Source organism: Columba livia, chromosome 3 (assembly GCF_036013475.1).
Source record: "Columba livia isolate bColLiv1 breed racing homer chromosome 3, bColLiv1.pat.W.v2, whole genome shotgun sequence".
Classification (NCBI taxonomy): Eukaryota; Metazoa; Chordata; class Aves; order Columbiformes; family Columbidae; genus Columba; species Columba livia.
In genome coordinates, this window is record NC_088604.1 from 94,586,937 (window position 1) to 94,652,591 (window position 65,655).

At 39.1% G+C, this 65,655-nt stretch overlaps 1 protein-coding gene, 1 long non-coding RNA gene and 1 other non-coding gene across 5 annotated transcripts; 1 reads left to right on the top strand and 2 right to left on the bottom strand.

Annotated features, from left to right (window-relative positions):
• Positions 1 to 16,642: 16,642 nt before the first annotated feature.
• TRNAI-UAU (transfer RNA isoleucine (anticodon UAU)) lies at positions 16,643 to 16,736 on the bottom strand. The gene is made up of 2 exons: positions 16,699 to 16,736; positions 16,643 to 16,678 (listed from the first exon to the last, which is right to left on the bottom strand). It is a non-coding gene; the product is annotated as a tRNA-Ile (tRNA).
• A 2,390-nt stretch (positions 16,737 to 19,126) lies between these two features.
• Positions 19,127 to 58,299, top strand: HAAO (3-hydroxyanthranilate 3,4-dioxygenase). 3 transcript variants are annotated; one of them, XM_005511723.3, is made up of 11 exons: positions 19,141 to 19,308; positions 22,225 to 22,439; positions 26,089 to 26,167; positions 34,687 to 34,770; positions 36,688 to 36,794; positions 40,455 to 40,544; positions 41,253 to 41,296; positions 52,975 to 53,120; positions 54,288 to 54,356; positions 55,551 to 55,633; positions 57,026 to 58,299. In XM_005511723.3, exons 2-11 carry the CDS (start codon positions 22,360 to 22,362, stop codon positions 57,102 to 57,104), a joined length of 861 nt encoding a protein of 286 aa, XP_005511780.1. In that variant the 5' UTR covers positions 19,141 to 19,308; positions 22,225 to 22,359; the 3' UTR covers positions 57,105 to 58,299. The 3 variants fall into 3 exon arrangements, with proteins under 3 accessions (XP_021155858.1, XP_064914380.1, XP_005511780.1); XM_021300183.2 differs by lacking the exon at positions 22,225 to 22,439 and having other exon boundaries at positions 19,127 to 19,308; XM_065058308.1 differs by lacking the exon at positions 40,455 to 40,544 and having other exon boundaries at positions 19,137 to 19,308.
• On the bottom strand, positions 53,811 to 60,389 carry LOC135579117 (uncharacterized). The gene is made up of 3 exons (XR_010471594.1): positions 60,209 to 60,389; positions 56,217 to 56,273; positions 53,811 to 54,855 (listed from the first exon to the last, which is right to left on the bottom strand). It is a non-coding gene; the product is annotated as an uncharacterized LOC135579117 (long non-coding RNA).
• Positions 60,390 to 65,655: the final 5,266 nt, after the last annotated feature.

Below are 65,655 nucleotides of genomic sequence, written 5' to 3' on the forward strand. Positions count from 1 at the left end.
AAATACTGGAACATGGTGACAAGGTTGCCCCTAAGTCTTCTTTTCTCAAGGCTGAACAAATCTGGTTCTCTAAGCCCTTCCTCACGTGGCTGCTTCACAGTCCTTTGATCATCTTTGTGGCCCTTCTCTGGACCCTCTACTAGCCTGTCCACATCTTTTTTGCATAGCGGGGACCAAAACTGAACACAGTATTCCAGGTGTGGCCTGATGGACACTGAGTAGAGTGGGATAATGACTCTGTCTCTGCTGGTGATGCTGGTGATGTCGCTGTTGATGCAGCCCAGCACACCGCTGGCTTTCTTTGCCGCAGCAGCCCACTGTTTGCTCACATTGAGCTTGTTGTCCACCAGGACGCCCAGATCCCTTTCCACAGAGCTGCTCCCCAGCCAGATAGGTCTGTGTTGCACTCTGGATTATGCTTTCCTAGGTGCAAGACCATGGACTTATCCTTCTTGAACTTCATAACTTCTTGTTAGCCCACTCTTCCAAGCTACCCAGGTCTTCCTGCAGGGTGGCTCTCCCTTCTGAAGTGTCCACTTCCCCACCCAGTTTGGTGTCATCAGCAAACTTCATCAGGGTACACTTGATCCCATCATCCAGATCACTTATGAAGATACGAAACAGCATTGGGCCCAATATCAATCCCTGGGGGATTCCACCTGTGACTGGTTGCCAGTTTGAAAAAGATCCATTTACCACCACCCCTGGGTGAGGCCTGTAAGCCTGTTCCCCACCCACCACAGAGACCACTTGTTTAGACCACAACTTGTCTAGACCATCCACAGTGCTGGAAGGACAAGCCTCTCTGAGACCTGACTTCGATTGGGGTGGGTTTTTTGGTTTTCTTTGGTTGGCTGGTTGGTTGGTTGGTTGCTGTTTGGTTTGGGATTTTTGTTGTTGTTGTTGTTGTTGTTGTTTGTTGTTTTATTGTTTAGTTTTTGAAAAGTATGTCTCATTTAAAAAAAAAAAAAATAATAACGTGTGCAACACTCAGAAATGATCTCTGAAGGCTGTTTAGAAAGAGTGACTTACCTCACAAACTTAATACCCAAAGAGACGTGGGAGATGGATTGTCTGATTTAATTCCAGAACAAAAAAAACCCCAGACTCCTGGCATTTATTTGGCTTTCTGCAAGATCTTTGGAAGGGCAGTTAAGAGCTCTCTCCTCCCCCTGCCCCACTTTAGGGGAAGGGGATGTTACAACAGAAACAATAGTGACTGCTTTTTACAAAGCATACATTGCTCCCTTGCATGAGAATACTAACAATAACATGTCTTTAACTGTAGAGAGCAGAAAGTAAAGGATGATACTACTCAAAGTATCTGAAATCTTCATGCCAAAGCTTTAAAATGTGACCAAGGTGAAAGATAATAATACCCTTTCACAGTACATGCACAGACGACAGTGAATTCCAGTCTCTCAGTGCACATTTAAAGGATAAAATATAAAGTTTGCTAATTTTTTCAAACTACTTCCTCCTGCAACATTAACCAAGCAATTTGTTTTGTTTTAAACAGGCTTATGCAACTCCACTTAACTGTTGAAGAAGACAGGAAGTTAATTCCAATTCTTATTACTCTGGTCAAGTTGCAAGAGAAGTCCAGGTAGGCCAAACAGTCCCTTGCCACCGATTTCTACTACATAACATGCAACTTTTGTTCACTAATGCCTTTATGTAGGTTGGGAGGGAAAAAAAGCATGCTTTAGACTGCTCTGACCACCAGACCATGTTCTGAGGATGTAAATAATATACCAATTCCCATGCTACTGATGTTCCTGAAAGTCTCCCATTCAAGTGAAGTTTGCATATGCTTAATGGGTTCCAGAATACTGAGCTGGTCACATCCTGACAGCATATAACTGAAAAACTGTTCATCCATCTTGGCAAAACAGTCTGGCACCTGCAATCTTGTACTTTGACCACAAAAACCAGAATCATTCAAAATTTTCATTGTGATTCATTTAGATGACAAAAAGCAGAATTGTACCAGAGTTCAATCTAAATGATTCAGCCTGAACTTTGGTTTTACTTACACTATTATTTTGTCCTGCACGAGGGGGAAAAAGAAAAAAAAAAAAAGGAGAGGGAAAGAATAAAGGTTTCTTCATTCACTCTGATGCCAAACTCTGAAGTAGGTGCATAAACCTTCTTAAAGAGACCACTAATTTAATATATACTTGATTCTACTCAACAGTTGTGGGGCATAATCTGCAAGAGAAGTAGGGTTCTATTAACCTCTTCCTGAATGGCTGTAATGGTTGACGTAGATTCCATTTATTGTTGCCTTGTGTTTTGTGTTGCCATATACATCAGTGCTAGCCGGTTGTAATGCAGTGCTCTCAAAGTGCATCTTGTGCCAAACCTAAGAATAGCCCTATATTCTCACTAAGAGAATAAAAACAACTACAAAAAAAGCAGCCTCTTCAGCAGTTTAAGATTATGTTTCTAGTGATACATCACAGACAGATGTCTATCTGGAACTAGAAAGTTTTCTTCTGAAAAGGTCTCTGAATTCAGCCCTTTCCTTTAGTAGCAGGAACAGCTTTCATTTCTTCCACTGTCTTACTGGAACTCTTATGAATCCACGGGGGAGGTGGGGCAAGGAGGGAGAACCCCTCCAATTTTGCCATAATTGCTATAAATTGACCAGACTGAATGTACAATCAAGCATGTGTGTTATATACAATGCAATATTCTTAAGTTCTCATAGACAAAAATTAACTATTAAATCTGAACCTTTGAACACTGTTAAACAGCTGATAATATTTAAAAAGAGTACATCCACTTGGCCATCTGCCTAGTTATGGGCTCTGATGATCAGGCTGCATGTTGTTTAAAAGGTATAGTACAAAAAGGACTAGGAAAGTCAGCATTTTTTTTTCTAAAGAAGGAATGGGGGAGCTTTGTAGTCTTAAAGACAAAATATGCAGTAAGTCACTTACAGCTCTACACACACGGCTCCAGTTTGAACTCTTGCATCTTTAAATGATTTGCTAATATTTTTACAAATGAGAACACTTTTATCAAACAGCCTTCCTGTGTCTCAAAGAAGTTACTAAAAGAGTTAACAGAAAAGACTGAGGTATACTTGCATTGCTTTTTAGTATAATGTTTTTTTATGCACAGTGGTATTTTCCATATGAAAGCCTTGAGCCTGAAACAATACCCGATTATCATAATCTACTAAGACCTGTATTTCAGAACATTTTAGAAGGGGCTTTGGATTACTCTTTAGCTGGCAGCCTTCTACCAGCCTAAAGAGTTGCAAAACCACTGCTGGAAAAATAAAGTTACAGAGTGCAATGCTGCCATCTGCTGAAAACTGTTTGTCTGAATGGTCTAAGTACTCTTTCCAAAGATTCAGTTACAGGCATCTGAACACTCAAAGCTATTCAGACCTGTTTAATCTTATCAATTTGAGGAAGAATAACAAATATTTTTGGATCAACCATTTGTGCATATAGATGCAAGGTCAGCTGTAGTCAAGTATAGTAGCTCTACTTCCCCCTAATGGGAAATGGGATGGCCACCCAACACTTGGTAATAGCCTGTATTTCCCATATGCTGCATACAGTGCAGCACCATAGGCTTCCAGAAGGTTCCCCCTGTCAGCAGCAGGCCCCAAAAGCAATGTTTCGTGCTTAGTGACAATTCTGGAATAGGATATTCAAGTCTGCAGGTTCCTCTGGCTATGCACAAAGGAAAGATGCGTGTCAGGGTGGACACCATCCCCTCCAGCAGCCTGGGCTGGTGTTCCATTTCACAGGGCTGCAATCAAGGGTGGTAGACTTGTTGGAAAACTCAGGAGTCCATATTTTTAATTGATTTTTATTTCCCTACATCTAGTTATGGATGACGAGTTGTCCTCTCCTCCAAGTGACAGATATGTCCTACTGCAATTGCCAAAATTCCTATCCAGTTTGCCAGGAGACAACACTTTTCATCTACTGGCCAAAATTAAGTTGTATGGCTAGCAAAAGGTCACTATAGAAAAAAAAATGAACTCATGTGAAAGTACCACAATGTCATTTTCACTATGATCTAGATTATCTGCAGTAACTTTAATATAGGTACACATACAGAGATATCACATAATATGGTCTGTCTTGCACAACCACTACCTACAAAGCAGCCTGACATTCATGCCCTGTCCTCTATTGTTTGATTGGCACTTCTCAGATAAATGAGACTAAGGAGTTTATCCAACACTTTAAGCAGACGACAGATATTTTGTTCTCGGTTCACCAATACAAATCTGAAATAACTCTGCTTAGTTGAGTGAATATGGACCTCAATTTCTATCAGTGTAAACAAATCAAGAATGTGAGCCACTACACCAAATTTAGTCACACATGGCTTTACCAGATACAGATGCCTAACAGCACAAGCCTGATTTGTCTGTGCCTTGCACTGAAGTAAACAGGAACAAAACTATAACTCTACCACACTGGAATAGTACTTGACAGTCACTGTGAACAGATCATAAGCAATCTAACGGGGAACACTGAACAGAAGAAATAAGTCTCTTCTATATAGAGGAGAACAAACTTACTAAATAAGGAATAGTACACAGCCTGCTCCTTTGTTACCATCTCTCATTTCTTAAAAAAAATCCATTGGAAAAAATGGGCCTCAATCATATAATCTAATTTGGTACAGCTCCACAGTAATTATGATGGATTCATGCTGCATCACTTACATTGATAAAAGGAAATTACCAGGAGATTCCAGAAGCATTTTGCAGAACTTAATTCCAAGCATAAAAAATTTTAAGTGCTCCATTGATGTCTGTCAGTTTGATTAAGGTATGAATCACATACCAAGAAATACTATCAACTATGTATTTCAAGGCAGTTTTAGTTCTAGCAGTAGCATGAAGAAAAGGCAAAAAAGCCTTTGCTCAGAGATTAAAACATTCATCCTTTATTTCATTTTCTTATGGGATGAAGAAAGCCAAATTTTAGGAAAAAATTAAACGTCAGTCAAAAAAATTAGATGTAGTAAGATGACATTTTACACTTAAGTTGATAATTTGTGAATGTTACATTGTTTATCACAGACACAAGATGAAAAGAGTTTCAGTAAAACAAGACACAAACAGAATGGGTGGGAAATGCAGTCAACAGCGACACTAAGCTACAGCAAAAACTCATTTACTCTGAGTAGCTCATAAATACCCACTCAGTAAAGAATGAACAAGAAGCATTTTTGCCAGATCAACACTCATGTTTACAATTCCAAGCCAAGGAAACAGTAAAGACAGTAGATTTGATTACACAACAGAGAGAAACAGCTTTTTTTGGTGGTTCTTGTTGTTTTATTTTGTTTTGGATTTTTGTCCACAGTGCAACAACAGCCAACACAAGCTTGAAGCTGCAGCCACCAGTGCTACAGGACAAAGGTTCAGAGGTCTGAAGCCACCTCAAGGTTTCTTGCAGACCACCACCATGGTTCGACTGATGAATCATATTTGAACCGACCACTAACTAGGACTTCATGGACCTTGGTGGTCCGTGAACACCAAGAAAGTATCTGCCCCTATTAAATCAAATGATCACGTGAGATCCAAGTGCAGCATGTACAGAACACAAGGAACTGAAACATTAAAACACAGGGCCAAGTTCTCCTACTATTTCAGCAGATGCAGTTCCTCTAACAGTGGTGTGGGTTTTTTGTTTTTGTGGGGGGTTTTGTTTGCTTTTTTACCAAAAAATCCCAACCAAACAAACAAGACCAAAAAACCCCACCTCACACAGAAGCTAAGCCAGATGGCCAAATGCTGCTACTACTAATGTTGCTAATACCTCTTCAGGATTATTTATTGAATGAGACAGCTAGGACCAGCACTTTCATAGCTTGTCATCACTACCAGTTTTCTCCCCAAGTTTGTCTGTATCAGATATAGTTTTCTTTCAGGATATGGCTTGCTAGCCTCCGATGTGTATTGATCACATCTACTCTAAGATTATTATTTAGCTAATGTGAGTACAATTGAATTTAGATGTGTTGTTCTTATTTCAACTATATCCAAACCACAATTGTTACTGGAAACTTCTGGTCTATGTTACTTTCCAAATTGACCCTTAAACCCTTAAACTTCCTTATATTGTCCAGCACTTAATGCAGTAAGCTACAGGAATTTTCACCCCATTATATAATGGATTAGATTCCAGAGAAAACAAGCAACTTAGGAATAAACATTCCATATAAAAATTGAATACAGTCTGATTTGTATTTCAAACCAGCATTCAGTAGAGACATCAAGGAATTGTAGTTTTCCAGTTATCACACTGCACAAGGAAGCAACAGCCCACCATGGGCCACACCTTAGCAATGCTGCTGGATGTTGTCCTCCTCAACTCCTGGCTCTACAACGGTCACAACACACTCATAATACCCCTCCACATTGTGAAAAGATTGGTACACATTAAGCCAAGATAATCCAAGCTCCAAGAGCAACTAAAAGATGCCCAAGCTAGAAAAGTTGCTGTGCCATTCACCTTAATTTGCACCTCACTTGTGGAAGGAACCTGTTGATTTCTGAATGTCCTCCCCATTCCAAATGAAGCAAATGGAAACCAGATCACCCAGTCACAGTGCTAGCCAAACACATCTGTTGGGACTACCTTGGCTCTGTTTTTTGCCAGAAGTGAAAAAAAGTTACCGTATCAATGACATGCAAGAACATTGCTCAGATGTTTCTCTGTGTATAAGGCAGGAGATAAGCATTGCCTTATGTCAGCAGCCAAAGTCATTTAAATACTAAATAAAATGCAAAGTAAAAGATGAGAAAAACAACTTAGTATAAAGAAGTTCTCTTCTTCCAGTGCATGATGCATCTAGCCCAATGACCACCAAAAAAAAAAAGGCTTTTAGAAGTCAACTCACAGCCATTTATTAGATCATATACCAAAGCAGCATTATGCTGATTATATCCTCCAACCCAGCAGCCACAGAACAGAAAGTCCCCTCCAAAAGGAAGTGTGCCAAATGCATTAGTCTTCACACAATTTACTGGTCAGTGCACACACATACATACAAACGAGACGCTTATGGCCTTCTGACTTCTGGTGTCATCCAGGAAGATAATTTCCACAGGTTTAGTAGTGAATGTTACAAACTGCTGCTGTTCTTCTCAGCAATTGTATATAGTGGTTGTACTTCCATTTCCTTTACTATGTTTGCATGAACAGGAGGCCTCTCTATGGCCTGAATTATTTACCCTATAATTTGTGCTTCTGTTTTCAACTAGTATTTACTGCTGAATCACGCCAAAAATCACACATACTGAATATTGCAGTGGGTCATACTTTAAAGCCCCATGAATTTCCTGGTTTCCTTGCAGCCAGACATAAGCTTCCCATTATTTTGGGCCAATCTTTATTCTCTTATGGAACCTGAAGCAACTTCACTGACATCAGCAAAAATGCACCCATTTGTATTAGGCTTTAATACTACATGTCAAAACCAGGCTTGATTCCTTGACAGTTTGGCTTTTACTTTCAGAGTTATTTAGATGACAGAGGCTACTCCTGCAAGAATACTTCAAATACATTACATCTGGAATGAGAGGCCTGTTTGCTAGATAACCTTTACAACATCCAGCTGCTTAGAAGCAGGTAGACAAATATCAACATCAGGTAGGCATCCCTATACAGCTCTGAAAATTTGTCCAAGTGTTGTAAGAATCTTGTCAAAGGGCTACAGTTATTAGGAACCTCAAGACAATAGGACAAGTACCCTACTTCTCTACTAACAAATTTGCCTTCAAACAGAAAGACACACCATAGCACTCCTGGTACCCCCAATGAAACACATCTCCAACTCCAGAAAAAACAGGATTTTCAAAGATACTATAGGTTAAGAACTTAAGAAATAATGACACGGCCACACCAAACATTTCCTTTATCATAATAAATAGTGGGGGGTTTTTGGCTATGTTATGCTGCAGGCATGGAGTAGCTAAATGAGAACAACAGACGCAATCAGATACACCCATCAGTCACAGCAGTATTTTAATCAGATATAGGCTACCACAGGCTTTGCAAACAGTTCAGTACTAGCAGTTAAAATTTCAAAGCTATTAGGGACTTAAATATATATGCAAGCACCTATGAATCTCAATAGATCTGAATGTAGGCATTTTTTTAATGGCATCAATTTCACTGGGACACAGCCACTAAGCTTAAGTGACTTTGTAAGTCTCAGGAAGGAACAAGTAACTCCTGACCAAAAGCACCCTCAAATCCAGCATCAGTTTCCAAAACTCCCCTAAATCCAAAGTGAGGCAGGCATATTTTCACTTCTAAGGCACTTCCAGCCTGCTGCAACAACGCACGAGTTTTCACAAAAGTGACAGAGCCGTTTTCCAGAATTTAGCTCACTGGCAAAGCTACACAAACTTGCATTATTAACAGATTTTTAATATCGAATAGCCTTCATACATGCTGGCACAAGCCTGATGTGACCTTCCTTAAAGACAGATATATGTCCTTCTTTAAACAGCACATAGTGATTAAAATGAAGATGTATAGTTAACCAACTCTCATCCCCATTCCAATTAGTAGAATACATGGAAAATAAATGCAAGCAGTTAACTGATTCAGTGACCTTGCAAATAATTTTGGATGTTCATGTTTATGATTAAATTGACAGCCTCTCTTTACAAAATCAGAAAATCATCTAAGTCTTTAAGCTAAATCATCTAGCCACATGATCTGCAGCACATTTGCCTCTTAGGAATTTTATTGACTTTTCAGAAGACAAATGTTTAAAAATTGTTGCTTTATCCTCCCCCCTAATCTTCATATGTATAACTTTACAGTAAAATTTCTTAAGGTACTTCTTAGAACTACCATAAATCTGCTATCCAGTGTATAAAGATTTCTCAACTAAAGCGGGCAGCATGGGCTCAACTACCTCCTTCAAGGGGGCATCCCTTCTCCAAAATTTTAATTACAGACTCTGACTAACCCCTGCCATTTTAGCCACTTCCCCAGCTTGTTCTTTTTTCTGGGTCTGGTTTAGTTTGTTTTGCTGTGTTTTGAGATTTTTCCAAGGTTTCAAATATTTAAGCTGCACCAAAACTATTTGAAGAAACCAAGAGTCTTTTTTCCACCTTAAACGCAGAGCCTAACACAGCAAACTCAGCATAAGCAAGAAAATTAAATGGGCACAAAATCCAGCCCTGATTGTCCATTTCCTTCCTTTTCCAAACCAGAAAGCTGAGGCTTCTAGCCCTCCCAACACCAGCTTCCATCCCTAGAGAGACCAAGGGGTCTCTTATATTGCCAGACTAAAGCAACCACGCAAAACATACTGAGAAGAAAAACCTGCCTCTTGAGATCACTCTTTGCTCAAGCAAAATGCACAGGCCAATTTGCTTTCTACAGCAACTCCATCTTTGCCTGGCTTGACTGACTAACACATTTGTTTTTCACTGTACTAGGCAGCACATTCATATAGCTAGAGCCAGAAAACCCTTTTTTCTTTTTATTTTTTTTTAAAGCTTCCTTACCTATGTTCTTCTACCTTCTCCCTCCTCCCTTTCTCTCCATCCCTTTTCTCTTTTGTTTTTGTTCCCTCCTTGTAACATCCCCTTCCTTGATTTTAGAGGCCAATGCATGAATTCATTCTCTTCACGAGTTTGCTTTTCTACTGATCTTACATGTTTTTCTCACTTCTCCTCCTTCCATCAGCTTGCATCAGCACAACTATCACCTTCACCTTTCAGCCCCTCACCAAGGAAGGTTCTGACTTTATTTTTTTTTTCCCCTCTGCACCCTTTAATTATCTTTCTCCTCACAAAAGTAGCATTTTTCTACTTGGTTTAAAAGAGTCCTTCCCCACCGTCTTCAAGCACCTACATTTTGTTCCTCTCCTCCTAGCTGCTGGTTCCAAGCCAAATACCTCCAGAGCATGGGCACCTATGGTGGGAAGCAGCTGCCTGGAATTTAGGCAGCACTACACAAAAGCCTCTACCACCAACTATACTTTAAAAAAATCTGTTCCAGAGGATCTAAGCTGGTCCTGCTATGCTGGCACTTCAACACAGTACATGCAGACTTAAAAAAAGCACACACAAAAAAAAACTTGATACACCCTAACCACCTCTCTTACTCCAAACAAAACTAATCAGTAGATTTTAATTTCAGAAAGGTCTTCAGGATGTTACATACAAGGGGAGGTCAGGAGGACAAACTCAAAACCCAAACACATCTATGCCTCCAGTGCACTTTGTTTTCTAAGCAACCCTTGGAATTTTTGCCTATTCTCTGCTTTGCACAAAGGAGCCTTTGGCAAGTAATTTCTATTTTTAGGATGTCTGGGAATGCTTTGTATTTTTTCTTCTTCACTTTGTGAGATCACAGTGCCATCTATTGGAAAAGTTACAAAGCACAGACTCTCATTGGCTGTTTATTATCTGTCAAGTTAAGAATAAAAATATTTATTATTTCAATTTCAAAACAACCAGGCAGGCCAAGTCTTTACAGTAGGCTTTTATAGGCATTTTTTTACGATATACAAGCCCCAGTATTATAGAAAGTGGCAGACTGATGCACCCGAAAGAACTTAGTTAAGCAAACACTTAAGAACCACACAAACACCAAGACTGCACTAAAATGCCGGAAACAGAAGTTTCCACTTTTAGAAGTAAAAGTCAGGAAGGGCTATCCTGCATGAGCCTGTCCTTCCTTCTCCTTGATTCTGCATCTCCTGTTCTAGTTTGAGCCTGTCGAGGTTTGATTGTGGGGTGCCGATGTATTGTTAACCCCCTTTTTCCCCCTTTTGCCCCTCCCTCTCCCCGCTTCCCACTAAGGACAGGCAATTGGGAGGGAAAGGAGGACACAGAGAAGAGTGTTGGAAAAATTAAAAAATGTTTTACTAATGCTCCTGATAAAATAGAGAAAATAATACAAAATATACAAAACCAATCTTGAAAATCCCAGCAACTGCTCTGGCAGATGTAGAGCGGCAACCAAAGTCCTGGACCGGACAATGCAGCCAACTGGAGCTGGATTCAATCTGTCACTAGGCCTCAGTTTGCAGAGATGACCCACAAGGTCCTCTCCTAATGTCAGCCATAGGCAAAAGGAACAAGATCCTTGTGATCTCCCACTTTTATATGAAGTATAATGTGAATGGGATGGAATACTTAATTGGTCAGGTTTTGGTCACCTGTTTCAGTTCCCTGCTCTCAGGGGACATGCATCCATCCTTATCATATGATCTTGCATACCATTGCTATGTCTACCAAAACATGTATCTAACTTTCAGGAAAGCAGTTAGTAAGAAGACTTTAGCTGACAGAAAAATTCACTAAAAGAGAAACTTGTTTTTAACAAAACCAGGACACTCCACCCCTTATAACATGCCACTCACGGCATACTTAGACCTTATCAATACAATCGAATTAATCACTACTACTATATTTACACATATGTACATATATACACAGGTGTAATTCATCATTCTCTTAGTCTGTGGACCATCCTTTGAAAAGTTAAGTTCATTTATCATAACACTCTCCCAGGGCAGGAAAAATGGTACATCTAGTGCATCTCATGACCACTGTTTGTGTGTTAAAAACATCAACTTCAAAGAAGTTGTCAGGCGCCATTTGAAGAAGCTAGCTCTGGTTTCATCACCACTGTCTTGATCTGAAAGACACTTATTAAACACTGTTAGTATGGCAATTCACATCATGCAGTTCAGCATTTAATATCTTCACCTAAAATCAAAACCCCTTGAGATACACAGTGAACTTCTCCATCCTTACGCATTAGCCACCAGGTGCTGGCAAGTCCCTGGGCAAAAACAATCCCATGAATGGACTCGCCTTTGCCTGAGGCAGGAGTAACCCAGACTGCCTTTCCTAATATATTTTTCATGTGTACTACAGGGACTTTATCTCCTTCTACAGTATGTAGAATTTCTGATTGGGCAGGCCCGGCTCGATTGGTTGATCCTCTAGTGTTGACCAACCAAGTGGCTTTTGCTAAATGTGAATCCCAGTTTTTAAAGGTTCCACCACCCAGTGCCTTTAGTGTAGTTTTTAAGAAACCATTGTACCTTTCAGTTTTCCCAGAGGCAGGTGCATGATATAGAATATGATATACCCACTCAATACCATGTTCTTTGGCCCAATTGTCTATAATACTGTTTTTGAAGTTAGTACCATTGTCTGACTCAATTCTTTCTGGTGTGCCATGTTGCCACAGGACTTGCTTTTCCAGGCCCAAGATAGTATTTCTAGCTGTAGCATGGGGTACGGCATATGTTTCCAACCATTCAGTGGCTGCTTCCACCACTGTAAGTACATAGTGTTTACCTTGACAAGTTTGTGGAAGTATAATATAATCAATCTGCCAAGCCTCTCCATACTTATCCATACTAACCATCGCCCCCCATACCACACAGGCTTTAACCGTTTAGTTTATTCAATTTTGGCGCAAGTTTCACATTCATTAATAACCTGTGAAATAGTGTCCATAGTTAAGTCCACCCCTTGATTATGAGCCCATTTATATGTTGCATCTCTGCCTCAATTCCCTGAAGCATCATGGACCCACCGAGCTAGGAAAAGTTCACCTTTATGCTGCCAGTCCAAGTCCACCCCAGCTACTTTGATCTTAGCAGCTTGATCTGCTTGCTGGCTGTTTTGATGTTCCTCAGTGGCTCAACTTTTGGGCACACAAGCATCTACATGACAAACTTTTACAGGCAGGCTCTCTAGCCAAGCAGCAATGTCCTGCCATAGTGTGGCAGCCCAAATGGGTTTACCTCTGCATTGCCAGTTGCTTTTCTTCCATTGCTGTAACCACCCCCACAAGGCATTTGCCACCATCCATGAGTCAGTGTAGAGATAAAGTACTGGCCACTTTTCTCATTCAGCAATGTCCAAAGCCAGCTGGATGGCTTTCACTTCTGCAAATTGACTAGATTCACCTTGTCCTTCAGTGGCTTCTGTAACTCGTCATGTGGGACTCCACACAGCAGCCTTCCACCTTCGATGTTTTCCTAGAAGACAGCAGGATCCATCTGTGAACAGTGCACACTGCTTATCAGTCTCTGAAAGTGTATTATATGGTGGTGCTTCTCCAGCACGTGTTACTTCCTCCTCATCTGGAGACATCCCAAAGTCTTTACTTTCTGTCCAGTCTGTAATCACTTCTAAGATCCCTGGGTGATTGGGACTTCCAGTTCAAGCTCGTGTGATTAATGCAATCTATTTACTCCAGGTAGCATCAGTTGCATGATGCATAGAGGGAACCGTCCCTATGAACATCCAGCTCAGCACCAGCAGTCAAGGTGCCAGGAGAAGCTGTGCTTCAGTACCAATCACTTCTGAAGCAGCTTGAACTCCTTCATATGCTGCTAATATCTCCTTTTCAGTTGGAGGATAGTTGGCCTCAGAAGCTTTGTATCCTCAACTCCAAAAACCTAAGGGTCGACCTCGAATTTCTCCTGATGCTTTCTGCTGGAGGCTCCAGGTAGGTACATTATCTCCGGCTGTGGTGTAGAGCACATTTTTAACATCATGTAGGGATAAACACAAAGCCTGTTCCCATTACTATTGATTCTCCAAGATCAGGCAATTGTTAGATCTTTCCAACTTCTACTTCCAGCAATAAGCAACATGCACATGAAGTTTCTCTGTATCTATAAGCGAGCCTTCTTTCTTTCCACCGTCAGTAGGAACTCAGAGCAGCCACAAGCCTGCAGAGAATGCATAGTCCATACTCAACATTAAATTAAGAGCAACACAAATTTTAAGAAGACAGACTTTTTTAAAATGGACCATGGAAGGACTGTCAGAGGAATTAGAGCAATGCAGGCCTGCAGGTATGCCATCCACACCAGGCAAATTAATAGAGAAATGAAGAACATGGCATAGGTTGGGAGCAGCAGTACAGAAGACTCTCCGTAGGGAAACATGTCCTCCCGAGGACACTTCCAGAAGCACCTATGGCCTGTCCAAGCCCCTCTCCAGCTGACAGCAGCCCCCAGGCTGAGGCCAGGGCTCCCCTGGCCACCACCTGAAAGGAGAGCAATGGACTCTGGGCTCAGAGAAAAGAGAACAGGTGCTGGCAGTTGTTTTTTAAAGCAAGTGATAGGACGAGAGGAAATGGCCTCAGTTTGTGCCAGTGGAGATTTAGACTGGATATCAGGAAAAAATTCTTCACAGAAAGGGTTGTGAGGCATTGGAACAGGCTGCCCAGGGAAGTGGTGGAGTCACTATCCCTGGAGGTGTTTAAAAGGTGCTCAGATGAGGTTCTTAGGGACATGGTTTAGTGCTAGAGTTAGGTTATGCTTGGACTCAATGATCCTGAGGGTCTCTGTCACCTGAAATGATTCTATGATATATAAAAACCATTGCCAACTAGCATTAAAACATTAACCAACAACTAAGGACCAAAAAGCCATTGCCAAAAAAAAAAAAAACAAAAAAAAAAAAAACAGAACCAGCTTCGTGTAAACAAAATCATATACTTTCTTTTCTTCTTCCTGTAAGACACGTAATTTTCAGGAAAATGTCGTAAAAACAAGCAACAGCCCAGGACACTCCCCACTTCACCCTGTCAGAGCTGGCGATGCCACGACAGCGGGGCCATGGCTGCCCCAGTGTGGCACCACACAAAAACAGGCTCCTCACACGCCTGGAGAAACCGCACCGAGGCCCAAACCTCATCCCCCTCCCTGGGCACAGCTGCTCCCCCAGGGACACCCGGACTCACCAGCTCCCCAGGGAAGGAAACAAAAGACAGTCTCACTAACCTCAGCTCCTACATAGCACCCTTCTTCCTCAGGCTCTGTGAGGGTTCCCTAGCACCAGCCCCACAGCAGCGACTTGATGGGGCCACCCCATGGCCAAGATCACCATGAGCTGCTCTGCTCCATGACGGTTTATTCCTCCTTATTTCACAGCTCTGACTCCATCAGGAAGTCCATGTGCTTCAGCAGTGGTTCACTTTGTTTTGTAAATACCCATTAGATAATAACATTCTGTTGCTGTACAGGGATTTCTAGTAAATCTCTATAAATTATCCTGATCTAGCATGTTTTTCAGTGTGAAATTCACATCTTGGAGTAAAAGTCAGTGTAGGATCACGGGAATGAAAGAGGTCTTCTGGAGAAGGCCACAGCATCGTGCAGCTCTCATTGGCTGCTCTCTGGCACCTCAGAAGCAAGTTGCAAAAAAGCTGTGAATGCAACAAATATCTGCTTTGTTCACCTCATATTTGGCAAAAATTGCACAGCAAAACACACCCTCCCAGCACACCACATCAAGACCTCAAATGCAAACCAGCAGGTCCTCCCTGGGGAGGGAGGGCAGGAGCCACCACCTATACCTGCACACACACAGGGGACAGGAGACAGGGAGGACAGATCAGCGCTGTCCATACTCAGTTTCTGAAAAAAAAGGTGGTTTCTGTCCAGGGAATGGAATCCCTCTCCCTCTGCTAGTTTGCGTTGTTTTGTTTTTCCCAGTTACACCAAAGCAGCATTTCATTCTTTACTATTTCCAGTACTTCTGCAAAACGTTCATCCATACTGCCTGTGCTCCTCAGCACAGGGACCTGGCATTCCTGCATGAAGGAGAAAACAAGAAAATGAATTTTATTTACCTTTTGCTACATTATAGGTCTCTCTTGTTGATTTACACCTCCTTATACTGATATGTCATACACCTCAGGCATGACTGCACTGTCACTGAAATCAATAGCAAAGTTTATGAAAAATTCAGAGGGGACAATGTGGTAACTAGAACAGGGAAAAAACCTTGAAGTGCTACTTCAGGGAGCTAACACCTGTGATACAGACATGAAGGGACTGATTTGAGAAACAAAGGCACCTCTGGCTGCATGACCCCAGGGTCTTGCTGAACTTTTTAGTATAAATTGCACTGTTTCAATCGTAGATTGGATGTTAACACATGTTCGCCAGATCTGGGCCTAAACGCTCAGGCAGTGCCCCCCAGCTTTCTCTTTCAGGAAGCTGCCCTTTTCCTGTGGCCCTGTGACCTCTCAAATTGTGAAAATAAATCCGCAATTATTTGAATTATTTTCTTTCCTGCTGTGGCCCACACATTTGTAAAGCATTGCCAAGGCAGTGAGCAGTTACAAGGACTGCTGCTGTCCAAGCAGGCAAAGTAAGGGGAAGATTTTGTTACCCTTCAGTTGTAGTGTCCACACCAATTTGTACTTGCACTCTGTACTAAATAACACAGTATAAAATAACCTTTATTTCCTGCAAGTTCACACAAGCAGCTTTTACTGGGAAAGCGTTTGTTGTTCCATACCGAAAAGCTTCTCCAAACACACCAAACTCAGGCTGATACATGAGTCCATGTCTATATAACCATATACATTCAAACTTTAACTCAAACAACGTGTCCACCCCCTGCCCCGATTGTTCCAGTTGTGTGCTGCTGTGACCGACACTCGTGGCTCCCCACGGCCGGGCCCGCCCCCCTCGCAGACCCCACGGCCGCAGGTCACCACCGCGGGTTACACGCGCGGGCCACGCTGCTGCTACGGCTTCATAATTTTTCCGTCAACTTTTTTTTTTTCTCTTCCTCCTGGCGCGTGGGAGCCGAGTCCCAAAAAAAGCCCATTTTCCCTCCCAAAAAGCTCTGTGCTCCAGGTGAGGCTCGAACTCACAACCTCGGCATTGCTCGGCTTTGTACTGCTGTATAAGTACCGCGCGCTAACCGATTGCGCCACTGGAGCCCTGACACCAACTCCTCCCGAAAGCTTTATCAAGCACTCGCCCGGCCCGGCGGGGGAAGGACGACCTGACGCCCTGGACTGCTCCAGGTCTCTGCCTGAGCCGCGCTCGGCGTTAATGGCCGCTAAGAGCAGGGCGGAAAGAAATGAGTTAGTGGCCGCTGCGCCGCTCGGGGAAGGCGGCGCCCCCGAGCACGAGAGGAAGTAGATCGGCTGCGGCGCCCGGTGCAGAGCCACTGCACCCCCGCTTCCCCGCCCGCAGGGACGACGGGCCGCGACAGCGGGGCAGCCCGGCCCCTGCGCCGCTCGGGCGGGGCCCGCCGCGGGGGGCAGGGCAGGGAGCGCGGCCGGCGGCCGGCCTGGTGCGGAACCACCGCCGCCCAACCTCCGGCCTGGCCCTCCCTGCCCCCCCGGGCCATCGCTGCTTGCTGGGGCGGTCCCCGCAGGCCCGTGGTCGTGGTGGGGTGAACCTGCTGATGGCCGCGGGTGGAAGGCATTAGGCTGGAGGTCAGCGAGGATTATCCTCATGCTGATTCACACCGGGGGGGAAATAATGCACTCGTCTGTCGCGCTCGGCTCCAGGCCAGAGAGAAAAACAACTAAGTACCGCCAATAAATGAATGTCCCTGTCGTATCACTAACTGCACGCTCTTTAGCTTGGCACAGTCCCCTTGCTGCTCCACCAGCACTGTGCGCAGCACCAGGGAGGCTGCAGCACTTTCCAAACAAGTAATACGGGTTAAAGGGAATCATCACAAATTGGTTTTGAATGATGCTTAATAGAAATAACCAAAAATATTGGGGTTTATCTTGTATGGATAATTCACTGAGGAAGCACTTTATCTCTGGAATGACTTCATTTTACCGTAGTACAAGTACTTTGCTAAATACGGAGCATCCATAATATAAAGACATCACATATGCGGAGTGTAAACTGCTTGTTTCAATACCTGAATGTTTTAGCTTGCTATTTCTTAAACTTCGAGGATGAAGGTAGGTGCTCTGGTATGAAAATCCTGAATAGATCTAACAGACTAACATTACTTATACATGGAAACGTTACAGGGTATATGATGCATTACATGCTTAGAAACAGCTATTAGAAGAAAACACAGCCCTATGCATGTCTGTTGTTAATGTATACTGCTACCATGGATTTATTCCGCAGTCAGACCTATCTTTAAGTGGCACAAGATGGTAAACATTCCATGGCCTTTAAAAATGAACTGTTGGTGGCCCAGCCGCAGGTGACGGGCACTCAGTCGGGTTTTAAGTTAATAGCACTGATCTACAACTCCTGCTGGCAGACAAAGTGGCAGTTGTGTGTGACTTCATTACTCCTCCCCCCACCACTTATCCATAAATGAGCTGAAACCTTTGGAGACTGTTTTGAATAGAGGTGATGTGCTTCTCACTTGTCAAGAAAGTTGTTCTGTTGTTGGTAATATTACTGTGGGCGTTACTTAGAATATGTTTCAGTGCTATACACCATTGACAGGCGAAGTAACATGCAGTTGCTCTCTCTGACCATTGATGAAGGTGGCTGGCATGGAGGAAAAGAGAAAACTGACAGTTCATTTCTTGGAGAAATCTTCCATCATGACATAGGTTTAGCTGGTGTACCAGAAAATGGCAGCTGCCTTCACTACCCTTAGCAGTGCATCGTTACACTGGAAACTAAAATATTCTATCCCACACAAAGATTGTTGTGAACATAATTTCATCCAAACAAGGACCTTTTTGGGAAATACAAAAATGTCAGGAAGAACCAAAGCTGAAGCTATGAATGTACAGACAGGCTTTTTGTTGCAGGTTTAACCTTAGACTCAGGCAAGAGGGAGGACTCAGTGACTCTAGTTTTGGTGTTTATATAGATGATAATCACTGCTGCTTGTATTTTAATCAGCCTTCCCATAAAAGTAACAGTGATAACCGTGAAGTTAACCGTTCGTGGGATCTTTAACTCTTCTGTTGTGCTACATAAGTCACATGCTTCTTATGTTTGTCACCACAGAGACTGAGGTCCTTGATAGTATGTTTATGGATACAGCAGTGAAATTTGGCCACGCGAAATAGTTTGTGGGAACATAACTCTGCTTATGTTCAAGTAGTAGGTTTGTTACTGATTTGAATTTGTTTTCAGCAACTATGTAGGGGTTTTTAATTCATTTTTTTTTTAAAGTACTTCATTTATATTCTCAAAGAACAAACAGAAAAAGCACAGAATTGACCTAAAATAGCAAGTGTATTTAGCTGGGTGAAATGGATTATTTAGTCATATTTATGTCCTCCTTTTTCCATGTCTTCACACTATTAAAAAAAAAAAAAGGATAAAAAGCAGAAGTTAAAGCTGTCCTAATGCCACAGGAAGTTACTGCTTCCTGGTGTTTGCAGAATCTCCAGATTATCACTTCAGTGTGGGTCCATTATTTTAACACCAATGTAGATAAATCAGTCTCTGTATTGCACAGAGACAGAAAAACAAAGTGGAAACAATACGAAAAGGATTTTGTCCTCAGATTGTTGGTGAATGCAAACCTCTCCTGGTGAACATTATTCAGAATACTTCTTTGCAGTAAGTATGAAAAAATCAAGGCTTAAGAGGCGATTTTCACAATGCTGTCTGCTTGCAAGAGTAGAATGGGCAGAGCAAAGCAGGCAGCCTCCATACCTGCTGGCTCTATGGTGTGTTTCCCTCTCCCCTTCCCAGCAGTTCTAAACTATTCTAGGCCTTTATGAAAAAGAAAATTGTATTGGGAATAACAGAAAAATGACCGACACAATAGCTTTAATACAGATTAAAATTCTGGCTAACAAAACTGAATACTCTTAACTAGAAACACAGTATTTAGCTCGTGCTCTTTTTTTTAACATATGCTGCTTGCTGGACACCAGCTAATAAATATGTCTTTAATAGGTCTGGCGGTTGAGGAAATTAAAAAAATAGAGTAGGTGTTGTCCTAAACTCAGTAATTTAGTTTTTCCCACTAGCACTTTTTTTCCTATACCCTCAATGCAGAAGATTATAGATTATTTTTGTGTAGCACTTTTGTGCCTCAGTAGTCTTGTGCTTCTCTGGCAACAAAAGCTGGCAAATTGAGTCCTTACCTTTACAGAAAGGAAAGGATCTGAGCCAAAAGTGAGAGCAGAAACCCGGCTGCTGGAACAGGCTTTGATGGATGAGAAGAGTCGAGTCATTGTGAAGCAGACTGGCAAGAAAAATCCAGGCCCCAGTCTGGTCACGAGATGTGCATATTTGAGTCCCACAGAGGCTGCAGTGCTGGCTCTTTTCTTTGCTTCTCCAATACACAGAAATAGGGCTTCATGGCCCAGTACTTCCAGGCTATATAGACTATTTCTTAGCCCTCTTAAAAAAAAAAAAACAATGTTTCCTTATACCTGTCAGATGCATGAAGAGGCCATTAACTGTGTTTTTCAAAACGTGTTTATTTCAGAAAGTCTCAGAAAATGCTACCCCGTGATAATAACCTCTGCATCATACTGATGGTGAATTTTATAAAAGAACTTCATTTGTTTCCTCCCTGAGTAGGTCTAGCTATCAGGTTTTTATACCTCACTTGAATCACCAAATGGATTTATCAGCCTGCATCTGAGATTATTTTCTCTGCAGGTAATACTACCTTTTATTCTACTTACTGGAAAGAAGTGGAGACTAGGGATTAGAGTAGGGCTGGCAGACAACAGCCCTGTTGTTAAAACCAGCACATTAATGGTGTGCTGAACAAGGCCTGGCCATGTCAGTTCCAGGATCTGTGTCTTTTTCCTGCTGTGGCTTTGTACAGCCTCTTGGTTTTCATGCCCAACAAACTGAATCCTGCTCTAAAACACATGTTGCTAATGATGAGGCAGAGCTTTACAAAACCATGGTCATTAAAACAGAGTGTGTTCAGTTCTCCTGATCTCACCAGGATGGGTCACAATCCCCTAAGTGCATTTTAAACAGAAGATCTCTTTTCTTTGCAGCTAAATAGTGTGCCAGGAGCCTACAATACAAAAAGCACTGAAATGGTCCTGCCTGTCGGTCCAAAACCAGGCCTAATGACTTTGCTGTGTATGGGTGTCTCACCACAGCCATTCTGATGGTAGAAATTTTGTGTGCTAAATAAATCATGTGGGGTTATTTTTTTAATTGAGTTAAATGATAATTACTTTATGCTTATTAGCGAGGAAATTATTGCCAGTCCTATTGCGATTGTATTAATGTGACAGAACTGTAATTCACATGTGGAAGTTTTTATCCCAAAATAAATGGTTTTTGCTCTTATCAAGTATATAGTTAGTTTAAACTAAACTGCAAGGAAGTGATAGCAATGAAGGTAAACCAGAGTCACCCTAACACATACTGGAATAAAAGCATGGTATGAGTTCAAAGTCACAATCCATTGCTTTTTTGCATTGGAATATTATAATGGCATAAGGTAAAGAACTCCCAGCATACCGACTCTTCAGTCCAGCAGCTGCACTGCTCTTTTGCCATGGAGGATGTACTGCTTAATTTGAACACATCATTATAACCTTATGCGTGTTCACCCACTAAGCAGAGTGTAGATATAATCAGAAGACTAAGCTGTGTCAAGAGCAACTGAAATGTACTAAAATTCTGTCATGTCTTGAGGTTTTTTGTTTACCACCTATTTCATGTATTTCAGGTCTGAAAATAAATGTTTATACATTTACTTATTAAGCAATGGGGGTGGCAGGGAACAGAGTGAGCAATCCTGTAGGAACTACATAGATGTTGAACAGCATCTAGTGAGACAATACAGTCTGCTACAGATGTGGAATGCCTGGGAGTTCTCAGTTTCTTGTTTGCCTGATAATTTGATGACAATATACTCCACTTTCTGAAAGGACATCACAGAACCCCGTTCCGCTCTCCAACATGCCCTGCTACAACCATGGCCAAGAGTGGATCCAATTAAAAAGGGTATTTATGGACAGTTGCTTTTGGTCTTACAAATGCAAGAGACATCTTTGTTTTGTTATCTGGCAGAATAAAGTCCCAGTATTTTCAAACACATACCCCTAAATACTCAGACTAACAAAATTGAGGAGAGGAGGGAAAAGGAAATGGGGCTCTTATCAAGCCTGGAACACCTATATATAGTTATGCATGCTTAAAAATACTCCTTATATATATTATACATAACTAAACTTTGAGCAACTGCTCTCAACTTGCATATAGCTTTGAAACATGTTCCTATATTAGACTTGAAGGGTATGCATGCCCCAGTCTTACCTGTTTTCCTATCAGTTTGTCTATGTAACAAGGCAACTTTTGTAGAGCGGTAACATACACACTCTAGTTGATGCAGTAAAGAGAATTAAGAAACCTCCCATGGGCAGAATAAGTCTCTGATTAAAAGATGTATTTTAAAAACACCTGTCAATTATTAGCCAAGCTGCTGAAGCATTAGTACCCTTTACCAAGTAACCTTTGGCTGATGGACCTGTCCCCTTTGACACTCAGTCCTGAAGACACCTCTTCCACCAGCCAATCCCCAAGCTCTGAAGCTCTGGGGATGGAGTCACATGCAGTTTCCTCACAGAAAGAGCCCTCTGCAAACCCTAACATCTGCCTCAAAAGTTTCATAGCTGCCACGCCATGGAGCTTCTTGTAAATGTGGGGAAATGGATAGAAGAAAACAAAACCGCCTTTTTGCCACCTGTGTGCAATAAGCTTATGTAAGTAAATGAAGATTTTTTTTTTTTTTAAAAACGCAGTTCTTAGATACATAAATATTCTTAGCTGTAAGAGGAAGGTGCTAAAATGCATAAGTGGTAAATATGAGTAAGGAACTGTAGTTCATCTCAGACTGCAGAGTGTGGTTTCAAAGAACAGAAAATGACTGAAATCTGTTTTGCAGTAACTCAGCAGAAGCCGTAAAGATCAGCTTGAATACAAAATATTTGCCTCAACTCAAAGTCTCTTGTAGGCAGTTGGGCTGAGTTAAGGGAATTTGTGTCAGACCCTGTGACAAAAAAACTCATAGAAATAGAGGAGATGGCGTCACATCCACAAATGTATTTTGTCCAAAGATCTAGATACAAAAGGCTTTCATGAGAAAGGATTCTCTCTAAAGAGTGATATAAAACCAGGTTTTGTAAAGAAAATTAAAAGCATTTTCCCTGCTATTACTTTTTAAAAAAATCTTGCTTTACAATTCTAATAATTAAAAAAGCATCAGAGATTTTGCCTCTTGCCCTACCCTGAGTTGCTACAACTCATCAAAAGCTGAATGGGCAGTACGGTAGCAATGACATTAATTTCCATTCACAGTTTCAAGGGATACTTTTCAAAGTAATGGTTACAAGACAAAGGCTACAACGTCTTTCCTGAGGTGTCTGTGTTGAAACTACAGTTGCGTGTTTAACTGAGAAATTATGAAACTTGAATCACTACAATAGTTTTACAGTGGGAGAGAATGAGGAAAGTGTCTTCTCCTTATGAGTGTTTTCATTTCTTTCATTTCCAAAATGGATTTAGGAAGCGTTTTGTAAAGCTCATCCATTTCTAAAGCTTACCAATGATGGTGGTAAAATTTTAGTATTTTACATATATGTAATATTCATGCTTTTCTTTCCTCATTAGTAAGATCAACCTTTTTGTTATTACTGCACTGTTCTCTACCACCTATCAGCAATTCTGTGTAATCCTGAAGTAACTCTGGAACGTGACATCTATCAGAGCTCTTCCCCATAAACATTGCAAGAAGCCACAGTGAAACAAGTAACATTTTTTTAATTATGAAAATTGCATAGATCAAAAAAAAACACAATTTTTTCAATGTAGCTTCAGCCTATGGAGGAGAGGAAAACCATCTACTAGGTGGATTCTGAGTCCCTCACCACCTGTTTCTTGTACTACCTAAATGTTATCAGGATTTACCAAAAAGGTTTTAGGTGGTTTTCTGAGAACTGACTAATAGGTTTCCAGCATTTTTTCAAAGGCTTGATCCTTTATCTGCTAGGTGGAGATAAGGCAATCTGCTCACTGCCTTCTACCTGACTGGAAGGCAACCACCTCAAAATATTTAAGTAACTTATGATCATATGTTTCAAGACAGAATTAATGGTTAAAATCTAGGTCTTACAGCAAATCAGCAGGACTTTTTGTGTCTAAATTTGTTACAGCTTTCAAGCTTTTATTCAGGTGTGTTCCCTACAGTTGAGAGGATCAAAAGTTTCAAGTACCTATTTGGAACTTCAAAACAAAGTTTCAGTTCCTGAATCACTTCCTGTATAGAGTTTTACCAGAGTCAAGAAAAGGATACAATGCAAGAGCTGCCATTTAATTAGATATATTTTAATGACATTATCTTGCAAGTTGAAATGCTTTTTAACTTCAAGAATGAGCACATAGTGCAAAACCAGAACCCTTGGCATAGCTGATGTTTACAAGGTAGCTGTGACATGTTTAAAGCTTTTTTTTTTAATTCAGACTACGATACTTACCATAAGGACACCTAACTGTGGTCATAGACTATCTGATTGATGGTCTTGAAACGTTTTTAAAAGGTTGTCTGCTGGTACCATTTTCTTGATGCGATTAAGAAGAGAAATATAAGAGTATATAAAACTTAACAGACCATTGATTAGCACTGCATTCTAAAAATAGTTCAATCAAGAAATTTTTCATACCCCTGAAACTTTTGTGATACTTTAACTGCATTTTGTCAGTCTTCCCTGCAATTACTTTGTGATTTTTCTCCTTAACTTAATGCAGCTATATTAACAAGACAACTTTATTTAGCAATATGGACAAACAAGCCTATTTGAGTTCCTGCTTCTGTTTCATAGCTGGAATTTTTTTATGGTGTCATTATATAATTCTTAATGATAGGAATGTTAAATCCATAGTTGCCTGTTTATTATGTAAAACCCAGCTAAATCCATAGGGTAACAGAATTAATGGTAGGCTTGCCAAACAAAAAGTTAAGCAACAGTGATTTTTAGGGCAATATTTTCACTTTTAGGTATTGTACTATTAACAAAACTGTATGTGTTTCTATTAAAAATTAACTAATTTTATCAGTAGACTACTAGATACCCATAGATTGTGTCTTATTTTATTCTCTAGGGTTGATTTTCATTTCTTTCATTAATTATTTGGTGTGTTGTTACTGTTTTAGTCTTCTTGCCCTTCTTTAGTAGAAGTGTTCATTAATGCAGAAGTATTACAATGTGTTCTTGAAAACAAATATTAAATCTGCATGGTACAACCAGTTCTGATTTCAGTTCCTTATTTTAGGATACGGGCATGAAGCCAAGTGCTATAACATATGCAGCTTCCTATGGTGAAAATAGCCAATTTAAGAATTGTAATCTAATTTCATTCTTTAGACTTTTATTCGACCAACTAATTTGTCACTGTTACTTGTTATTTCTGCTTTACAAGTCCTTGTTGTGTTATTCATTATCATTTAAATACTTTTCCAAGTAAATATGATAAGGGTAGCAGATCAAATAGATATGTTCAGCCATTCAGAATAGCTTCTTTCAGTCAAGGCATACGAAGTGCTGACACAGAGCCACATGATTCTATGTTACCAGGATCTCCGCTTAGCCCAAGGATTGCCCAGAATCTCCTCCCTGAAGAGCAGAGGTCAACACCCCCCAGTTAACACCTCAGAAAGAGCGTAAGGACAAATTTTGAGTCACAGCTAACAGGCCTGATTTATAGGGGTTTTTTAGAAAATGAAAACTTGCTACCTTACCTACTCATTAGTCTAAGTGGACTGGTAGATAATTGGGGTGACATCTATTCTTTGTGACAGCTAAGAGAAGTGCTCACTGGGGCTCTTGGAAGGGGCAGAGTTAAGATAAAGGACCTGAAGCTCCTTTTCTGAATTAGCCACAACCACAACAAAACCATTGTATAAATAGGAGAGAAATTAGCTGATAATTCCTACCAGTAGTATCTCTGGTAATTCTATCAATGTGAGGGATGGGGGGAAGTATGTTTTTACCTTTATTAATATTTAAAAGTATTTTACCTTTACAGAATCCTGATCTGATCAGCTCAGGTTGAAAAGACATTTTCCTGTCATTCCCATCTCTTATGTAGCATCCTTTATCTTTGCAGTTCAAAGCTTTCTCCACAGCTGGTAACTATCATTGTCCCCTTTTCACAGCTGGAGGACTCAGGTCACCCAGAAGGACACTGGCAGAGCAGAGATACATCCAAGGTCTTTTGAGTTCTTATTCTGGTTGTTGCTTGTCACTCAGCATTGTTTCATTGACTCACTGTTCTCAAAGAATTAAAAAAATCAACCAACCAAAAAAACTTACATCGTGAGTGGAGGTAGCTTTAAAATGTCACTTTCTTTTCTAGGCATCGCCATCAATTAAATGTGATGTTTGTTGGAGGGCCAAATGAAAGGAAGGACTATCATATTGAAGAAGGAGAAGAGGTAACCTATAGGGTGGTTATATCTCGCTGGTTTAATTGATCTATAATTATTAAAGAGCAGCTAGTTTTGAAGCTACAGATTAGCAATGCCAGGCTCAGTGATGTTGTATTTATTAGATCTATTCAAAGACTTAAACAGAATCATTCACTAGAACCATACACCATCTGTGCATTTCCTTTGAAACAAACACATGAGATCACATCTATTTTGCTGTAATTCATTTCCAACAGGAAACTAGAGAAAGTGTTCTGACACATCAAAATGTCTCATTTCAACATTTTGTAACAAAACTTTGGAAAGGTAACAATATTTTTGAAGTGCTGTTTTGTCACAAAAGATGAATCTATAATTCAAAGTATTTTTGAGACCCAAAAATAAAAATTATGTATTTTGATTGGCTTGAAATTATGTTTTTCTGGTGTTTGTGGAAAAATACTAGCATTTTCAGCTTTCATTCAGGTTTGGTTAAATAATAGAGTCTCTAAATATTGTTCAAATCAGTACCCATCTCTTCACATCTTCTGAATCAAAAGCAAGCCATCCCACCGCTTTGGGTTGTGAGTAGCCATTGTGCCAAATGCAGAACATAGGGAGAAAGAGTAAAAATCTATCAGAATTATAACAATTTATATCTGCTTTGTTTATTGCCTTTTTCATGGGATTGTCCTCTCGGCCAGTGGACTCCCCTGTTTGTATGAGGGCAGAGGTACCACAACTGGCTCTGAAGGAACCCTAAGAGGATAGGGGACAGTAGAGACCTGGCAGTAAGGACTGCAGGATGGGAGACAATTTGCCTTGCTTTTCAGCAGAGTAATTTGATTTTGTGTAATTTCAATAAAATTTTGCCACTGGGTTTTAAGTACCTTTGGGAAACCCAGGCCGTCTCCATAGCCCGTTCCAATGCCTGACAGGAATGAGGCAAGCCAGGTCTCAGGGTAGTGTTTGTGAAGTTACCATTGCTAAGCAGAATTCAACAGCCATCATATATTTACAAGGACATTCCAGAGGTAGTTAGCTGAGGAAAACAAAGCGTGGTTTTGTCAACATTGTTACATCCCTGGGAAAGCAGCGATCATGTCTGTAGTGTGACTGCCCAGAAAGCCCTAAGGCAGACATCTCATCTAGACACCGCTCTTATGGCATATTGTTAATGCATAACATTAATAAAGAGTGAGTGAATTTTGTTATCAAGATCAACAACATTAAGGCTTTGCAAAGCATAAAATGAAGGTGGGCGAAGGTACCTGTGGAAGTTAATGATTCCAAAAATTTTTACCTGTAACTTAACGTTTTTGGTTATATCCAATCAATTTGTTTTCTTGCTCTGAAGAATTTGTTGGAGCTCTAAACTAAGAGTTGAACACACAAAAAACTAGCCATAGTTTAACTGGTTCAATAGCCTGTACTACAATACTAAATATATTGGTTTGTTTTTGTCATTCTTGTACTTTTGTTGTTGTTTTTCTCCTTGTTGGTTGGTTGGTTTTCTTTATGGTCTTCTCTCTGCCTGCATCTCTGACCCACTCATCCTTGATCCATCCTGTCCTGTTTAATTTTTTAAATTTATCTCCTTTTCTCTTCCCTTAAAATGAAAGTCAGATGAATATCGTTTACTTCCATTTTTTTTCTCTCCAAGATATGCACGTTTGAAAAGTCTGTGACCTACTTTTAATAAGCCTAAACCCATTACATGACCTTCCAACAGTATAAAAAGTTAGCCATATATATGAAGGCATAATCTATGTCAATATGCAACAGTATAGTAAATTATTGATAATTCAACTGGATATAATATTTTTAGGTATCAATACATCCCCATTTACATAGCAAATTTCCCACAATTTCCCAGCAACATAGAAACATAAAATTCCTATCAGATAGGAAAACCGACAATATGCACCTCAGAAGTGCTATCACCTACATCCTCAGTTTAAAATATGGGCCAATTTTTTCCACTTTTAGGGAGGTACAATATAGTCATAAGTTGCGTTTTACCATAACTTTTACCAGACACAATTGCACTTTCCTGTGATCTAATTTAGACCCATGTTTTTCACTACTGAAGAATTGTGAGGCAGAGAGTATCCTAGTAAAAGGGCATATTCCTAAATTAGATTTAGGATTTTAGTAATAATAATAATCATTATAATCCCAACTGCAAAACTATGTTCAGCTCATTATTTTGGCAGGCAAAAGGTCATTTATAGTTCTGAGTGACAATTTGGAAGACAAACTATATAGACATACTGTTAAAAGGAGAAATCACAATTGCAAAAACCTAGAAATCATTTACGCAAATTTAGCTGATGATATTCCACTAGTATTATAGTGAAGACATGCTGGTTTAGAGAAGAAAGTTAAATTTAGGATTGTTTATATCTGTTCACTCATTATTTTATGCCTGTTACCACAGAGCTCAGTGTGCCCTGTGGCACAACTTGCACTTGTCACGCTGCAGTTCCCAGCAGCGAGGGGTTCACACGCAGAGATGAGGGCACAGGAGCATCCTCCTGCTGTTCCCGGCTGGTGAGAACAGCATCTTGTTAATGTGCAGGTGTACCGGGAAGATCAGTTCTGACTGGCTAATTATGAGAAAAAACAGAAGCTTGTTTTGGACTCTCTTCAAAGCCTTTTAGGATTGTCTCCTAAACAGTCATTTAGGCTAAAACGACAGCTGGTCTAGCACATTTTTTTTCTCCTCTCAACAAGCAGGAGTTTCCTAAATATGTAACTCAACATTTTCTTCCTTCTTAGATTTCTCTGCACTACTTCACATCTTAATTTTTTGTGTGCTATTTATTTGCCATTCTTCTGCATGGAAGTACTGCCTCACGTCTGAGAATTGTTTCCCATTAGACAGGTTTTACAAGGAGACAAATCAAGCTGCACCTTACAAGAGATAAAACATTCACATTCTTTGGCTTGACTTTATAACTACATCATATTCATTCTTTTTCCTAGTTATAATATTAAGTTCTTCCTTGCTCCCTTCTCCATCAGAACATAAATAGAGTCAAACAAACATCTACTTGAACATTCTCTGCCTCTAAATCAGACTCACTCTAAAAATGAAACTGAATTGCTTTGGGAAATGCATTTTCTGTTGTCAAAAAACCTACTGTGAGAACACGCCTAGTATAGCTATACGGACAAAACTTTCTAAATATGCACTAAAAAGAAAGTGTTTTGTGCTATATAGCTAGTTTTGTGAGGTTTTCATATGAATCACTATTCCAATGTATCTTGTTTGTCTAGAGAACTCTGGATTTTATGTGGACTAATGTCTACAATTCATGTAGACATACATTCACTTCTCATCTTATCTTGTAGGTTCATCATACAACTTCCAAAGAAATAAGTGTTACCTAGTTCAGTCCACCACTTAAACACAATGTATTTCAACTAGCCGACTTTGATTTCTTAACAATTTATATTCTGATGTTCAGTCTACATAAAACTGTGCAGTTCCATGCAGAGAAATTAAAATCAGCCTTTCATCTACCACCTGCAACACATTTGCATTGGCACAATATTCTGGTTGGTTTTAAAAGCCCTGCATCTCATTGTGCTGTGTGTATTTTACCCTGAGTTTCTGCACTCAGCATCTCTGTTGTTTCCTGTGGGTGCAGCCACATAAGTACTGATGCAGCCCCACAGATCAGAGCCCTTACACTGCAGTCCTAAAGGGGACTCTCAGAACAGAAATTCCCTCTTTGATCATCTTGGCCAATCTCTTAGCTTCTAGCATATTTACACCTTCTGATTGAGATACTGTGATATCTTGCTCTGAAACATAGTACAGATTTTAGTCTCTCCTGCCACAGTTCATTTGAGTTTTCTAACCTGAGTTTTGATTTATCTTTTCCCCTCCCTGACATCACAGAATCACAGAATCACAGAATCACAGAATGTGAGGGATTGGAAGGGACCTCAAAAGATCATCTAGTCCAATCCCACTGCTGGAGCGGGAACATCCAGATGAGGTTACACAGGAATGTGTCCAGGCAGGGTTTGAATGTCTCCAGAGAAGGAGACTCCACAACCCCCCTGGGCAGCCTGTTCCAGTGTTCTGTCACTCTCACCATCACAAGACTTGGCTCCAGTTTCTGACAAATTACCTGCTTAAATGAAGCCTGACTCCTTCTTCTAGCATATGCTGCTCTCTAGTCAGCAGCTCTTCCCCAGCAGCTCAGTTCTCCCCCTGCACTGAGTGGGGATACTGGATGCATAAGGCAGAGGGGGAAGAGGGGCCAGGTAAGCATTCCAGTAGGTGGTATTGCAGTGCTTATCTCCCAAACAAAACTGAGACCATGAGTTGCAGCAAAGCAAGAGGAACATTTTTTCTTATTTACATTAAAAACCCCACACATTTATCTGATGAAAACTCTTCGAATATTTTAATAAGAAACAAAGCTATTACAAACTAATGAGAGTGATGATCCTTTTGCATCAGATAGAGGTTGTGTCTTCAGACATAAGTTTGTTGCAGAAAATTGTTGGGATGAGTCATCTCTAGTACTTAGGTTTCAGAGATGACATGTAAATAAGCAGAGGGGGAAAAACATCCCACAACATAGTTTTTTCTTTCTTCCTCATTTGTTTGCCTTCTAGACTTCTAATGGCTAAAACTCCTTGGGAGGAGAGAGAGAAAAAGTTGTTCTGTGCTCAAATAGATCAATCACCACTGAAGCCTGGAGAAAATCCAGGCTCTACTCCCACATTAAAATTGGATTTGCTTTCCAAATTTAGTACTTAGCAATCTGACTAGCCATACAAGCCAGGATATGCCACATCAGAGCCCAATCCCAGAAGTGGCTGAGCAATCCCAAATTCCACTTTCAGAAGCAGACAGTACTCAAAGTACACTGCAAATTGCAGGTCTCTTTAGAGGTCTGTGAATAAGTTCTCAGCCACAAAAGCCATCACAGATTTCTGGGCTCCTACATCTAGGCAGAATTTGATATCAAAAATGGATCTAAATTAAATTACATATATTGCTGTACATAAAATAGACTTGTTTTATAATTGGCCTATGCAGACCAATTAGAAATACTGCCTTCTTCCCCTACTATGTACTTTGTTCTTTAATAGGATACACACTCCTGGGTGAAGAAGCAATACAGTTGTGACCATGTTAATATGGTGAGGATGATAGTGCTCTTTTTAAAGATACCTATACTTTCTACTGCTCTGTTCAAATGAATTCCTACCGAAACAAGCAGCTTCAGTGATGCTTCCATTGAAGGGAACAGTGAACTCCCACATCTTTGCATCTCCACAAGTGCCTGCATAATTTATTTTATGAGTTTGCATAATTGAGTGAAATACCCCTGTACAGACTTGACAACGATTCATCACTGGTCATGCTGTCTTTCACTGCAGCTTCACACAATACTATCAGGTTTGATGCATGATCAAGAAGCATGATGCAGATGAAGGAACAAGGATGTAGTTCTCCTACAGAAAAAGAGATTTTATGAAAAATTAAATGAGACAAAAACCAAACTCTCAAGGGGCTTTCAGTTTAGTTTTCATAAGCCTAACTGCAGTTTTAATTATCATACCGAACAATATTATGAAAAAATGTTATGTTTAAGGTAAAGAATGACTTCTAGGTGGCTCATAATTTCTAGAGGTAATGTGAGAATTAGTAAGAGGAAGTGTTTTTAGTGTCATCTGAATGAGAACATGCCACATAGTAAGCAGTAAAGCTAAATGAAAGGCAGAAGTCTGGAAAAATGAAAGGAAAAAAAGAAGCTGGTATAAAAATAATAAAAAAAATCCAAATAAGCACATTTAGCAACGAAAGGGGTAAAAAGACGGGGGAATAACCTTTGTTTCTTCCTTGAGCCACTTTCTTCGACCAGAAAGATGAATCTGTGCCTGATTTTGGCCTGTTATGCAGTAGTAATGTACAAATCTAGGCTTTCTGCAAGGCTACCATATATATTACATGTAAGAAGAGACCTTGCCATTGATAAGATCCTAATAGAGTAAAAATGTTACATATTTTTTCAGTTTTCAGTACTACTGTAGAGAATGGATACCAGATTATCCTAGTAAAAACAAATCAATGGGGAAATCTTATATTTTGAGGTAGCCTGAACTCTACTGACTTTCTGTCTATATTTGCATACATATTTGTGTATATACATACATATACACGTGTGCATGCATCCACACACATCAGTACTTCCTTACTCAAGCCTTTATTTTTCCAGGAGATACTTAGGAAAAGGTTAGATCTGCCCAGAAGGCAAAGCTCTATCAGCATTTAGAAAAAATAACGTTCTAGCAAAAAGACAGTACAACATGATATTGCCAAACTGTCCTGTGAAATGGGCAAGGACTGTAAATCACTGAGATATTAAACAGTTGACAGTTTTCTTGATAAAAGTTCAGAGTACAATATAAGCACAGCAGTAGATTCAGTAATTACTGCCACTTGTATTAATCACAGTTACATCAGATGATTTATGGATGACTGAAGCACTCAGACATTTTTTAAAAGAAATTTGAAGACTAGACCGCAATTTACAGTGAAAGGCACTATTTAAATTCAGTCAGAAAAACATTTTTATTGACAATGCATAGCCCACCTCATTCCTCCTTTCCCATTGCAAAGTGATTCTTTTAATTCAAAATGTAGCGTTCAGAATCTTTCCTTATGACTGCGATGCTCAACTACTGAACTGGATGGCCCCTTTCCCCTCTCCAGTCTTTCTTTACCAGAAAGTTTCCTTAGCCATGTGATTCATGGTCACAAGCAGAATAAAACTCTACGTCCGTTATCCTTTCCCTCACCTACATGTTCTGTGCATGTGGTCAGTAATAGCTCCCTCAGTAGCTATAGGGAAGCTAACACTCCAAAGCTCAACATTTCAATAAAGGCTTTTTCAATTTCAGCATTGCCAGTGCCATATTACCAGTGGCCTCTTTGATAATCCATCAGGATCTTAAAGTCTTAGATGAGTCTTTTTTGAGATGAAGGAGGGATCATTTCCTCACTCAAATGACTTCATGCTGTACAACAAGCAATTGGCCTTGCCCCGTGTGCTCTGTAATGAGGGCTACTAAAGCATTTTATACGGTCATTCAGTAACACCAAAGAAAATGACAAGAAAATAATATGGGGAAAGGGAGTTCAGGGAGAATAAGCATCCTGGCACTATGGCTATCTAGGCAAGAGTTATAATTTATCCATCTTGACGTCCCTGGCACAGGGTGACCTTTTCACTCAGGTAAGAGCTCTCAGTTTGAGCCCCTTTCCAGCACATCTTCAGGTCTCTCTACTGCTTAATTCCCTTTGCAGTATATTTATTCTTTCTTATGTTCATAAAGGCATTTATTGAATCTTTAGGTACATGTATCGATCAGTATTTCAAAACTATTTTGTAAATAACCCTGATTCAAGGAACTGATTCAGTTTTTCTGATGTTGGAAAATGTCAAGTTCAGGGGGTTTATATACTTTGATGGTTTCTTCTTTTCCCTATTTATTTTCCATTTTGCTAAAACTGTAGTGAATTAATATAACTAATGTTATTTTCATTATAGTTCTAACTTCTAATCAAGGTTTCAGACAGTTTCAGCTGCACTAGCAGTTATATTAATTAATCTGCTTGGTTTCTAGGTATGGCAAACAGAACATGAAAAGTATGTAAAATCTTGGCAGAGAGTGGCAGAAAAGTTAATTTTTTTGAAGTGTTGTTTCTTTGTATTATATAAAATGGGGAAAAATGTGCCCATTGTTCCAGGTCAAAGAGATCCCTGCTTAGAGACCATAGCACAGTTCTGCCACAAAACATGAGGCCAGGCCTGAGCACCTCAGAGCCCCCACAAAGCTGCTCTGAAAACAGAGCTGTGGAAAGGTCACTGAAGTCAGAATTATGGGTTCAGTGGTTCTGTCCTTATATATGCTTTGAATGTAATCCTTTAACAGACACAGTAGGAAGAGGAGCAGCTGTTGCTGGGCTTCGAGAGTATTCACAGAAATCAAGCAGAACAGTTTCCAAATGGGCAATTATTCCCATATGAGAAACTCCATTAATAAAAATGAAAAAAAAAAAACAAAACAAAACCACACTCAAAAACCTATGCATGCATATTTGGAACTTATTTGGAAAAGTGACATCTGATTGGACTGAATGTAATAGTGAAGACCCTGCCACTTCTGACCTGAAAACCCAACTGAAATGAACAACCACAACGTCCAACCCCTACAAAGAGTAATCCCCAGGAGTAGACACAGCTCAGTGGAATTCCACCAGATGCACGCTATAGTTCTACACGCAGTTGTGGACCTCTTAGATAGATTGTCAAATGTATGTAAAATAAGGGAAATAATAGATATTCAGTTACATTTTCAAAAAGTCTGTTATTTATTGTTAGAAAAAAAATCTGTAAATATTTGCAATTACAGATGGAATGTATTTGTTTATATATCCTTTATTATACAGAATAGGAAGTACAGAATATTTTGGAGTGGTTTTGTAAATTGTTATTTTTCTATTCCTGCAGCTTTTTTACCAGATTAAAGGAGATCTGTGTTTGAAGATAATTGAAAATGGGAAACGAAAAGACGTTGTCATCCGAGAAGGGGAGGTAAAAACAGGGTTGTTATTCTGTTATTGTTGTACATAGGTATGTTAAATGAATATTTTATGAAGTATTTAAAGATCAATTTATCTCTGCTGTGTAGAGATGGCATGAGGATTAAAAAAAAAAAAAATCTTGAATACAGAAAATTCCCTGTAATTAAAAACATACTACAATACACTCTGTTCAACATTTCATGCTTTCAGTATCAGGGAAAAATCTCTGGGGGCATTTGAGATGCCATTTTAGATAGTAAGGAATATAAGAGGAGTTAATAACATGGAATCTGCCATGTGAATTCCAGGGAACCAGTTGTTTGTTTGCACACTGTCAAGTACATACTGCTTACCCACCTGAACACATCATTAAGCAAACTGCCTGGAACTTGGAAAGTTAAGAGATTCAGTTATGCTCAGCCTTTTTCTTTAGTCCTCACAGCTACCCTTCACAATATGAGAACAGTTTTAAAAGAGCAATTTATGGATAAAATTATCCAGCTGCACTCAGTTGTTATTCCTTATAGAATTGTAGGATCATTTGGGTTGGAAGAGACCCTCAAGATCATCGAGTCCAACCATTAACCTAATACTAGCACTAAACCATGTCCCTAAGAAGCTCATCTATAAGTCGTTTAAACACCTCCAGGGATGGTGACTCAACCACCTCCCTGGGCAGCCTGTTCCAATGCCTGACAACCCCTTCCATGAAGAAATTTTTCCTAACATGCAATCTAAACCTCCCTTAGTATAGTGTATATATATATATATATATACACTATGTATAGTATAGATAGTAGTATAGTATAGTATAGTGGTATAGTGTAGTAGTAGTAGACTTGCTAAAGCATGGATTTCAATGCTCTCAGTGACAGTGTGACTAGATACTTTACTTGGTGTTCCCACAAGTTATTAGATGTGCTACAGCTGCCACTCATTATTATTGTCACATACTTGAACTGCACTCAGTCTTTGAAAGGATTATTACATCTAGTGGGGCCAGCCTTACAATGGAAAACATATTATACCCAATAGCTTGATGTCATCAAAAGTATTACAACATTTTCAATCAACAGATCTACGTTTTCAAAGCTATAGATGGTGAGAATCTGGTAATACATTTCACACTGGAGTACATCCATCTGAGATCTCAGCATGAACCAGAAGCATTAATGAAGAGGAGCACACTATCCTTACTGAGTAGACTGACACCAGTCATGGTGGGGCACTGTCATTGGCTCTGCTTTGTAGACAGAGAAATTGCAATGACTTGCCCAAACTTGGCTAGGAAATCCATAGCACTGAAGAACAGCACAGGCTTACCACCTTCCTACATAGTCAGATAGCTGCCAAAAAAATGTTTATTCTCAAACTTCAGTAATAGACTTCTGCAAACCAAATGTTGTTTATTCACTTTGTCACTTGCATGAGTAAGTAGCCCCTCATATTTTTTGATTGTTTCTGGAGAGAATAACACTCCTCATCATGCAATGTTGCTCACTGTTTTGGAGGGATACATGTGGATGATTAGTTTAGACATCTTGAGTCGACAAAAAACTTTTATTTCCATTTCCATTTCTGCTATTCAGAAATTGCAGTAAATTTATAAATTCCAGATGAGTAACTTATTAGATTTTCATTTAGACTGTGTGATGCAACGAGGATCAAACCAGGAAGAGAGCACCTGACTACCATAAAGGCAATGCTGATTGCAGAATCAATTGTCACCATTCACTGAGAACGCACGAAACAGCATCTGCTCGCCTATTGGTACCAAAGTGGGTACAGCTGCAAAGGAGCAAAACAGGATCAACAAAGAGCAGGGAAAAAGTTGGGCAATGAGCAGAGGATTTTGTAGGTTGGGGGGCAGAGAATGAACAACCCAAAGAATTTCCTGACACTGATGCTTTCCCATTTTTTTGAACAGATGTTCCTCCTACCTGCTAGGATACCTCATTCTCCTCAGAGATATGCAAACACTGTGGGTCTTGTGATTGAGAGGGCAAGATTAAAGACCGAAATGGATGGGCTCAGGTGAAGTATAAACTGTTGGCTAATCTGTTAGGATATGTAATAAAAACTAATTTATCATGTCAATACAATACAGTATTTTACTTTCCTGACGTTTTATGAGATTCATCCTGGCATCCTGGCCACACATCTATTTATCTATGCACACACATAAGCAGAGGTATCATCTAGCATTCGATTTAGCTAAACAAGGAACCTGTTGAAATGTCTTTAAATGCATGTTATCTACTTATGTATAGCATACTCCTATCACCTTAAGTTTTAAAATCTCGGAGTTCTGTAACAAAACAAATCAAAAGAAGATTTTTTTTTTATCAGTTCCGGCAAGCAGAACATTAATTCCTTTGTAAGCACTGAAAGCAAAAAGACAAAGAAGAGGTTTCTTGGCAAGCGTGTGGGAAGCTGGAAAAAAAAGTCAATTTCCTTAACACTAACCCCTCTACATTGTACACATCTCTGCCTGGCTTTTATTGCCTCATGAGACCATCTTCAAATAAATTAGTATTTTACTTTGTATTCTAGTGGGAGCAGGACTAAGCCTTGTCCTGTGGTCATACAGAATTCAGAAGTCCAAGAAGGCAAGTTGCAGCAGTAACTTTAGCCAGATTAGAAAATATGTTTAGATATTAACTGGATACAGCTGACCAAAGAGAGTTTACCGCTGTTTGTGTAATCTATAATGACTTAAAACTGTAGTAATATCCATACTGTTTCTGCCCTTTTGCCTGCAGTTTTGTTTGTTGCATGGGCAGTGTCACAGCAGGAGGATTGTGAATGTGCAGAGCTAGAAATATATAGTTTTTCATTCAAACAAAAAAAGTCTAAAGAAAGGAATAAGAAACTAAGAAAAGAACTATTCAAAAAATCACCTAAATGGATTCCAAGCAAAACACATATCCCGTTCATTTAAAACATCTGTAATCTATGCACTTGTCTTTTTTTATTCTTTCATACCAGGTCTGTGAATCATAAGCACTTGCATTATTAAAAAAAAAAAAAAAGAAAGAAAAAAAACCCTTACTTTGAACTAGAAACAATTTGCCAGTCATTCAGATATCAATATTTGTACTAAAGGAACTTAAGTAGCTTTAGGTAACTTTAAGTAAAATACCCTGCCTTGTATATGATGTCTGTGAATTGTATGAGTCAGAGAAATGCTGAATGGCTTTTTAGGGATCCCAGGTATATCTAGAGATTTACACTCTAGTGTAGTCATGCTCTTGAAGAGAAATTAAACTAAAAGCATGGTTTGCAGGTGGAAAAAATAATTGGTTTTTAGTGCTCTTGTTTTCACACTGCCTGATGAACAAAAATACCTGAAGTTTTGGAAGTGAACCATCATGTCATACTTTTGAACCTACATTGTCTGTGAGCTTCTGGGAGAGATGGGGATTTACGACCAGAACCTCAAATCTTCTCAAATTGTATTCACTCTCAGTCACCTACAGCAAAGACTGTACAAGAGGAAGTTGTAATGAACTTTGAAGTATGCTGACTCAAGCTCTAATATCACATTACTGGTCCGTTATTTACCATGCCTACAAGCCTCAGTCATAAATCAGAGGCCTCAACATGCCTATTATTGTACAAGTGAAGAATAAGTAGCCTGTCCCAGTGTTTCAACCTAAGTAATAATTACATGCTTTGCACTGTAAGAAAAATGAACTAGCTAATCTTAATCCTATGGCAAACAAGCACAGAAACAACTCAGGTGGCTGTTGGTTGTGTGGTTGGTTTCTTTAACCCCTGGTAAGGTGCAAAGTCCATCCTAGCTGCAAAGCGTTTTCCCAGCAGAGACATTTGTAACATCTCTGTTCTCTGCAGATTCTCTGTGTTTAAAACTTGTGCTCATAGCACAGCTTTTTTCATTTTAGAGGCATTAATAACGTTACTCTCTTCCAAGTACCCCGTTTTTGCAAAATGTGAGAACCAGTATAATTATATAAGCTTTGCTTCCTCTCTTCAAACACACATTCCAGTCACTTTAACACTGTCGTGGTTGAACCTCAGCTGGCAACTAAGCACGACCCAGCCACTCGCTCAATCCCCCCAGTGGGATAGGGGAGAGAATCAGAAGAATAAAAATGAGAAAACTCATGGGCTGAGATAAAGGCAGTTTAATAGGTAAAGCAAAAGCTGCACATGTAAGCAAAGCAAAACGAGTGATTTGCTCACTGCTTCCAGGAAATCAGGGCTCAGTCACATGTAATCATTACTTGGGAAGAAAAATGCTGTAACGCTAGATGTCCCCTCCTTCCTTATTCCCTGAGCTTTGTATACTGAGCATGATGTCATATGGTATGGAATATCCCTTTGGTCAGTTGGGGTCAGCTGTCCCAGCTGTGTCCCCTCCCAACTTCTTGTGCACCCCCAGCCCACTGGCTGGTGGGGTATGCACAGCATTAAGGAAGACATCCCTGTACTCTGAACATTGTTTCCAGCACAAATCCAAAGCCCAGCCCCATACTGGCTACTATGAAGAAAATTAACTCTATCCCAGCCAAAATCAGCACATTCTCCACCCCTTGTTCCACACCATTTATATCATGCTCAGGTCTCACACTATCCAATACATTCTCATTACCCACCACCATCCTTCCCATCCTTTGATGTAATACACTGATACCATTCTCTTTGTCTATGAGCCACCTGTGTAAAATGTCCAAAAATCTCCACAAAATATCCATTGAGTTCATTTAGTCCATGACATTGGGGTCTGTCTGTTCTGGTGGTCACTCAGGACAGGAGAGGTGGTGAGTTGCTTGGAGTTATGGGGCACCAAACGCAACTCAGGTCTGGTCACTGCTGCACTTGGACTGCTCCTTGTAAGGCTTGTCCTCTAGTGGTTCAGATGGTTCCTGCTGTAGTGATTCCTATGATGCAAACTCAAATCATGGGGCACAAAGGAAACACAGCATCTATTTACAATCAGTCACAGTATGAGTAGCTGTACTGGAGCATCGCTCCCCGGCTACTCCATGGAGTCTTTCTTTATTTCTCTAGGTAAATTCTATATTTTCCATTCCATAGATCACAGCAACCTTAACCTATTGATCTCAGCACAGTTAATTTATTTCTTAAGACATAAAATACTGCAAGGGAAGCACTAAGTACCTCTTCACATGGGTGAGGCTAAACAACACTCCCCATACTTATGCAGCTGACAACCATCCATTTTTTTTGCAAACAAGTCCATAAGCCACCTTGTATTCTTATCAGTCCATGCGTGGACAACATGCAAGCCAACTCTCTTAAATATGAGCATTTATCTTCTAACTGCATGGAAGCAATTACTGGAAATGGTATTTGGGGCCAGTTATTTTTGCAATAAGTACATCCACAATGAGATCTATTGGTCCCAAGGGACTACAGCACCAATCGGTTTCTAAGACTGAATCTGGAAAGCTCACTCAAGGAATTTGGCGACCTATCTGTGGCTGATCAGCAGAACTATAGGCCCCTCAACAGAAATTTGAGCACTCCACCCACCAGTCATCTAATGAGGGAAACAGAAAGCTTCCCTAAATAAGCATTCTTCAGAACAAAGTACTCTAGGCTTCAGAATAACAAGCTCTTACACACATCAAGTAGCTATTTTCTTGGAAAGTCTGAAGCTGCGTGATCAGTTAATAGAAGGACTGTCTAATGTTTTTACTTTGTCAGATACTATGTTGGTGAATCAACTAACGTCCTCTTTGAAAAATGGTTTCACTGTGAAGATCTCGGCACTCAACTTAAACCAATAATTCAAGAGTAAGCTTTTCTTCTGTGTAAATTTTAAAAGAACAGTTAACATTGATTTAATACATCTTAATCAGTCTGTGACTTGCATGGTTAATTTTCTGTTTATGCTGTACTTTATATAGACTTGTTAAAAATTAATTGCTGCTCTACAGATTTTTAATCATATCTTGTGTACCTCAAACTCTTGTTTTTTTTAAATTTAAAAATCAAGCGTTCTTCAGATCTATCTGGAACATAAATTTTGAACAAGTGAAAGAACATTGCTGCTAAGTGCAAAAAGAACTGAATGAAAAATTAACACTGAATTGATGGTAGGTTAACTAGGTAAAACATTAAATTGCCTTAGGGGTTGTTTCACTCTTGCTTTAATCTAAGTACTTTTAATCGGTATTATTCATGAATAATCAGGACATTGGCAAATTTGGTAGAGAGATGCTTTCTAGGAAATGTGTGAATGTCATAATTAACTCATTGATTTGTTAAGCAGTTGCTAAAAGTGAACACGGAAATTGGTTAGTGACATGAATTTTGGAAGACTTTCAGACAAACCCTCTATCAATAAAATAAGCATAGTCCTATTGAGTACATGTGATACCAGCTGAGGATCTGGCACATCCATTCTCAGCACAAAGCTTAATGGCCAATATTACTGCTTGGGTTTTGTCAACCTACGCAACATGACTTTTTTTACTGGTGTTTAAATGTTTATTATTCCAGGTTTTTCAATTCAAGACAATATCAAACTGGGAAACCAAATCCAGGTAATGCAAATTTATTTCAGAATTAGAACAATTATTGTATCTGATTGAACAGTGCTAATTCTGTCCAGATAAAATGACTAAGTTTCTGTTTTCCTTTCTGATTACGTAAATAAAAGTTATTTCAGGAAGTAATTCCTTTTAGTACCCCAGCTACAAATAAAATCCATGTACATGATTACCAACAGCATCTTGGTTGTTCATGTGATGCCATCATAATGGCCTGTCAGGTAACTGTACAGTGCAACATCTCATTATCTCTACCGTTGCATGCCATTTAAGACTTATATGAACAAAATTTCATTTCTGACAGAATGAGATTTTTGTGAGTTGAGTCTACACACTCTATACCTACTTGTACTCCTTTGTCTATAACTATACACTGCCATCTGCTCTCGGGAAATAAGTACACCTAGAGAAAAAGAGATACTTTTAATTCATGTAGGGTCTGATCCGTTTAACATTTTATTACCATGCCATCTTGCCCTATTTTTTATTTTGCCTCTGTTTGTGGATAGTGATTGCAACTTCCACAATGGAGCAGATACTCCAGTTGTAACTCTACTCTTGAGTCTGTTAGACAGAGATACAGGACACAGAGTGACTCTTAAAGAAAATGATTAGTATCTTTTTGAATCAGATCTCTCAAACATGATGGTTGCTTCCTATATTTCAACCAAAGTCTCTATTGCAAGGATACTTGCAACACCACCTTCAATGGGAAACTTGTTTTGCTGAAATCTTACAGGTCTGTTGGCTGACAGCTCTACATAAACATTCAGCATGTGTATGATCCATTGCTATTGATAAATGTAAACAATGTGCAAAATACCACCCACCTGTCTTAACTATGTGAAAAAGACTTCACTATGTGACCATTTCTGCACCTGCAGGAAAGTTTCTATGGACTACTTGCACATGGTTTAGTTAGGAGCAACCTCGTTAGTTCTGCTGCAGAACTACTTGGAGAGTCTCCATGACTTTGCCAGGTCCTTAATGAACACGTGAGAAAGTATAAGTCAGCGTAAGCCCAGCAGGACCTGCCTGCGGGATCTCCAGGACAGCCTGAGATTCCCACCTGGAGAGTTCCTGCACCAGTTAGTAAAATGCTGTTCAGTCAATCCCGTTGCTCAGCGAGGTTTGTTGTTTCAAATCAATCTGTTGTCACATCTATGCAGATGACTTATTGGCAGATATCCTGCACCAACCAGGAAACTTATGGCTCAGGTGCACTGCATGTGCACACATAAAACGCCATAATACCCAGTTACACCACTCTTACCACTACATGATGAACTTTAATATCATCCTTCAGTCACACTCATAACAACTTCAATTCCATAGCTCTTGCTGCAAGTTTAATTTAGTTCAGCTCTCCAAGAAGTTTTTGGAACCAGCTCTCCTTCATCTCCATGTTCATTCCCAAATATCTTAAGTAGGATGATTTTTATTAATTACTCTATGAGAGGCAAAAGTTCTAGTGAAGCATTATTTCCATGTCTATCCCATTTCTCAGCTTGATAGTCACCATAAAAATGTCACTGCCTGCCATCTGAGAACAAAGTTCAAGAACAAGCTTCTTACTCAAATCCTAAAATTGAGGAAAGATGTTTTTTGCATGAGCATTACCTTTCTTAAAAATAGTTGACTAAATGATCATCACCAACATGAAAAGTTCACAGAAGATACTTATGTATGGAATAGCAATCTTACAAGCCTTTGCAATTAAGAAATGGTAAACTAGTCAGAAACTGTGCCCAAAAGCCTTTGCAGCTGAACCAGATTTGGGCATTGGCTCTTTGGCTGACTAGGAAATGTACTTCTCAGAAAAAGGTTCTGTTTCTTACAGACAAAATATTGTCATTTCCAAGATTTTACTTTTTTTTTTTCTTTCACCAAAGTGAGTTATTTTAATTTGAGAATGTCACCTGTGTGACATGTTTGGGTGTTGGTGGTTTTGTTGTTGTTGTGGTGGTGGTGTTGTGTTTGGGTTTTTGTGGTTGTGTGTGTTTGTTTGTATTTGTTGTTGTTGTTGTTTTTCTGTGTGCATTTCTTTAGGTGTGTTTGTTTGTCAAGTTTGTGGGGGTTTTGTGTTTGTGTTTTGTTTGGGGTTTTTTGCAAGGGCGTGGGGGTACGTAGGGCAGGTGCTCTCTCTCATTGTGTGTTCATACAGTGTCTAGCAAAGGCAAAATAATTTCAGATGAAGCCTCTAGATGCTGCTGTAATAACAAAAATATCTCACACATACTATCCTTGTTCAATACAGTGATTTCCAATAAGCTTCCCTCACCAGTCTGAGCTAAGAGCTTATATGTCAGTAACAAATTAATTATAGCAGTGCAGAAAAAAAAAACATTAAAGATTTATATTGTTAATATTTTTGCAGATTAGAGCTAAAGAACAAACCTGACAATCAATCAGAAGCTATGATACATCTTGAAACTTTTTTTAAACACAGAAATCTGAGACATTGTTATTGATAAATCCAGTACAGAAGCTTTTCCCTTGTAATTTATTCAGAAGCTGTAAAAAGAGCACAAGGCATGAGAGATTTCCATTTAAGCCAGGAAAAAGAAAAAAACAAGTAAAAGTAGTTATTTTGCTCAGAGCTCAATACATGTTTTTCCCCTGAATGGCTTCTCCTCTTGGACTAGCTGCTAAGTCAAGACAACAAATATTTGAAATGCTCATGGCTTAACTCTTGCTATAAGAAAAAAAAAGATATAAAAGAAAATCAATGAACAAAGCTACACGGCTTTCAGCCTGGGGAGGAGCTCCAGGTTTTTGAATTTTAGTTCTCATGGACAATAAGAAGCTTAAAGACTCAGTGATGTCTTATACATGAGGAAAATACCCCAGATTTTTAGTTACAGAAGTTTTAGCTAGCAGCTCCTGTAAATAACTGAGATTTGTGTTTAAAAAAAAAAAAATCAAACAAAATTTGACTGAAATATAAGTAAGCTGGTAATATGTTTCTTCTGGAGGCATATTCAACTGATAGAGAAAAAAGGCTTAGATTTATTTCCTCAGCATCTCTCTTTTTCCTTAAGAGGCAGAATTCAACAACCAGCACGACACTTGTAACATGGAACAAGCTACTACCAGTTTCTCATGATGTTTCACTCAAGACACGTTTAAAAAGATTTGAGCTGGCCTAGGTGGAGGACTGGGTTTCAGCCTTTTTTTATTCCCGAGTTTCTCCTCTGAAAATCCAGAAACCCCTCAGTTTAAAAGTGCCAGCTGAAACACTCTCAGGTTCATCTCTACATAATCCTGAACTCGTGCCTCCCCTTTTTAGAGAGAAATGGAATAAAATTGAAGAAAAACATCTTGAAAGAAACCCTTGACTGCAGCTCACTCATAGGGGGAAGCTATAAATAGAATCAATCAAGCTACAATTGCTTTAAAAAAAAAAAGTACAGGCTTTATTGATGGGTTTTGGCTCAGCCAACACTAGGACAAGTCCCTCTGAAAGCAAGGTACTCAGAATATATGAAGAGGCAGAAGAACCTATTAAAAAGATGCATTTTTCTAAGAGGGACTCAAATACCAACAGGCGAAATACAATCAGAAAAAATATATTCCATGCAATCCTTACTTGAGGCATCTTCCCTGGAACTGTTTTGTACTGAATTACTGGCCTCTTTTGTTACCACATGTGGAAATAAAACCTGAAAAAACTCTTCCCTCCTTCTGTCAATGAGGGTGAACATATTAGGGTATAATCTAAACATGGAACACTCAAGATAGTTTAGTATGGTTTACATTACACAATTTTTGACGTGAGGAATCACAGTTACCAAAAAAACTCCTGCTACTTTCAGGTGAATCGGACTAGAAGCAAGATTCTCACAAGGTTTCAAATTCTTCCTAATTTTATAGTCAAGAGGACAAAAGAAAGTTCAGACAGACAAACCCCAGTTCTAATAAACAGTGATGGCTGAATGTTGTTTGTAAAAGTGTCCAGAAATTCAAAAGTTTATCCTGCCATGCTCATTGAAATAATCCAGGCTCCCCTTATGGGATATTTTATGGGGAAAAAAAAAAACAAAACAAAACAAAATAACCCAAAAACCACAGAGAGAAAAGACTTTTCGTAAGTTTGACTTTTTAAAAAATTATGTTTAAGAACATGAATGGCATAGGGTAGAATGTTAGACTTTTGTTTATCCAAATTAAGCAATCTACTTCTGATCATCAGTGAAATTTTAATTCTCCCAGAAGTTTTATTGTCAGCGGACACAGAGACATATAATACAAGTATCAGTCCTGTGGTGACTTCACTAGCAAAACTTTCATCAATTCTAGAGGTATCTAGGGTAATTTACAGTCTGGACTTAAAATCTGGTTAGTATTGTCAGAATACAGCACAGTACTACGCTTGTGATTCAGAGCAGATAAATGCTAAGGATCTGAAAGAGTATGAAAAATTGGGTGCTTTCTTCTGTCAGTTGGAGTAGGAATACCATGGGCATGGTCTATAAACAACTGTTTTCTGGTTTTAGTAATGCTATTTAAAAAAAGCTGTAAGGGTGAGCTCAGTGCTATAAAAATCCGCTTCTGTACTGTCATCCTCTGTAGCTAATCCAGTGCAATGTCTGTAGACAATATTTGCTGTTCAGTCTTGTTTCACTGGTATATAAAAGCAACTGGATCAAAAGAGAAGAGTGTTAATAACTGAAAATAGGAAAAAGCTAAAGAATAAAGATAACTGGCTAGTGAACAATATTAATTCAATTAAAACTACCTCAGAAAACTAAAAACAGGGAGAAGAAGAAATTGTGTCTTCTTTTACATGAGGGCAAACATAGGGCCATTCTTCTGACCTTAAAATAACTGTATAGACACTTGTGCATTTCTGATGTAGGTACACTGAAATAATTCTAAAGAAACTATCATTGTGAGGTTTCTGTGGTTTCTTTGCGTGTGTGGTTTTATTTTATTATAATATGAATCATGATTTGGAAATGAGTCTTATTTGCTATGAAGCTCTTTAGAAAACAGAGTATTTGATTCTCTTTTCTCATATCTGTTAAGTACTTCAAACATCTAGATAGATTGCTCCTTCTCTTCTGTAATATGTTACTTACTTCTTCTCTAAGTACTTGTAAAAAAAGAAACGGCATTTACATATTAAGGAGTGTTCCTCTAGGGAATTTATTGTGCAATTAGCCACCAAGAGGTCTCTAGAACTGAAAAGTATTCAAACTGACACACAAACATTTTAAACTCCCTAGACCCACCATAATTGCACAATTCTCTGAGACACTGTCTCTATAACTTTTATCAAGAACTCGAATCTAGTCATTTTTTAGGTCATCCTCATTGTCTCTATTCTGGCAAAGATGTCCACATTGGTACACACACACCTAAATCCTTTAAGTAACTTCCAAGTCATGTTCATATCTCTCCTGAAGCCCACCTGAACTGCAAAGGGTACATAGGTGGAAGAAAGGGGCAGAATACACCAGAATACACAGAATACAATACACCATGCAACCTCTAACTGGCTTAATTCATTTCCCCTCCCTTCATATTTAACAACTTTCCACACCACACCGGTCCTAAATGAGTATATGGTCAGTAATGGAGATTAAGAGCTCAGATGAACCAACCTAAGTCAGCAACATTTAATACATAAATAGAGTCGCAACATCTGGGGTCTGGTTGCTATAATTTGCCATGTGAAAACTTCTACCAGATTTTGTAATCCCAAACTAAATGTATAATCCAAAAACCAGGACTGCAGGATGCTTGTTCTCTGGAGCCAGGACCTCTCCCAAAAGTTCTTTAGGCTCCCAGAGCCCAGAACTGCTAATGACAACATTCACCAAAGGAAAGTCTCCAGGAAGACTTCGGCTTCTCCCACAATAGTCTCAGCTGAGCCTCCTCAAAGAGAGGCAGAACATAAACTGTAATATTGTGGAGCTCTCCTAATGCCTCACCATGGGAACCAAGGCACTACTGACTCTTAGTACACAATGTATACAATAAACCTACCAGGGAAATTGGAAGAAATGCCCTATAAATTTGTTTTCCTTTCTGTTTAGACTTTAGTGAAAAATATCTAATATTTTTAAGAGCTCTAAAGCTCAGAGCAGTTTCACAGCAGTTTTGTCTTCTCTAATAAGATGGCTTCTTTCTTCCTTATGTTCTTAAATGCTCCCCAGACAGCAACATTTGAAACGGAAAACTCACTAATGGAGTCTGTCTGACATTTTCACTAGTGTTTCTAAGTCTATTTAGTAGTAATAGCTACCCCACATGCTCTACAGATCCTTATTTTACACATGTAGTGAGGTCTGAACACTTGTTATAATGAAATATCCTATTCCTCTTCCATGGTTGCAGAAGTTAAGCACAAAGATGATTAATGAAATGCCCACAGTCACATAAAAGGCAGATTCAGAAACAAAAATTAAGATTCCTGATTTGGGGATTGGAACAGTGGTCAGTATTTCTCAATAAAATTTATAATTCTTAATTACAATGACCTAGCTGTATCATGAAGATCCTTTTAACAGAATTATGGCCTAAATCTTGCAATTTTGTTGTTCTAATTTATTTCATTACTTCTGGCTGGTGATATCTCCTTTTAAAAAAGCTATATTTCTTTATTACAAAATATTTTTTGAAAGCTTTCCTCAAACTTGCTTCAATTAGGGGAAGGAAAGAAAAAAAAAGTGGTGTTTAGTTTCCAGCATAGATTTAATGACACAAAGAAAAATGTGCCTAGAAATAATTACAGGGACAAGTCATAAATTAGCAGTCATGCCAATTCTCAGGGCATGCTACAAAAACAAATACAGTTACATAGGGAAATGTATGATTACACCAAGTGCTGTATTTTCAGCTAAATGTTTCTGCATCTATACTGAACAACAATGAAATGAACCAACTACCCCCAAAGTAATCAGTCATCGTCAATGCTGGATTTTTATATGGAATGAGCTAACTACATGATTTTTCAAACCTAGATGCCTGAAATTACATCCTTCAGTCCACAGGTTTTCTCTGCAGAGGTATTAACTCCTACTAGTCTCATTGACATTTCTGTTAACATTAAGAGTAAAGCAGACTTTTCATAGGAATTAGGTAGGCACATGTGGGAAAAACATCCTGGGTTTTATATTATTGCTGTCATTGGCAATTAAAAGTGAAATGCTGCAAAACTGTTGCATCAGAATTGTTCATCATGATGTAGTATTCTTTAATAGCTGGAAGGGATGATTACAAAGTGGACAGAAATAAATGAATACATAATTCTAATATAACTTATGAGCTCCTTATCCCTAGTCTGACCATTTTATCCTCAGTTAAAGGATTACAAAACAAAGAGGATATAAATGCTCCACTTTGGATAAGGATGTCTTTTGCTTTCACAGAGGGAGACACCATTTGTAAGGGACTTTCTCACGTTCTTGCATGGAGATGGGGCTACTGCATGCAGGGATAGACTTGTTTCTGAGGCAGCACAGGCTGGAGGCACTTTCATCATTAGTAAGAACATGTGAGGTGATTTAAAGATTTGAAGATTTTTCCATCCAGAATGTGCTGCCTAGAAGTGAAGGATGCCATGCCACTGGAAAATATAGTTTTTCATAAAGCAAACATGTAATCAGTTTGAGAGTTGACACTATTCAACATATTGTATTTCATGTGCTTTATTTCTCTTTGCAACAAATCACAAAGAAACAAGGTTTGCAAGGGAGCTATGGGAAGAGCCTGGGGATACTAGTGCTCAAGAAAAACACTCTGGGAGAACAGTAGTTCGATTTCTTGACAAGAAAGCTTAGGCACGTCACTGGGATACGGAAGGGGGAGCTTCTGTGTGATATACAAGTTTGGGGTAAGCAAATATACCCGCATATACCTGAAAGGCCAGTGGTAGTCCTCTTTTGCCTGTCCTCTTCATTGCTGTCAGAAGTACACTACTCACAGCAAGTTCAAACTCTTCCTTAGATGGCCTTGCTTGAGCCATTCAATGGCTGTTTTCTTGGAAGCTGTTCTCTCCATTTTTGCACAGCTTCATATTCTCAGTCTCAGTACGGTCTCTATTGTTTAACTGAAATCAGCTTCCTCTAAAACCTGCAAATTCCTTTTTAAATATTTACAAATTCATTCAGCAGACATCATGTATTTTTCGGCTTCACATGATATCATCGCATTCTAATTTAAAGCTGAAAAGAGCTATAAACCCCATAAAGAACACATTGCTATGATAAGAATATTTAATAGTGATGATCTAGAAAAACAGACTTTACTATTGAACTATTTAGATGTGTCTCCTCAACATGTAAGACAATATTAGATTTGATGTTCCACTTAGTGATACATCACTTGAAGATAAATACAAAAGAATTTGAGCTCACTAGCTTAGAATTGCTGTCTTCTTGCACTTTGCTGGCATATTTTTAGCCTTATCATCATTAAATACGTTGTCTCTTTGTCTCACAGTACTACTAAAACATAAGAACTCTAGAAACACACCAGCTCACACTTCTTGAAATGTACAGGCTGAGCAATATAATCCATTAGGCTGATAAGGCACACTCAGTTCCTTTGGGAGCACCAGGCTTCAACTCTGATGTGTGTGAGATCGCAAAATACTGGATCCCGCTCATGGTAGCTCATTAGCTCAAGTTCACAAGGGCACCTGCAGCTTTCAGCATCATGGAAGGGATAAGTCTCAGGGCTAAATGAGGACTCAGTCAAGTAGGCTATTAATAATGTCACACATATGTCATACACTTCATCATCACAGTGCTTTCTTGTTTGTTCTGCAGTAACAGATAATCAAATCATCATACTGGATCGCATTAAAGGTTCATTTCATCCAGACTCAGTTTTCAAATGCTGTTATGCTATTACTGGCCAAGTGTCATTAACATCAAAATTAGTAATAAGCTAAAACCACATCACAGACCAGGGCCTGCTGACAAGTGTCACAAGACAGCTCTTGTCCCAAAGACTCAAAGTCTAAATAAAAGTCCACCTGTGTTTGGAAGTAAATGGAACTGTTAGAAAAGTGCCTGTACATCACAAGCATCACTCCATGGTAACTGTAAGTTGCATTACACTTTACACTGGCCCTAGGGATGCATAGGCCACTGTTTACTGTTGTTGGGTGCACATTGTCCCAGTTGATCGGGACAGCTGGAGTCAGAGATCACTAGAGAGAGGAAAACTAGCAAAATTATATCTACGGGGAAGAAGTGACAGAAGCTAAATTACAAACTTCTAAGTTTATTTTTTATTGTTAGATTTGTGTTGCTTCTTGGTCATAACACAAACAAGTACACTGGCATTTTTGTACCCCAAATTCCTTGCAACTCATGGGGAGCGTTCATAGTTCTGCTTGCCTAAAACATCACAGTGCCCACCCTACAGCCTCGGCTTTTTGCTGTCCACTCCCCAACATATGAGATCCAAACTTGCTTGTTAGCTTAATGCTGGAACTTTTTACCTGTGGAGAAGATACGACTCTATGAGCTGATCAGGATACCCATGGCATCTTGGTATTTGTCTCAGCCTACTGGGTGCTATGTAGCTTTTTATTTTTTTAACTGTCTCAACCAGGACATGCATTTTAGTGCCAATGGGTAACCTTTTTGTATTGCAAAAGGCTTTTAAAAATTCAAGAGTGACCTGTTGTATTCTGGTAACAAGAAAACTCTTCATCTTCATATTACTTTAGAAGGTAAAGATTGCTACTATTAATGAAACAAAGTATTTTAAAATTTTTATTATAAAATTGCAATTAGTACCTTCTGATAAAATCTTCTCTTCTGCTGTGTGTGAATATATGTTATAATATTTTAGACCATTATTTTGTATCTTTCCTTAGTCAAAAAACAACTTTCCAATACAGCTATAGTTAAGCATATTCATAATTTAAGATATAAGTATTTAAGTATATAAGCATTCCTAATTACCTATAAAGCAAATTTGATGAACTCATGAAAATTAAGGAAAAAAAAAAAAAAAAAACAAACACCACCACACAAAAAAACACAATCAAACAAAACCACAAAATACATATTGCAGTATGAAAATAAATAGTCAATGACCTTGACACTACTTTTTGGTGTTATCGAACAATAAAATGTAGAATGTTCAGACTAGATTTTGTTAATGTTTGCAGGCCCATATTAGAATAAAACTATTGTAGATATTTCCTTTTTCCTTCTGATACTTCTTAATTTCTCTGGAGGAGTTTGCTTTTCAGTAAAAACATGTTAAGTATTTGAATTAAAAAATGTAAAATAGGATGCTTTTTTATAAATTAAAAAAAAAAAAAAACTTGGAGGCAAAAAGCTTTCAAACAAAAAATTGCTTCTTTTGCTGCAGATTTCTTCAGATTGCTTTCAGTATTTCCTGAAATATGCACTGCTGAGACAAAATTTGAAGAAACATTTTGACTTCTTCCATTTAATGTAGTATAATGGAGAAGAAATTTGAATGGCAAAACCTGTTTCTACAATAAAAGAGTTACCATCCTACCCAGGTTGTCTGCAGATGGATATAGATACTTGGTACTTATTGTGACCTGTTAAACAGCAGTAGCTTATTCAGTACGCTGCTATCCCTTAGATGCACAGACTTTCTCACATATTGTTCAGAGACTGCATACAAAATGGCCTTCCATGAAAAACCGAATTGATACATTCAAACCGCTGCAGAGCAGTGAAATACAACTTTAGAAAATAACCAGAAGAACACTGTGTAATGAAATATACTAATACTTCAAAAAGACCTACTCTATTACTAGCACCGAGACTAATATTTGGCTGCAAGTTTATTCCCTCAATGCATTTGGGAGACAGCCATCTAGTGAGTTTTTCCTGCATCTAGTTGCCATTATTACTTGAAATTACTCTATGGTCGTTCTCCCATGGCATCTCAGAATAAACTACTTAGGATCACCAAGGCGATTGCACTGTCTCTGCACTTCACTGTGAGCTGGTAAATAACTAAAGCTGATTTCACATACCAGCAACACACAGAACAAATCTTGAATTTCACCAGCTACACTGAAATTGCATTCAGTTCTCCAGCTATTTAAAATGAAATCAAAGAGAATTAGTGGAAATTAAATACAGCTACAACTCCAAAAACAACACACAGAAAAGGCATTTTATAAAATTTAAGATTGCAATAACCAGTTTGCTTCACTTTGGTCAGTGTATTTAAAAGCACAGATGAGAGAAGAAACATAAAAGCCAATACTAACTGTGTAAAAAATGAAGAGTAAGCTGGTTCTATGGGCCTAATTCCACTTACGTGGGAGTATGTAAGAGGTGACTCTGGAAAGGCTCAGAGATGGTACACCATATTTTAACAGTGCAAAACTTGGCCTGAAAGAGAATAAAGAGCATGCCAGGAAGAAGTTGGTAGTCTACCGCATACTGTTTGAATGCATTTTTAACAAGCATGGATGCACAACAGTTCTGACATCAGCTTCAAAGAAGCAGCTTCATAAAGAGACGCAAATAACACATGCATCTTACATCCTCAAGCAAGAAGTCCCGATAATCACCATAGCACTGTTTGCTATTACAACTGACTTCTGGCTCGATGATAACTGTAAATTGAACCCTTCAAGCTGTAAACAATAGTAAAACATTTGCAAATATCAAGGAAGGCAATCTTTACTGATAGCCCCTCTGCCTTGCTTACAGATGAACTCCTGAAAGAAACACCTTTCCCACTAAATTCCACTTCTGTTATGGAGCCATTTTCCTTCCAAGGCTGGTTAAATAACCATCAGGGTGAAATAAAACAGAAGAAATCCTTGAGTATGTTCGGAGATAAATTTGAAACAGAGGTAGGTGGGGTCTAATTTCTCTGAAAGGTGGGGATATTTTTAAAGGTCAGAAAATAGGTGCCTGTTGTTCAGACAGAGGGAGTCCAGGCCTGGGAACAATATGTAGTCAGAAGAGAAAATTATGCAGCCCTACAGAAGAACTCAGCCTGCCCTGCCCTTTGGAGTGTCTGTCTGCCTCTATTAATTTGACTAGTTTAGGGCAGGGGCTTCCTAGCTCAGATACTTCCATTTGCAGAATGTACCTGAACCTTATTTCAATCCATTTATTTTGGGATTAAACCAGCTCTCTCTCTCTCCACATCCCATACCCCCCCCCCATATTTCCCAAATCAGAAATACCAGCATGATGCAAATGCTACTCACAAGTGTGTTCGGCTTCCCTATATGTTTGAAGAGCATTCTTGGTAACAAGTCTAATCTGTGTGTGTAAATACACTTTTTTCTTACTCCTCCTTAATCTATGGAAGGTGGAAACAAGGAAAACTGGGCAGCACCAGAGAGCTGCACTTCGCAGTTTAGTCAACCACAGTCTAGCTCAGCTGTAAATAAAGCTGTCACCACTTGATATCTGTGCCCTATGCATGATGATATTTTACAAAACATATTCTTTCCCTGGGTTACCTGGAGTCACACTCTGAAGAACCCAATATATTTGACAGCCAAGTGTCAGAAAGAACACAGAAAGAGCATATAATGAGAAAAATAAGGTCCGGTATTCAGCTTTTTTAAGGTTAATGGAAAAACATTTTTATTGTTAATGGAAGAATCTTTTTTAATATTAATGGAAGAATCTTTCCTACATCCTCGGGCTCTTGACAGGGCCCAGAGTTCATGAGGAGGAAGTGGCTGTTCCAGGAACAGAAGCAGGAAGGATGTAGATGCAAAGCAGAGAGTGGGAGGAGGCAGAAGGAATAGATAAGTGAGGATGCAGGGGACCATAAGGAGTGGCAGGTGTGATCAGTTCCCTTTTTATCAGTAGGAATCAATATGAGAATACCAAACGTAGCATGAATTTTAATGTCTGTAAAAGTAACGTCATCTTCTATGAATATTTTTCTGTAAAAATAGAATGTTTAAAATGCTGTAGGAAGAAGAATATGCACACTTTGGTCACTGGGATTAATCAATTACTTTCTTGCCTGATTTTTTGTTTGTTTGCTTTTTAAGGTTATAGTTTATGGACCAGGAACAACTGAGAAAAGTAAAAAGAATTCAGATATCTGGATATGGCAGCTGGTACGTGACATTTTGCACTTGTTAACTGGCAAGTTCATGTTTCAGTTCAAAGCAGACTGAACAGTAGTAAAGCCTTCTAGCACCAGCAACAGAAATTAATATGATTACCTTCCTTCTCAGAGAAAAGATCATCAACAGGCACCACCCTTCAGCTTTGAACTATGATTAAAAATAACTAAACTCCTGCCAACCTAAAAATAGTCTTTTCTTGTATGTTGAGGACAGAGACACTGTCATCCTCCATCAGGTCTTTGTGGGGATTTTAATATAACCTGCCTAGGGTATAGCCTGTAAATACATCAGAATGCCTCCAAGTGATAAAAAAACATCACCTGTTACTTCTGCCTTGAAGCATTTGTCCTTGTACTGAAGTCAAACTGGAATCAGGTAGACCAAGATAATATTATAAATATCCAAGAACTTGTTTATACGAAAGCACAGTGGTAGGTGATTCAGATGCTTTTCATTCAACTGGCTTGTGGGAAAATAAAAAAATGGCCTGTAGGAAAAAGAAAGAGAGAGAAAAGCTAGTTTTCATTTTCAGAAGTGAACTAGTTTGGGAGGCAGATATTTCCATTAGTTCTTGTTCTGATGAAATCCGTGGGGACTATCAAATACTAATTCAATACAGAATAATCTTGAAAGACATTTGGTTATACTGCAGCTTACAGCAGCCTATGCTGTCAAGCCCTTGTTGCTGGGAAGAGCCTGGCTCCTCTGCTCGACAAGATAATGATGAGTCCAGTCCAGTGTAGACGGACTCCTATTAGCGATTTCTGTCAACTCCCTGCTGACTCGTGAACTGCTTTTCAATAATTAAAAAGATATTAGGAATCCAAAAAGTAGAAGAGGAGCTTGAAGTACTCCAGGAGGTTATCTCTGTAATTTCCACAGCTGTAGCACCTTGCAGGCTGCTAGGTTAGATTGGTAGCAATGTAACCCCAAGAGTCGGGCAACAGGTTGTTGCTTTATGATGGGGAACAATGAACCATGAAGAATGTTTTTATTGATGCTAATAATAATAACAGTGCCAGACAGAGAGGATCAGCTGAATATTTAGATAGGCTTCATGAAACAAAGCAGGTTTGAAGTGCTCTTTCGGGGGGAAGATTTCCGTACTTCCTGTGGTATTTTCTTTCTGCTAGTGACAAGACATGGAAAATTAAAAACTGGTTATCTGTTCTTTCCCTTCAGGAGGGCACATCGAGTGTTATCATGGATGGTAAAACGCTGACTCTATCTGCTGGTGACAGCCTGCTTGTCTGTGCCCAGTCTACGTGAGTAGAGATAACGTGGTTCAACACGTTATTTCCCAGCTTCCAACAACAAGTTCTGTGTATTTGGCCCACACCAGCCTGGGCATCAGCTGGGGCAGAAACACAGCATTTGAAAATGCAGGATTTAGAGTAGCCTTCATTATTCCTCAGGGCAGAATTGTCTTCAAGAGGAAACAAAGCCGGACATCCATTCTAGTTCACCTCTTATGATTAAAGATGGGGAAAATAAAAAAGATAAGCACTACCAAGAAAAAGCAGCATGCGAAAAGCCAAGCATAAAGGTAGACAGCACAGCTACATCAATCAGCAATCACAGCAGATCCTCTAAGCCTCAGACCAGGCTTAATCAACATCAATTCAGCAAGATTTGGGGTTCAGATGAAGAGCACAGCTCTCTTCCTGTAGTAGGGATGCATATCACTGTTTCATAATCATGACAAACATTATATATGTAAAGAAAAGAAACAATGAAAATAAGTTTCCAGAGAGAAGAGAAAGGGAAAGTACTTGCTAACTCTTGTGAAGATGGCATAAGCTGATAAAGCGCCCGCCATGAAGAAGATGAAGGATGATGTGTACTCACTGGTAATGTAATGCAGTGCAGCAGATTATAGGCAGATGATAAAAATGGTCTTCTTTCCTACAGGAAAAATATCTAATAAGTAGTAGCACTGACATTTTCACCTTTTGTACCACACTGAAAACATTTGCTGACAGAGCTGAAGCCCTCCAGCTGTGCACAGAACTGTTCTTTGCACCTGTGAATCCAGCACATAGCCATCTCCTCCTTTCTCTATTACTTCCACCACTTCTGTGGAATCGCTTATCTTAAATTAATCCCCAGTCTTGCAGTCCAATCAATAAATGTGTGTTTTCAAAATCATGGCATGATGCACAGGCAGAGATCTGCCAGCATAGTTCATATTGGATTAAGACGTTTATCAGATCTGTACAGCAGGCATCTCTTATTGCACGCGTTGCTGCTGCACAGTGATTGATCTCTGCCCATCTCTGCAACTGGCACAGAAACAGCTAATATAGAAGTCATGACCACAAGAAAAATTTCATTGAATTCATAGATACTTATTTCTTTAAAATAATATCTCTACTGAGATGATTCTGTTCCAGTCCTCATGTCACCAGGATCAGAATAGATGCCTTTGCCCTTGTTTAATCCATAAGCAGATATACATTCTTCCCCATCATGTCATGATGTATTAGTGATGGTGAAGAGTAATTCCCTGAAATATCACAAGATATACCAATAAGGAAAGAGAACAAGTATAATCAGGAAAGAACTTGTTCTGTTTCCCTTAGTATCAATGTTTTCATTTTTTTGAGTGTGTGGTTCCTCCCCAAACACATTGGATCATTTCTCTTTCTATTTTCCAGGTACTTCTGGAAGAGAGCAGAAGAATGCATTGCGCTCTGCATTGCTCAGGATCCAAAACGCAAGCAGCCTTATACTTAAGTTTTATCTTACTTGTCTTATCTCAATGATCTTTCAGTCAAAATGCCTGGAAATTGCAATAGTTTAATGCAACGATTTCACTGAATTAAGTGCAGTCTAGTGCTGTGCACAGGTAAATTTTTTACCCCAAGTAATTAAAGTTTCAGCAAAATCTACAATTTAAAAAACAAAGAAAACCCAGAACAATCTTATCTGAAAGAAAATTAAAAGAAATCCAAGTAGCAGGATTACTTATATATGATACTATCTAGAATAAATTAAAGGCTTTTCAAATGCAAGTCTCTACCACAAGATATAGAAAATTAGATAGGACAGATACTGTTGTAACTATCTCTTTGTCTCAGTTTTGTCATTTGTAATAAATTGGGTATAATCACAGCAGGGAAGCTTTAATTGTCAGGGGCTCACAGATGTTCTGAAATCTTTGGCTAAAAGGTCCTTTAAAAAACCAAAACAATCTGCTGCACTGCTAAAGGATCTCAGCACTTTGTGAAAGAGAGGAAGATGCATTAGTAAATGGGGAAGGAGTAGCTGCAACAACATCAAGCATTACTTAGATTACCACTGTACTTACTTCACGTAAGTTTATCAGTTTATGAAAACCAACAGTGCAGTATCAGTCACAGGTAGCAGCAGCATGCTGCACACACCCTGCTGGATGCTGCCTCTGCACCATGCAATCAAGAACACAGCACAGCGACATGACCGACACAGGAGCATCTGGGTCATGGATGCTCCTGTGCAGCAGGAATCTCGAGTCAAAGTAGCCCAAGAAGTGTGTTGGGAAACAAGGGAACAGAAAAATTATCAAAATCAGTTTCTACTAAATGCCACTTCTTTTTGAGCCATGTGGCTTCTTGCAGAAGTAAGAAATGTCAAACTGTCTTTTTCTGCTTTTATTCCAAGAACTCTCCAGGTGTGGTGGTTTGTTTTGGGTTTCTTTGGTTGGTTGGTTTGGTTTAGTTGGTTTGTTGGTTGTGGTTGTTTTGTTTTATTTTTTAAACATATTTTCCTTTCACATCATTAACATTAGAAAAACAAGTTGCTTAAATGTTTGCAGCTATTACATGTTTGAGAAAGCAAAAAGTTACCACTTCTTGGGTTTTTTTGTAATCCTAATTAAGTACAGAAAATATTCCTTTAATATATGTATCAACCACAAAGCTCATTAAACTGAGATGTCATATGTGTTTTATTCAGGTGTTTGTTCTTCCAGTGATAAAGGCTCACATGGCTTGGCTTTAATCTATAGGTTAAATGTAAGTTCACTAGCTTTTCTAGTAAAGCATACATCAGAATTTTCCTATGTCCTCCTTATAACGGGGGACATAATTTGAGGAAATTGAGCCCAGTCCTTAAGGCTATTATGCGTGTGGGTTATCAGACATGAAAGGGAGCTATAACACTCCCTTTGAACAAGGGAGTAATTTTTCTGATTATCACTAGAATTGGTGTGTCTATGTGAATAATTGCCTACTCCTTGAGTAATCATCTATGCTTGAGTGATTTAGGGTACCAAATTGTTACATTTTCAGTCCACCAGTCTGGGGTAACAACTGCAGTGCTACTTACAGATTTACTTCCTATCACAGAAATTTTCTGTATTTCACACTGAATGGTAAGTGGGTAAATAACCACAACATGTAGAGCAATGTCCAGAATAATCAATAGTTCTTCATCCATCCAGAGGCACCGTGAGCCATGGAAATTTCAAAATAAAAATTAAGGCACCTCTGGATTAGATAACTCCCAGCTTCAGAGACCTAAGGACTTAAAATAAAGGCTCCACTCAAACTGTTTTTATGACAACTTGTGCCTGAACACCTGAACTCTACCAAAGTCCTGTGGTATAATAGGTGTCTCAAAGAACCAGATCATAAGCATTAAGACAGAGCTTGGTCACCTGTGGTTCTGCTCAGAAACCAGGGCTAAGCAGGTCCTCAGTTAACTTCTTTTGAGGAGCTATTGTTTCTTAAAAATTAGTTAAGAGGTGTTCAGTCCCATAAAATATACCTAAGAATCAGGATCAAACCAGCATGAGAAGATTTATAAAAAGGCCTAGACACCAAGTACTGGGTGAAGAGAATTTCACTTTCCAGTGTCTCTTTTGAAAATTGTTTCAGTAGTTCACCCCAATGCAATAATTATTTGGTTGCCAGACCACAAATGAGAACACAGAGAGAACTTGTCATTTATTCTTTTCAAAATGCTTAACCACTGTGATTTAGAAAACTGCAACTTCTCTTTTTCCAGGTATTCAAAGAGCTCCAGGGGGCTCCTGATCAGTCAGTGAGTCTTTTCCAGGTGCTTTATTCTTCTTCATATTATACATATTGTAAACTGTCCCAACAATGGTACTTTTGTAATTAGATGCACCCATACCCTGTGAAGAAGTTGACCAGATGCAAGTTTGTCCCTGGAGTCCTTTTAGCTGTTAGGTGTTTCTCTGTATGTGTGGTCATCTCAGCAGATATTTTGGCACCAGAGCTGTTTGGATTACATTCTGGGGTCTCCAATGCTAATCTTGCCTCATAAAGAAGGATGTCAGGGGCAAAGACTTGGTTAGGTATGTTGTCTGCAAAGTGCCCTAACACACTCCTGTTCTCAGTGTGCTTGTTCACGCATGTCCATGACAACACTCCAGCACAAAACCATGTCCTGTCCATATACATGCCTTTTTCTTTACAGCTCTTTCTGTACAAGGTTCATCTGCAGCCTGATGTGGGTACTCATTTTCCATCTGAATATTATAGTTATTGTGTCATCTCATACTTAATAAGCTGCTTACATCCTGGTAGGATTTTGCTAACCACATCAGTCATCAGTATGGTATTGTATAGACAGTCCATCTGTTGTTCATTGCTTCTCCGAGACTCAAAAGCAAAGCCTTTATACAAATATATATTCTAAGCAGTATTATAATGAAGCCTATATAGACCAGAATCCATACCTTCACTGTGCCTCATAAGTGAATTATTACCTTAATAGTTTGGTTTGTCCAGAATCACAAACTGGAGCTGACTCGAAAGCTTAGAAACAAGCACAAAGGAGTTTGAGTCTACCTACAAGCATCTATAGCGAGTTGTTCCAAGCCTGAATCTTACCTGTCCTGGAAGTCAGCAGGAGCTTTCCCCATCACTTCAAATGGGAAAAGGTGATGAGGTCCAATCCTGCCAGTTGTTGAGTAAAGTATCAAGAGAGGCTCTGGCTGTTCAGTGCCTTTAAAATGTTTAATCCCAATGAGAAAACTTATAAATTTTGTGAAGAGAAACATAAGCCACTACTTTTTAGCCATGTATGTATTTTTATTTCTATTACTATAGCATTTAAATGGTATAATGAGTGATATAATTAAAGTACTTCAAATTGAGCAACTAGTTTTCATCTCACAGTCAGTCTTTTAGTTGATGTAAATTAGCCATATAGATCAAAAATATTAAAAGTAATTAGTGTCTCCTATTGCCACTAAGCTAGACAGGTCTGACCTGATAGGGTAATTATGTTCTTATTTTGAGCTATGCTGACTTCCATGAATTATGGAAATAAATTGATAGTCACTATACTCCTCCTTATTAAGTGTTGAAATATGAGACAATAACAAAATATGTTGATTAGCAAGATTACATTATACATCAGCACCAGTTCAAAACAACTAGTATGGCTTGAAGTAATCATAATACTTAAAAAAAAATAATCCAGTTACAGTAAATAAAGCTTGAGTCTTCACCAGCTGTTTCTATAACATTGAAATAAGACCTATAAGAATCAACTTTATGCAAAACACATACGTTTCTGGTTCTGAGAGAACTACAAGAGGAAAACAATGACCCTCACGGATCATGTAGTAAACATAGCACAGATCGGAGTTCAAGATTGACTTTTTTTTTAATAACACAAAATACTTAAAGCAAGATAATGATCTAATGCTAACTACGTTTCATCTCGCAATGCATAAATTGACAGCTTGTAAAAGTCAAGAGAGGAACTCTTCTTCTTACATGCTTGTTTTATTTTTAGATTTCGCTTTTTCCTTTGAAGTAACAAACGCTACCAGAGGCAGGAAAATAAACTAGGTGGATGAGTGAACTGGTAAAATCAAGTGTGTTGTAGTAAACTCCTTCCTCAAACCCTCACAGCACTAACTCCCACCAATCATGTCTCATTGCATGAATACAATAAATGCTTTCATTCTGTTCTTAAAAACATTCATTGTAATCTGATTTCATCTCTCCAGCCGCATTTCTTTTATAGAACAGATGCACAGAAAGCAACCCTCCCACCATCATTGCATGTAAGTAAAAGAAGAAAAATTACTTAAGCTATTTAACAAATTCCTACAAAAGCAGATTGCATTCATAATGCAGACAGTTCCGGGCTTCAGGATTTCTTTTTATTTAGTGTATTTTATTTTCAGCTAATAATCCAGAGTGCACTTGAATGAACATTTCAGGCTAATGAAGGTCATCACCTCCTGCTCTGTTTCTGATTGAATACACAAGTACTTGTAGAGCTACCCTTCAATATCAAAGTACGCAGAATAATAGCTGGTTGGACCCAAATTAAAACTGTTAATTTTAAAGTAATAACAAAGACGACTAAGGTAATATCTGCCCTGTAGATCAGATTAAATACCTGACCTACAGGTTCTAGCGCTACCTGGTACAGAAAGACCTTATGCTAGATCCAGTCATGTGTATTTTCAGCAATTGTCCAGAAAGTGTGGAAGTGCATAAAATCTCTCCCTTTTATGTTACCGAAATTTTGACTGAAGCGTGAAAACTGGGGTAACATACAAACTGTCTGACTTATGTGTGTGTGTATCCAGCACCTTTCCAAAAACATGCCCTGAAGCGATGCAGTCATTAGGCAAATCAATCCCAATGCACACATCAAGTTTCTTTCTGCAGACAGCTCTCCTGTTTGGGGTCTGCAAATCACAGAACAATTCTTTCTAAATTGCTGTTGCTCTAGGTTAAATAAATTTCCTTGGTCTGGTAATTCATTATAAGTTGCATCACAATCACATGCTGGAAAACTTGGACACTGCTTTGTATTGTTAGAGTTGCTAAATAGGTGCATGTCGACAGTCATTACACAGTTAAATAAAAAAATATGTCCCTAGTTTTGGACATAAATTGCACTGAAGTTGAGGCAAAGTTATTCAGGTTCTAAAAGCACTACATGACATAATCTTACAAACCACTGAGAAAGATGTCACGGCTGTGACAAAGTAAGCATAAGCACATTTGGAGCTTCGGTGAGCAATCTGAGTACACCTTTATCATGTCATAAGAAAACAGGACTTCTGCAGTGCTGTACAACTATAGAAAACAAATATTATTTAAAGATGTTTTAACGTTTTTCCCCTTGAAGGAAACTAGTTTGCTTAGAAGGCGATGAAGCTTGTACTTCACTCATAGCAGACTTAAACTCTTCTCTATGAGAAGCTGCCCAGAAGTTCAACCTGTATGCTTTAGGGTTTGAAAATAAATTTGACAATTCAATTGAGTAAAACAACCAATCACGTGCCAATGTGTAGAACTGAAACTCTAAACCTTCAGCACACAATTTCCAAACACTACTGGATTTTTATCCTGAAATAAAGTCAATGTGCCTTACCTTCTGCTATCTCTCCCTTCCTCCACAAACCCCAGGGCAGCCTTTGGACTCCATGCAGAAGGCAGATTTGGGCACCTCCAAATGGGGTCCACAATAACTGCTGTGCTGAGCAGAAAACTGCACATGCAACACACAACTGTCCACAACTGAACCACAAGGAAATGCCTGGAGGGTCATTTAAATGCTGCTCTGGTCTCAGCATGCTGCAGAGCCTCCTCCACTGCAGAGCCACAGGGCCCTGCACTTTACTTTCTTCAAGAGCCAAGCAAAGCTCATTCTCTTCTTGCAAATCACAGTCAGAGATCTATAACCTCATTTCACCCAATAGTCCCAGGAAAGGAGCAGTTTCACAAGAAAGAAAAGCCCCAGGAACAGCTCTCATCTCTGTACAAGAGAAGGAAGAAGTCAAAGTCAAATCTTTGCTGTCCTGCAGGAATATCCCAGTCACAGGCTCAGCTGTTAGGGACATCTCTACCCCTCCTGGTACAGCTCCCCAGTTTTGCAGTAAGATCAACTGAGCCATGCAGGGAGCACCATGGTGTTGCTAGTGAGCTAGAGGACAATTCCTACTCCCTAAATGGAATTGTAGAAAACACTACTCTATAAAACAAAAGCAAGAACTGACAGAAAGCACATATCATTACAAAGCCATTGTTCCAGTGGCAATTATTTGCCTGAACATATCTGTGATCTTATGTGTCTACAGAATCTTGGTATACGTTACAAAATGAAGGTAAACAACACATTTTGATTTGGGAAAAAAAAATCATCAGTAGATTGTCAAACCACAGATAGATCAGCTTTGTTTATGACAACCTGAGAAAAATGTTAATGTTACTGATATTGGTGACTAACAACCCACATGATTCAAAACATATATGCTTTATTACTGAGTGGCAAATAAACATTCAGTGTGCAGGTCCCCTTAGACAGTATCTTCTTACTCTCTCCAGGAGGAGAATGGCTTCACAGAATGACAAGAATGAATTTCATTTTTTTTAATCCACCAAAAACTAGTAGGTTAGCTTTACTTTTAAACCAAGGTAGGAAACTGTATGCCAGCACTGGAATAAGGAATCACATTGCCTTATCCCATCAGATTTAGAGTTTAAAATGAAAATTAACCAACTCTGGCTTCCATTTAGAACATGAATGACAAAGTTCAGTTGTCTAAAGCTATTTCTTCCATTTTTTGGATATGAGCTTGGCAATTTACACCCAATTCTTCACTGCAAGCAATTTGCCATGACTTACATCTTTGCCATTTTAGATGCAGCTGTCCAGATTTATGCCGGTATGTTAACGGAATGAGAGTACTATACTACAATAATGCAAATGTTGCTTTGCTGTGTTCTGCATCCCCCAAAATACCATTGCATAGTTGCACAGAGTTTATTTATATTATATATAGACACATTTATATAGAGAGAGAAACAAACACACCTATATATGCCTTCTGAATATTTTTATGCATTAATTAGTTGTATTTTGCCCAGACTGGTGAAATTTTTGCCAAGCATACTGTGTGTGCTTGGCATTTTGTAACATGACTAGCCCATTATTGGCAGTCAGAGAGAGAGAGATTGATACTAAAGGTCATTTTTATTTATGTCAGACACAGGATGTTTCAGAAGCTTTTACAGAGCCGCTACATCTGTGCTCTCTGTGGGTTGGATCCACTCCATACATATTGCTTGGAGGACGGAAAAAGCAGATTGTACAAGAGGGAAGAACTATCCTGGGTTTCATTGGAAGCAAACTACGATAAATGCTCCACCTAACCAAGGCTTTTGACAGCATCCCAGGGAGTGGGGCTGTGCAGCTCACAGACATTCCTCATTGAGGGCCAAAGGGTGTTTTTTATTATCAGTCTTAATCTAATAGAAAGGTTTCATGGCATTTATTTCCTCTATAGAAAAATTAACTCTACTCGCAAAGCTTCCTCCCCCTCAGAGGGAAATAAGATGTAGGCTCGGAAGCCCAAATCCACAATGATATTTAAGTGCCTGAGGAACTGTGCCAGAGTGTCTGGCAGGGGAAGCTGAGCAGACGCAATTTTAAAGGGGAATATAGTGAATGGAGAGACCGACTGAAAGCTCAGGAGAATTAGGGTGGGAGCTGTTCAGTGGCAAAGCAAACTTCTTTTCCGTTCTTGCTCATCTATGTGCTTTAACCCACCATTAGTGCCACCTCCGCTCGTGTTTGCGACCGGCCTTCGCTGCAGCTGGCACCGAGTTAGTCACAGATGCTGTTTCCATGACATCAACATCAGCACAGTGGGAGCTGGACAGAGATGAATGCCGTTTGTATGATCCCAGGGAACAGTCATCTTCAAGTTCCCTACCCTGCAGGACTAATAAAAATACTCTTTGTGAAAGGTACTAATATTCATCTTCCTTAAAAACAAGACACACAGAAAGAGTAGAAAATATTTTGATTTGTTTGATTATTTTATAAAGCTTGTTTATTTTGTCATTAAAGTGTTATTTGCCATAACTATTTCTTAAAATTTTGCATTGAACCTATTTTATTAATTTCCTCATCTGTCTATGTTGGGACAAATGCTATACTCAGTTGTATTTGTGTAACTATGTAGCTAATGGAATTACCTCAATCTCACAGCACTGCAATGGGACAATTTGTCTCTCTATCTAAATAAGCATTATAGCTAAAGCCTGACACAATGATGGAACAGCACCAGCACATAAAGTCTGCTTAACACAAGGTACAATCCAATATGATATCTCTAATGTGTAGGTTATAAATTCACTCTAGTAGTGTACCTTATTCAAGATAAAAGAACGAAACATTTGGTGCTTTAACATTCTTATTACAGCAGAGTTAGTCCTTACAAAAAGGCTAGAAAAACAGACTGGAGATTAATGAGAACATCTAAAAAAATATATATCTTGAAACTGGAAGACCATTCACA

Excerpts from the sequence above, each read along its gene's own strand:
- HAAO (XM_005511723.3), top strand. The coding sequence starts at position 22,360 with ATGGAGCTTCTTGTAAATGTGGGGAAATGGATAGAAGAAAACAAAACC. Across the intron at positions 22,440-26,088 it reads CCTGTGTGCAATAAGCTTAT|GCATCGCCATCAATTAAATG; the intron begins GTAAGTAAATGA and ends TTTCTTTTCTAG. Across the intron at positions 36,795-40,454 it reads ACCGAAATGGATGGGCTCAG|ATACTATGTTGGTGAATCAA; the intron begins GTGAAGTATAAA and ends TTACTTTGTCAG.